This window comes from Akebia trifoliata, chromosome 16, assembly GCF_017979445.1.
Source record: "Akebia trifoliata isolate Shusen 1 chromosome 16, ASM1797944v1, whole genome shotgun sequence".
Taxonomy (NCBI): domain Eukaryota; kingdom Viridiplantae; phylum Streptophyta; class Magnoliopsida; order Ranunculales; family Lardizabalaceae; genus Akebia; species Akebia trifoliata.
In genome coordinates, this window is record NC_141390.1 from 27,803,333 (window position 1) to 27,875,421 (window position 72,089).

General features: G+C 33.6%; 5 protein-coding genes across 10 annotated transcripts; 2 read left to right on the forward strand and 3 right to left on the reverse strand.

Annotated features, from left to right (window-relative positions):
- Nucleotides 1-5,040: 5,040 nt before the first annotated feature.
- Nucleotides 5,041-8,421, reverse strand: CSP41A (chloroplast stem-loop binding protein of 41 kDa). The gene is made up of 6 exons (XM_086429056.1): nt 7,992-8,421; nt 7,695-7,816; nt 6,536-6,638; nt 6,094-6,232; nt 5,460-5,737; nt 5,041-5,358 (listed from the first exon to the last, which is right to left on the reverse strand). Exons 1-6 carry the CDS (start codon nt 8,379-8,381, stop codon nt 5,176-5,178), a joined length of 1,215 nt encoding a protein of 404 aa, XP_086285182.1. The 5' UTR covers nt 8,382-8,421; the 3' UTR covers nt 5,041-5,175.
- A 2,558-nt stretch (nt 8,422-10,979) lies between these two features.
- On the forward strand, nt 10,980-13,914 carry LOC147383216 (GRIP/coiled-coil protein). Its single transcript, XM_086428190.1, has 6 exons — nt 10,980-11,141; nt 11,220-11,390; nt 11,489-11,611; nt 12,122-12,328; nt 12,422-12,586; nt 13,400-13,914. Exons 1-6 carry the CDS (start codon nt 11,097-11,099, stop codon nt 13,694-13,696), a joined length of 1,008 nt encoding a protein of 335 aa, XP_086284316.1. The 5' UTR covers nt 10,980-11,096; the 3' UTR covers nt 13,697-13,914.
- Nucleotides 13,915-14,937: 1,023 nt separating this feature from the next.
- LOC147383217 (methyltransferase C9orf114 protein) lies at nt 14,938-21,209 on the reverse strand. Of its 3 annotated transcripts, none has more exons than XM_086428187.1 (11): nt 20,917-21,200; nt 20,719-20,766; nt 20,237-20,413; nt 20,054-20,120; nt 19,201-19,265; nt 18,047-18,125; nt 17,346-17,461; nt 17,162-17,241; nt 16,088-16,157; nt 15,389-15,466; nt 14,938-15,297 (listed from the first exon to the last, which is right to left on the reverse strand). In XM_086428187.1, exons 1-11 carry the CDS (start codon nt 21,106-21,108, stop codon nt 15,220-15,222), a joined length of 1,050 nt encoding a protein of 349 aa, XP_086284313.1. In that variant the 5' UTR covers nt 21,109-21,200; the 3' UTR covers nt 14,938-15,219. The 3 variants fall into 3 exon arrangements, 2 of the variants coding, with proteins under 2 accessions (XP_086284313.1, XP_086284314.1); XR_015173545.1 differs by lacking the exon at nt 14,938-15,297 and adding an exon at nt 16,284-16,524 and having other exon boundaries at nt 15,407-15,466; nt 20,917-21,209; XM_086428188.1 differs by lacking the exons at nt 14,938-15,297; nt 15,389-15,466 and adding an exon at nt 15,484-15,662 and having other exon boundaries at nt 20,917-21,208.
- Nucleotides 21,210-40,589: 19,380 nt separating this feature from the next.
- Nucleotides 40,590-48,061, reverse strand: KAPP (kinase associated protein phosphatase). 4 transcript variants are annotated; one of them, XM_086428273.1, is made up of 14 exons: nt 47,878-48,061; nt 45,430-45,619; nt 45,108-45,308; nt 44,798-44,973; nt 44,544-44,702; nt 43,996-44,136; nt 43,851-43,912; nt 42,841-42,976; nt 42,380-42,474; nt 41,958-42,073; nt 41,737-41,866; nt 41,457-41,511; nt 41,169-41,335; nt 40,590-40,999 (listed from the first exon to the last, which is right to left on the reverse strand). In XM_086428273.1, exons 1-13 carry the CDS (start codon nt 47,998-48,000, stop codon nt 41,171-41,173), a joined length of 1,749 nt encoding a protein of 582 aa, XP_086284399.1. In that variant the 5' UTR covers nt 48,001-48,061; the 3' UTR covers nt 40,590-40,999; nt 41,169-41,170. The 4 variants fall into 4 exon arrangements, with proteins under 4 accessions (XP_086284399.1, XP_086284398.1, XP_086284400.1 ...); XM_086428272.1 differs by having other exon boundaries at nt 41,158-41,335; XM_086428274.1 differs by having other exon boundaries at nt 40,590-41,335; nt 45,108-45,269.
- A 15,862-nt stretch (nt 48,062-63,923) lies between these two features.
- LOC147383219 (protein FANTASTIC FOUR 3-like) lies at nt 63,924-65,203 on the forward strand. The gene has a single exon (XM_086427134.1). The coding sequence runs from the start codon at nt 64,144-64,146 to the stop codon at nt 64,951-64,953; it is 810 nt and encodes a 269-aa protein (XP_086283260.1). The 5' UTR covers nt 63,924-64,143; the 3' UTR covers nt 64,954-65,203.
- The last annotated feature ends 6,886 nt before the right edge of the window (nt 65,204-72,089 follow it).

Below are 72,089 nucleotides of genomic sequence, written 5' to 3' on the forward strand. Positions count from 1 at the left end.
TATATAGATATAACTAGGGAAAATTACTTAAAAAACCTTGGCGGAGGGATTTATTTCTAAATAGTCCCTAAGTTTTGTGTGGTAGCTTGATAGGACATTTAATAAACTTTTTTTTTCCTTAATGGTCCCTCATTATAGGCGAACTCATTGTTTTTTTATTTTTTGTCGAGTTCATCACTTTTTATTTATTGTCGAATTTGAAGCTTTTTTATTTGGTGTCACAATTTTTATTGTTGAACTCACTACTATTTACTATTGAGTTCCCCACATTTTAAATAAAAAGTGGTGTATTCGACATGGGTAAAACCCACAAATTTTCAATTTTTGAGTTTTTTCGACTAAAATACATGGAAATATCAACTAATAACTTGAGATAAGGATTTCAACTTAGAAGAATCATTCTTGATCAATTTTCATCCAAAAACTAAGAAAAATATGAAAATAACCCTTGAAAATGGCTTCTTCTTCCTTTTTAAATCTTTTTCGATAAAATGTAGTCTTCAAAACTCGACTGAGAAGTCAAAAATCTAATTTTTTATTTATTTATGAAAATGATGAATTTGAATGGTTAGGACATTCAATCGTAATAAATGTGGGAGAAGAGGTCTAGGGACTGTTAAGAAAAGAAAAGTAAACTAAATGGACTATTAAGAGACTGCCCAAAACTTAGAGACTATTTAGAAAAAAATCCCTCCGCTAGGGTCCTTTAAGTAATTTTCCCATAAAACTATAGAACCTTTTTAAACTTGTCTTCAACTTCTCTCAAAATTGTATCTTGTTCTTGAGGTTTGATAGTTGAAAGAGAGAGAATATTTAGGTAGAAGACAGGGTAACGAATTTTAACTTAGAATTTTTTTAAGAGTATTTAGGTAGAAGACAAGATTTTACCTCACATCGTACACGCTGACGTGAAAGTGTATGAGAACCATAGATGCTTTCCTTGAGATACAAGTGAAAAAGCTTCTTCTATGGTTCCTATCCAGTTTCACGTCAAGATGTATGATAGGAGGTCCAATCTTGAGGTCACTCCTACATGACTCTTTTTTTAATGGTGAATTTGTTGGTAATTTATCAATGAGTTCTTCACTTTAAATTAAAAATACCTACCAACGAATTCGCTGAAAAATGATTCATGCATGTTTTCGGAATTAATATGAACAGTTTACCAGAGTCAGAATTTCATCATATTTAGCACATGAAATGATAATTCGCCCTTCAATGGATGGCTTTGGGAGTGAGTATAACCTTTCTATTTCTCATCCAGAAACTCCATTCCTTTTGTCTCCCTACTATGATTCAACTAGAACTAAGGAGAGCAAGAGAGGGGAGAAATGACATTCAAAACAACAGCAGAGGCTATGAGATGGAGGAAAGAGGGGTAGAGAAGATATGTATTTATATCCCTATTTGGTGTATTAAAAATAAATTTCAGAATTTTCCTACTGAGTTTTCTTTGTTGATATTGGACAATATCAACCATTGTTACGGATTCATGTTTGTTCTCTTACATGTAGTGGATGATTTTGTACCATCTTTGCCCCTGTATTTAGTTAGTTGTTATAATGTATTGGATATCAAAAATTATATCCTTGGGTCCTTGGAGTAGTGGCCAACCTGGTTAGAAGTTTTGGAATAGGCTGATTTTTGGTGAGGATGATCTCTATGGTGAGGAGATCATCCTCACCAAAAATCAGCCCATTCCAAAACTTCTGACCCCATCAAAAATGGTTTACAAAAAATGGACGATCCATGATTTTTCAACTTGTAAACATGGGGTTAAAAATTTTGGAATGGGCTGATTTTTGGCGAGGATGATCTTCTAATCATAGAGATCATCCTCACCAAAAATCAGCTCGTTCCAAAACTTCTAACCCATGTAGGACAAAACACGTTTGTTAAAGTGTAGGGTGTTGAACATTTCCCTATATATATAGGGAAATGTTCAACACTTTACACTTTAACCTACGTTTTACTAAACATGTTTTGTCCTACATGGGTTAGAAGTTTTGGAATGTGTTGATTTTTGGTGAGGATGATCTCTACGATTAGAAGATCCTTCTTACAAAAAATCAGCTCATTCCAAAATTTCTAACCCATGTTTATAAGTTGAAAAATCGTGGACCGTCCATTTTTTGTAAACCATTTTTTATGGGGTTAGAAGTTTTAGAGATTATCCTCACCAAAAATCAGCTTATTCCAAAACTTGTAACCCATATAGGACAAAACACGTTTGGTAAAGCGTAGGGTAAAGTGTAGGGTGGCGAACGGGACCCATATATATATATATATATAGAACAGCGTTTCTAAGACTCATATTGGGACTCACATTGCGACACACCGTTTTGTCTTATATGGGCAAAAATACTTGGAATGGGCTGATTTTTTGTGAGGATGATCTCTATGGTGAGGAGATCATCCTTGCCAAAAATCAGCTCATTATGAAACTTCTAGACCGTCCAATTTTTGTTGAAAAATTATAGACCGTCCAATTTTTGTAAATCAATTTTGATGTGGTTAGAAGTTTTGGAATGGGATGATTTTTTGCCAGGATGATCCCCTCATCACAGAGATCATCCTCACAAAAAATCAGCTCATTCCAAACATATTTGCCCATATAAGACAAAATGGTGTGTCGCAATGTGAGTCTCAATATGAGTCTTAGGAACGTGACCCATATATATATATATGGGACGGTTCAACAGCCCTAAAGTTTGTTTAGTTTGGTATCAAACATTTTTCAAAATATGGGTTAGAAGCTTTGGAATGAGCTGATTTTTTGTGAGGATGATCTTTATGATGAGGAGATCATTCTCACCAAAAATCAGCCTATTCCAAAACTTCTAACCCCATCAAAAGTGATTTACAAAAATTGGATGGTCCTCGATTCTTCAACTTGTAAACTAGGTTTAGAAGTTTCAAAATGAGCTGCTTTTTTGTGAGGATGATCTCTTCACCGTAGAGATTATCCTCACAAAAAATCAGCATATTCCAAAACTTATAATCCCATCAAAAGTGATTTACAAAAAATGTTTGGCACCAAACTTGGCAAACTTTAGGGCTGCCGAACCGCTCACATATATATATATATATATTATATATATAATATATATATATATATATATATATATATATATATATATATATAATATATATATATTATATATATATATATATATATATATGGGAAATGTTCAGCACCCTAAGTTTTACCACACACTTTAACAAACGTTTTTTGTCCTACATGGGTTAGAAGTTTTGGAATGAGCTGATTTTTGGTGAGGATGATATCTATGATTAGAAGATCATCCTCCCCAAAAATCAGCCCATTCCGAAATGTTTAGCCCCATGTTTACACGTTGAAAAATCGTGGACCGTTCATTTTTTGTAAATCAATTTTGATGGGGTTAGAAGTTTTGGAATGAGCTGATTTTTGGTGAGGATGATCTCCTCACCATAGAGATCATCCTCACCAAAAATCAGCTCATTCCGAAACTTCTAACCCATGTAAGACAAAACGCGTTTGTTAAAGTGTGTGGTAAAACTAAGGGTGGCGAACGGGACCCTATATATATATATATATATATATATATATATATATATATATATATATAGGGTAGCGTTATTTGGCCAACAGTTTGGCAAACATTTTGGCAAACACATTTTTCAAAAAATGGGTTAGAGGTCTTGGAATGGGCTGATTTTTGGTGAGGATGATTTTTACGGTGAGGAGATCATCATCACCAAAAATCAGCCCATTCCAAAACTTCTAACCCCATCAAAAATGGTTTACAAAAAATGGATGGTTCACAAATTTTCAACTTGTAAACTGGGGCTAGAAGTTTTGGAATGAGCTGATTTTTGGTGAGGATGATCTCCTCACCGTAGAGATCATCCTCACCAAAAATCAGCCCATTCCAAGACCTCTAACCCATGTTTTGAAAAAGTGTTTGCCAAACTGTTGGCCAAATAACGGGACCCATATATATATATGGGTCCCGTTCAGTAACAAACATATTGGCAAAACATGGGTTAGAGGTTTTGGGATGAGCTGATTTTTGGTGAGGATGATATCTACGATGAGGAGATCATCATCACCAAAAATCAGCCCATTCCAAAACTTCTAACCCCATCAAAAATGGTTTACAAAAAATGGATGGTCCATGATTTTTCAACTTGTAAACATGGGCTAGAAGTTTTGGAATGGGCTGATTTTTTGGTGAGGATGATTTCCTCACCATAGAGATCATCCTCACCAAAAATCAGCCCATTCTAAAACCTCTAACCCATGTTTTGAAAAATGTTTGTTGCTGAACGGGACCCATATATATATAGGGTCAGGTTCAAACGACAACCATTTCAACACACATATAGACAACGTGTTTTGTCTTATATGGGCAAAAATGTTTGGAATGGGCTGATCTTTTGTGAGGATGATCTCTGTGGTGAGGAGATCATCCTTGCCAAAAATCAGCTCATTATGAAACTTCTAGACTGTCCAATTTTTGTTGAAAAATTATAGACCGTCCAATTTTTGTAAATCAATTTTGATGGGGTTACAAGTTTTGGAATGGGATGATTTTTTGCCAGGATGATCCCCTCATCACAGAGATCATCCTCACAAAAAATCAGCCAATTCCAAACATTTTTTCCCATATAAGACAAACACGTTGTCGCAATGTGTGTCGCAGGAACCCGACCCATATATATATATATATATATTTTTTTTTTTTTTTCTTCTAATCGATTATCATCAATAATGGTCATTCCCTGATTTGGCAACAATATTGCATCATGAGTGTTTTTTATTACTCCTTATTTACTACATTTTCCTAGTTAGTTGAACGCCGATCCGTGTTATTAAAACAGTAGCTCAATCACTGCCACAACACCATCAAGTATTTGCGTCCCCTAGACGAACATTTAGTGATTAAGCAACACGAAGAACCCAATGACCCGGTCTGGATTTAATTACTTGTTCATGGATGTTTAGTACATGAACAAACAAAATCTCCTTTCGAACTCCACTCATTTTTAAGTACGTGTATAAATAATAAAAATATTTATTTCATTCATTTTTTTTTTCTTTGAAGAACAAAAATCGATTCATTGATCTTGATCGTAATCAAATTACAAAGATAAATACGTGAGCTTTGAATGGCACTTGGTTTCGATTTATTACACGGGAACTGCCACTTTAAGAGACTCTAATATCTTATCATCGAGCTCAAACTTCATTGGCTTCTTGTCTCTACCGATCTTCACATACTCCTCAAACCGTTCCTTCAAGTCTTCTGGAAGGTTGGTGCTGCTGCTCCATCCAAGTACTTCCTTGGCAGCTCTTGGTTCTGCATAGAAATGCTGCAAAATACATTAACCATTCATATTAGTTTCCACTCTAAAGTAAATTGCATTTATCTAATATGTAACATGGTTTTCCTCCACATTGAAACTAATATTACCATATTACGGAAAGGAAACTGTTTCTTTGCATCGATTCCAACCGCTTTTGGATCATAATGGACAACCTTGAGTGGGCGGCCCGCGGCTTGAGCACAAAGCTTGGCCATTCCATCCAAAGTCACTGCACGGTCACTAACACAATTGAAAATCGTGCCACTTGAAGAAGATGGGTTCTCAACTGCCAAAGTAAGCATAGAGGATAAGTCCCTAACATGGGAGATGTTGGTGAGTTGCATTCCTGAGCCGGGGATGAGTACTGGTCTGTCCCGAACAATTCCTGTTGAAGGTTCACTCATTGCTATGTCAAAAGTCCATGTATAGAAGCAAAGAATAACTTTGTTTTGGACATGAAGGATCACATTATTTAGACTACGTGTTTCAAGAGTTTGATTAGGGTCACGTTTAATGCGTAAATGGGTTAAGAATTCTACAAGTTACAGCATGTTATATTAAGAGTACACATCAAGTTCTTCCTTTAGAATCAGTAATATTTATAGCAAAAACAAGGAAAAGATGATAGTCACGATACATTGTATGAGCTCCAAATGATTTGGAACCCATTAGCAACATTTTTGATAATTGAGTGGAAAATCAGATAGAGAATTTATAAAAATGTTTGGAAGAGCTACTTACGATCAAAGAACCACTCCTCACAATCTTTGTTGTTTCCAGATCCGATCATGTATTGTGGACGAAAGATTGCCCAACTACTAAAAATCTCTGCAATGTATTTCTCCACAGCTACATGACTCGCATCAGCTTTAACAACATCCTGCAAAATTTTAAGAATTCAGTTATGGGAAGCAGAGCAAAGTTTAAGGGCTTAACTTTCCACAACATTCTCACATAGGTGCTTTTGGTATAGTGGTTAAGATCATATCAAATGGTATCATAGACAACTTCACATCTCGAGTTTGAATCTCAGGAGAGGCAACCATTGGTGTATTGGTTATGTTCATATCAAAATAGAATTGGATTTTGTCCCACTTACTGACTATGAAACGTTGAGATATTAAAAAAAATCCACTATAATATATTATGTGAGGCACACAAGTATTTAGTTCAGTGAACATACCCCTTCGACATGAGGAGGCTCATCAGTTGGCTTGTAAATTCCAGCGCTGCTGATGTATAGAAATTGCTCAACTCCAGCACTCTTGGCCCAATCTACGACAGGCCTATATGTGTAGATTGATATTAGGTTTATTTCTAGAAGAAGATTGTATGCAAGCTTAAGAGTATGGAAGTTTAAATAGAATTTATACAATGTGCCCATTTGAATGGCCTTACCCAACAAAGCAACCCAGTAGTTTTTTTTTTCTTGAAAATAGTTAAAAACCATATTAACTAAACGATCAGGTTTTTCATCAAAATAAAATAATATTTTCTTTTTTTCTTTTCTTGATAGAACATTGAAGTCCAGACAGATTTACACTTTCTACTATGAATTTGATCCACAGTACTTCATTTAATTAATTTATCGTCTCATTGAGTGTTCATGCATACCACCTAATCTGAGACCTTTTTCCGTCATGAGTGTTAAAAACAACCATTTTGTACCCTTTTTATCCATGAAATGGTAACTCTTTGACTTCCCTCTTCATTTGAACACTCAAATCTGATTTATATGTGCTTCTCTGAAATTGATTCTCAATTTGGGTTTATTTTCCTCTATCAACCAAGTTTTAAAAAAAAATTAATTTAACAAAAAATTGGAAACTAATACTCTCCAATACGATAATTTTTTTTTTTTGCACACAAGAAGTCAATATGGGATTTCACAGAACTAGGTTAACCAATCACACGGTGTCACATATGTTGAGGGCATCCTCAGTTTACAAAAATGCCTATGTTAGGAAAGCCCTCAATACATGTGGCATGCTGCGATTGGTCTATCCGGGATTTTGTGAAATTTCGAATTGGGCGCAAAAATTTCTCCTCACATAGAGTCCCTATTGTCCAAATATGAGGACCAAGTTCATTTATATATGTCATTTTTCTCAGGAGGAGATTGTGGAGTCCCATTTTTCGTCGCCTCCCGTTAATATCTTAACGATAAATAAAACCACCTTTATCATCTTAGAACTTACCAAATTCTTTCCTTTTCCTCATCAAGCAGAGCTATTTACATTAATCTCTTAAAGGCAAATTGATAACCATCAATAACAAGAATAAGAATAACTAACAAGAAACAAACCTATCAATCAAAAAAGGAAAAAAGAAAAGAAACAAACCTCACAGTATCCAAATCCTTGCCATTGTTGTCCAACACGACATCGAATTTCATACCCTTGAGAATCTTCCCCACTTCTGCTGGATCTCCCCACACTGTCTTACCACCACCACTCACAATTTCCTGAAAAATCCAAATTTCACAATAAATATATAAACACACATACACACAAAATTTTCAAAATCAATCAAACAAACCCAATTAAAAGAGAGAGAGAGAGAGAGAGAGAGAGAGAGAGAGAGAGAGAGAGAGAGAGAGAGAGAGAGAGAGAGGGAGAGAGAGAGAGAAATGTATTAACAGAGAATCTGTTGAAAGGGGGCTTCTTCATTTTATCCGAACCCTCGTCGCCGACGGTCATCACTGACACCTCATGACCCGAACCCAATAGCTCTTTTGCGAAGTAGAACCCGATAATTGCATGCCCACCACTGTTTGTGTTGACGATAAGGACTTTCTTCTTCTCTACAGTGGCATTAATAGTTAAAGAAGAGAGAGATGGGTGTTTGGAGCTTATTGGGTAGATGAAGAAAGATGGAGAAATAGAGAGAGAAGATGAGAGGGAAGAGGAGTGAGAGAAGGAGGAGAAGAGAGAGGATGAAAGAGAGAGGCGTGGAGGAGAAGAGAGAGCTGAAGAAGGAAGATTGAAGGTTGGAGATGAGAAGAGAAGAGAGGATGAAGCAGCAGCCATGACCGTAGGAGAGAGCAAGCAATCCTGATCTAAGATAAAGCTATGTTACATATGTATGGTCACCAATTTATTTCCCGGGAAATTTAAATTTTACCTTAATAACAGATAACTTAGTTACTGTTTTAAGAGAGATTCTATTGCTACACCAACTTTTGTTAAGAGCACCCCATCATCTGTGCTATTTCTTAGTTAACAATCTAAATATTTTAATATTAAAAAAAACTATTTCTAAAAAATTAACAAAAACAAATTAAGTTGCTAGGCTGGACAGTCTAGCATTTTAGTAACTAATTGGACTGTCCAACGTTTTAAATAGAAGCTAAATTGTTGGGGTGTTAAAGCAAGTTATTAAAACGCTAGACAATCCAGCATTTCAAGCATTCAGAGGGCATTTTGTGGTAAAATAATGTAGTTTAACACATTAACACGTTGGACAGTCCAACAAGTTACTAATGAAATAATTTGTTTTTGATAATTTTTAAAAAATTAAATTCTTTTTGATAAATATTAAAATATTTAACTCCCATTTTTTATGTAGTAATTTGTCTTTAATAATATCATATGAATTGATGTGTGTCTTAGTAAAAGTTGATGTGGAAATAGAATATCTCTAAAATATGAAAAAACTTTATAAGTGATTTTGTTATAAAATTACAATATATCTCACCCAAATCCTTAGTGTATTCCCCAAAATCAGGATAAATCCATGTGAGTGGCCAACAAGCGGATTTGAACTCAAGACCTCTGCCTTTTTGAAGGGAGGCAAAATCTATTTTTCTTGTATCGGGAATATTAGATTATGAAAATTGATTTCTAGAAACCATCTAATCAACCAAGATTTATGTTTTAAAATTGGAACGTTACCCAATAACACAATTAGTGATAAAATTACAATTTTTTACATGAAAATCAGATAAGGGATTTGACCATATGGCTTGAGGAAATATGATCAGTCCAGCATTGGACCAAATTTTTTTACCCATGAATTTTTTTTAATGAAAAATTACTTGAAAGACCTTGACGAATGGATTTATTTCTAAATAATCCATAAGTTTTGAGCGATAACTAGATATGACATTTAGTAAATTTTTTATTTCTTATATTCCGTTTGGAAAAAAGTTGTATGTAAAATTGTTGATGCTGTTACTGAAGTTAAGGGAATGTTGATGTTGCTATTGATGAAGTAATTTGTTGAATTGAGTATATTGTTTTATGCTGTCGAGATAATAGTTCTTCATTATTGGCAAACTCACACCTTTTTACTTATTGTCGACTTCACCATTTTTTGTTTATTGTCGAACTTGACGCTTCTTTATTTAATGCCAAGTTCACAATTTTTATTGTCGAACTCACCACTATTTTTTGTCGAGTTCACAACTTTTTATTTATATTCGAACTTGACGCTTTTTATTTATTGTTGAGTTCACCACTTTCTTTTTTTTTTTTTCAAAAAAAAAGTGGTGAACTTGGCATTGATAAAACTCACCCATTTTTAATTTTTCAAGTTTTTCTACTAGAATATATGTAAAGGTCGACTAAAAAATTGAGATAACGATTTATTTAAATGATTTCAACTCAAAACAATTATTCTTAATCGATTTTCATCTTAAAAATAAGATAAAAAGTGAAAAAATCTTAATTTTTTTTACATACATCTTCAAAATATTTGAAAAAAAAAATCCTTAAATGACTTTTTCCTTCTTAAATCCATTCTAACATAATGGAGTCCTAGAAACTCAGTTTAGATGTCAAAAATACAAATTTTTTTTTTTTAAACAATTAGTTTGAATGGTTATGAATTCAATAATGAGAAATGTGGGAGATGGTTAAAAATATAAAAAATTACTAAATGAATTATTTAAAGACCGCTCAGGGATTACTTAGAAAGAAATCCCTCCATCCAGTAAGGCCTTTAAAGTAATTTTCCGAAAATTTTAACTTCAATGGTTAAAAATCTTGAATCATACAGTTTATACATAGCTCTTTCAAAACGACTGCCAATGATGTGCCACGTTGCATCTTGGGATGTGGAGTCATTAGTCATGCAACATTCTTTTAAGAGTCCTTATTTTGACTCAATTTTTTTCACTCGATTTGTACTCGACTAATGTGACAAGGGAACAAGATCATAAATCATTTTCTTCGGGATACTCAAGAAAAAAATCTATGGTTCTGTGACCTTATCATGTCAGTTGAGCGAAAAAAATCAAGTCTGAAATCATTTGCCTTCTTTCAAAATAATATAAACAACTTTAAAGCCAAATCATGGATTTCTATATATAATTCCACAAATAAGTTGGTTTAGGCTCTTATAATAGTGGGCCCAACGTTGAACATAAATTGGGTGGGTCCCACCCATGCTGCTATCAGACGATCATGATTATCCAACCACAAAAGAAAAAATATTTTTACTATAGATAACCAGGTGAAAGTGAATAAATGTGTCCCCACATCGTCGAATCAGAATCCTCCAACGTGCCAAATCAAAGTAGTTCCACTTTAACCTTAAAGTACCGAATCAAGGGGTATTTATGTCAACAAAAAGTTAAGAATTTGAGATCTATTTTGTTACAAAGGTGGGTCCGCAAGACCAATTCAAGAGATTGGAACGTTGGAATATTAGCTCATCTATTTAAACCATTTTCTTAGTAGGCTCCTCAATAACTAGCCGTTACTCTCTCTCTCTCTCTGCCTCTGCAACTCTCAAGGTCTCTAATGGCAGTTTCTCTGGATACATCATCTCCTACTAACCTAAACAAGGTCTTATTCAGCTAAAACTACTGAAATTACTTGATCTCAACTTAGGGTTTTGTTTAATTTCCTTCGATTTGTTTACAGGATTGTAGCATCTCCATGAATTCTTCACCTCTGCTTAGCCCTTCCTCAGAGAAGCGTTTTTGGAGTACTCTCCGTGGCCGGGTTGATTCTCTTCTGGAAGATCGAAAACCGGAAGGAAGCCTCATCAGTAGAAATCTTCAAGATCTAGACCTCCCTCTAGAAGCTCTAGCTGTGATAATTTCGTACTTGATTTCGTGAATCACTGTAAATTCAATTTCTTGTTTCATATTAGATTAAATAAAATTATTGGGTGCTTTGGATTTTGGTAGGATGTTGGAGAATCAGAACAGAGTAAACGCTTGAGAGAAGATTGTTTGCTTCTTCTTAGAGGATTTGATTCTGTTTCCTCTTCTCTTTCTCAGCTTACAAGTAATATAGACACAGCGATGCAGGTAAGCTTCTTCACTTTCTTTCTTATTAGATTTATACATTGTAGAACCTTTCTTATTAGATTCTGTTTCCTCTTCTCCATTTGTAGATTTATTTTAAATTATATGGGTTGATTCTATCAATCTCAATTTGAAGATTTTTTTTTTTTTTTTTTTGGGGTAGGGGTGGGGGAATGGGCTTTGGTTGTTTCTTCTAATCTCTATTTGTAGATTTATTTTAAATTATATGGGTTTCTTCTATCAATCTCAACTTGTAGATTTGTTTCTCATAAAGAGACTTATAGTCTATTTGAATGAATCCGAATAAGTTCAGTAACTAGTTTAATGGAAAAAAGTTTTGGGTTTTCTTCCAAACTAAGAATGCCGGAAAAAAGGTTCAATTTTTCATGGATTTGAAGGATGTCATGCCTCTCTCCAGACCAGAATCTCTGAGGAACTTATTGTTTCAGATGATCGATATTAATTTTGAATTTCAATTTGGGTTAATATATCCTCCTCTGTTTTTTACAACAGGGGGCGAGATATCTAGCTAAACCATCACTAACTGATGGATTACATAGTGATCTGGAGAAACCAGAAAGCGACAAAGAAGAAGAAGGAAACAAGAAAGGAGTGAAGAGGAAGTGTGACTCTCATGAATCTTCTGATGGTCACGAGGTTCTTGGACACCAGGAAAATGATCAAAGCCCGAAGAATGGGAAGCTAAACAAAGCTAAAAAAGTTGGATCCCGATTCTTCTCTTTCGTACTTCATTTTAAGAAGTAATGTTAAATTTCTTTTGGTTGCTCATTGGTTTTTTTAATGTTTTTGTAGCTTGCTGTTTCCATGGCAACCAAAGCATCTATGCTTGCAAGAGAACTTAAATCGATGAAATCAAATATGAGTTTTATGCAAGAGCAATGCAGTCTACTTGAGGAGGAGAACAGAAGGCTCCGAGAGGGGTACGAGAAAGGGATGAGACATGAAGAAGATGATCTAGTAAATCCCCTTCACTTAATTTTCTCTCCTCTTGCATTGTTTTCAATGTCAATCATTTGTGTAGATTAAACGTTCAAATATTTTTTTTTATCGCTCCTTCTCAAATGATGTTCACTTCTTTTTATTGCGCTTTCTTGGATGGAGACGGTGAAAGGGAGGATCGTGATTCATTTAGCCGATCCCAAATCTTTGGGATATAAGAAGTTGTTGTATAGGACACCCGCCCCCCTCTCTAATTCTAGGCATAATTAGCCATTGCTTATAAAATTAGTCTTTTTTTTTTGTGTTGTGGAAAATTTTATACAATCGTGTTTAGTCATTAGTTGTGTTGGTAGTGTTGAGTGTATATTTTCCTGCACTCTCGGGTCTATCATAACCCAGTTAAGCCCTGTGCTCTCTTATATTCATAGTTCTCCCCCTCTCCAACTGATTGCCTTTTGGAGTAGTTAGTTGGTTGGTTAACATGGTACAAAGCACTAGGTTCGTATACGTCATGAGTTCGATTCTTTCCACCCGTATGGGTGGGGGAGTGTATATTTTCCTCCACGGTTGGGTGTATCATACCCCACTTAAGCCCCGTGACCCTCTTATATTCATAATTATCCCCCTCCCCAACAGATCAGTCTTTTGGAGTAGTTAACAGAAAGTTTTAGTAATGTTCTAGGTTTAGTACCATTTTTTTTGTTACTTAGTTGTTTCTTTATATTAAGTAACTTAGGTTTCTATGTAATACATTCAATTCAATAAAAATATATTTCTTAACAATATGATCTTTCCGACTCATAGTTTCTCATGTTGTGGGTTGCGTTGCAGGTGAGACTTCAATTGGAGGCACTACTTGCTGAGAAATCCAGATTGGCACACGAGAATGCAAACTTGACAAGGGAGAATCAAAACCTTCACCAGCTTGTGGAGTACCACCAACTTACCTCTCAGGATCTTTCAGCGTCTTATGAGCAAGTCATACGTGGGATGTGTTTGGACTTCTCATCTCCACCGCCACCAATTGCTGAAGGTGATGATGGTTCTGATAATGAAGCTCCTCGGACACCCCAAACTGATATTCTTGGGTTACCTATTCTTGATGAGCACTACTACGAAGAAGAGTAGAAGCAAGTTTAAGGACTCGGCTCCTCAGATGCCCTGAACTGATACTTTTGGGTTCCCCCCTACTTTTGAGATGGGTGCCACTGTGTTACTCATGATCCTATTGTAGTGTTTTTTATTATTAGGTATTGAGTTGAATTCAATCCACAGTAGTGTAAATTTTGAAATTCATTGGTGGTGGTGTGTGGTCTCTAAGATGTATGTTTGAGATCAAAGTCTCTATAGTAATAATTTTTTTTCTTTTTTATTATAAAAAAAATGGCTTCTATGTTTTTCTCAAATTTCCCTAGTCTCTACTAGCGTTAAAAACATGTAGATAGAATGATCATTATTCATAACCATCACTTAAATGTTCTAAATAAGACTAACCCATTGACGAGCCATTCTGTTAATTGCTCCAAAGATTACTACTTCAGAAGTAATCTGTTAATTGTTCTAAACTTCCAAGAACGACCAATCTAATAGGAACAACTTGGACCCATTTTGTTTTTCAGAAAATAATGCTATTCTGTTAGAGAGCCATTCTATGGTTTTTAACGACCACTCTCTTAGAGAAAAAAAAAAAAGACATGTACTGCATACATTGAGATCTGGCTCTTTTCAAGGAAGGGTTTCAGCTTTCAGGCCAACAAAGAAGAGAACAGCTTCACTTTCAGATACCATAATTTTCATTTTTCACATACTTTGTTCTACTTTCAAAATCTAGATGTATTGGAAGGTCTAACTCCCAATAAACATTACACTATATACTTAGAAGGGGGAGCGGGGCTTTCTGTAGTGTCCTGTACGGATAGGATTTTCCTGTGATGCGGAGTGTTGAAGTGTCTTCATCGCATCGTAGAGTGGCTTATAAATAATAATATAAAAATCAGCATTATTGGCTACTTGTAGCCTGAATAAATGTTAGGCTACTTGAACTCCTAACAATCACTAACCAGTTCTGCCTCCTGTAAGGGATGGGTCAACTTCGATTGTTGAAGGCTTGGATTAGGTAGTTTATGCAAATGTGATGTTAGTGGCCCAAATTCTCCTTATTGCTACTGTTCAAAGCCGTATATGCACGTAGGTAAAATAACTAGAACAAATCTATACCAAAGTGTTGCCAAGTTGTTTCTAGCCGATCAGGTTGTTCAATCACCCCGAACAGGTTTCCCCTGGTGGCTACAGAGCTTGGCCAACTAGTCCAAAAAAGAAAAATACAAACAAACAAATGTGAAACTATTACAGAGCAGGAACCCATCTGGTTAAAATGGCAGCAAAAACACAAGGTTGATACATATTGAATTAGTTCCAAAACAGCTTACATTGTACAAAATCCTGGCATTTTGTGATATTTTCAATCTTGACCACAAGGTGAAAAAGCTATCATTTGACGAGAAAAGGGACCCACAGCCACACAAAAAAAATGCAGCCAATTGGGTAACAGGATCGATGCATCTAACAGAAAAAAATTTCGGGTAACACCATTGGCTCCTCTAATTACTAGAATAATCCAGTATAATGCTCTTCCAATGTATTGGGCTCAATTAATTTCGATCTTCAAATCGTTGCACCGCACGATTAATCGGTTCTTGGAAATACTGAAGAGATATAAAGATGGCTTCCTGTATATCATACATTACAAATAAGATATCACGTAGATTGGTGAAATATGGATATAAATAGATTGGTAGCGAGAGGTCAATCAATGGGTACCTCAGTTCGAATTGTTCTACTCCCTTGATGAGGACATGTGTTCAAGTACACATCAAAGACTTGGCGCACATCCTTCCCCTGTAAAAGCAACGGGATTAACATTCACTAGTACTTTATCTAAACAATGATCTCTTTGTTAATCAAAGTTACATAATGTGGGAGCAAATCAACTGCAAGAACGAGGAAGCCACAGCATTTACGGTTGCAAATCCCAACTAATTGGTATCAATAGGAGCAATGAAGCAACGCTTCTCAAAACATGATGTGGGAGTGCCTGAAAAGCACGTGTGAGATAATAATAGGGCAACGAACAAAATTCGTGAACTATCCAGATAATGAACAAGGCCTAAATTTTGCAAAATAACATGAAAGCCATAGCTTCAAATTTACCAGGGCCATCCAACCCAAGTTCATTAGGCCTCAGGAGGCTACCATTAGTTAAGGTTCCTGAGACTACCATTTATTCAACGAGCAAAAGGACAGAAGGATTTGAACCCACGATAGATTACAAGACACGCTATCAATTACCACACATATTGTAAATTTCTGTTGTTTCATCCAATTTCAAGTAACAACATTGCAAGTATGCCTTGAGATTAAAAAAATCCCAGCCCAACTGTATGAATCAGAAGTTTTCACTCAGTCCTACTAAAATGGATTTTGTCTCAAAGAAGGAAAATTTCACAACATGTTATATACCTTTAAGTGACTGTCTTCTTCAATGCTCTCTTCCAATCCAGCGAGTCCACCAAAAGCAATCAATAGGTGCCTGCGGAATCAGATGTCATTAACCAAGAATCATAAATGTGTTTGTATTCATCATGCTTCACAAACTTATGCAAGTTAATTCGAATTTAACAATTATGGTGGAAAGGTTCATATTGATGAAAATTACCTCTCCCATCTCAATCAGAAAAGACAACATAAATATACAGATGCACAGAAAATATCTCGTGAAACTAAGTTTCGTCATTCTCAATATACCCAAGCTCTCCATACACTAGGCACGGTCTCACAAGTCATAAAACCTGATCATTCAATTGGTGAAGCACCTCTTGATGGGAAATTGGCCTAAAAACGGAGTATCTAGAACCCCAACTTGAGACTTCCTTAACAGTAACAAATCTTCTCTTTGGCTGTCAAAATTAGATTTTTAGTTCAGAACATTATAATATGAACCTCTGGTTGGGCTGACTTATAGGCCATAGCCTGTTAAAAAGATGGCCCACCAATGGAGCAGTCTAGAGTGATGAGTTAAACCATGCGCACAGCATGGTCCACCTCACACAATATTGGGTACTGTTATGCAACAAGATTGGGAACGACCAAGCAACATTACAATACAGTCATTAAAAGACTATGCAAATGATTCCTACAGTATACTAGTCCATCTCCAAGTACGTCCCTAGAAAGTTATTCAGCAGTGTGTCATAAATATTTGTGTTAAGTGTTTGATATCATCAGAGAATTTTATAAGTAAAAGAAATGGGATACATAGGTGAAGGGTGACTAGAAGACAAACCAGTAAAAAACAAGAACTAATGGAGGTTCTGAATTTGATAATAAATAGCAAGTTCATTAAGAAATTTTTGAATTTTAGGTACCGTAAGAATGAGAATTTTCTTCTGTCAACAGAAATCAGTTACAAAAGTAGCTATTAAAAGAAGTAACAATGGTGATGGTCCAACTAGCAAATCCTTATCATGGTGATGTTTTTTCTTCTGATATCTAATGTCACATTGACGATTGATCACCAAATCACACAAAAGATACCTGAAAGTCGGAACAGTAAGAACTGATGAGTTAATAACGAGACCATGCTCCGAAGTTCCAATAGAATGATCATATCCACCCTATTTGAATGAAAATAAAAAAATCAGAGAAATAAAGATTCTTTTAGTGGTTAATATGTGAATTAGTACAGATTATAAAGAATAAAAAGAACTGAAACAAATACCTTATAAGGGCAGTCCTTAAATAAAGAACTTATATTGGAAGCATATCGCACTTTATACCCCCAATATCCTAATTCTTCCCTAGGCTTAGAGGATGATACAACCTTGTGCAGATGATCTAGAGAAAGCGAAACAAAGAATATCAACCTTCAGGCAGAGCAAAAGGATGTTTCAAATGGACTTAAGAGACATAAAATTGTTCCCTGTTGCTGGTAGGTCTTATTGACCTCGATTCTCTTTTTCCTCCTTATTCATTTTAACACCAAAAACAACAACAAAGCCTTATCCCAAAGATTTGGGATCGGCTTCCCTGTTCTCTCTAAAAGAAACATAAAAAAAAAATCTATTTTTATTTTATGGGTGTATATAATAAACTAGTACAAGTACAAGAACAAACATTAATTCCTGGAACAAACAAAAGCCTCATTTTAAAAATGTAGTAAGAAAAGAAGGAGCTCTTGTGCATTATATATCATATTTATATAACAGCTCTAATTTATTGCAACATCATCAGGGAATAACAAAAAGAGGAGGAACAACTGATCAAATACGGTAAAACAACATAACTTTCCATGACTAATTGTATGAAGAGGATCGGGTTAGCTAGCCACTATCACACCATAATTAACTCATAGTAAGCACAGTTCCATAACATGGTTAACTATAAGGATACAGTCTTTACAGAAAACATCAATTTGGTTACCTGCTTCCAGATTGCGATCGGTACCCATAGCAACAGTTACCCGTATACCAGGTTCTAGTATTTGGTCAATTATAACATTCTGCAAATTTAGTAATCAAATCAATCAATAAACAACCAAAAAACACTAACCATACTTTCAGGAATTACCAAAAAGAGCAACTTAAGAAAATCAGTAAGTGAGAATATATTATATTCCAACAGACTAAGTAAATCAAAGTAATACTAATAACGCAACGAAAATTTCTTTGAATATGTTAACAAATTGTCCTCTCATTGTTTCGCTTTTTCCCTTCACTATACATTAAATGATCATTAATTTTTGAAATTTTAATGAATCAATTGTTGTCAATTCATTAAAATTTGACAGCAAATACTAAGTGAAGACAAGATCAAAAAACAAAAGCTAGTCTTTAAGCTCTAGCAAAACTTTACTCAAATCAAGTTTTTTTTTTTTTTTTTATAAGAAAATGAATTTGGTAAATTTACTTAATCAAGTTTGGTTTTGAGCAAATAGGAATTAGGCCTTCATCAAGCATGGCTAAGCTTAGGGTTTTGTAACCTTGTATGGATGGAAAAAAAAGATATCTGAGGCTTCTCCTAAAAGCTTATCATATGTCAGCTTGCCATTTTGTCTTTACTAAAGCAACATTGAGTGAAAAAGTAATGCCAAGTTCAGTGAGATTTGCAGACTTGGGTTCCACCTCCATGACAGATTGATAAAGGTTTCTACAAATGATATTAAATTTAATGAATATTCCATACACGCAAAAGCATAATCATGGGTTTCCCATTCAAAGTTGTCTTTGCCAATCCTATTAGTGGCAAGAAGGCAAACTTTTAGAATATTAGCTCCATTTTCTACAATGGATTGGAAGTCCTGTGACAATATTGCATTGTAACATACATTTGTATGCATCAATTGGTTTTGCTGATGTTGGATCACTGTGTAGACACAATTCCACATGCAGTACAAGCAATGTAGCAGAAAATTATAAAAAGCAATCACAGACAAGAGTAAATCAACATGCAATCATTGCAAGATTCAGAAATCCAAATATCAATTGACACTAATAAAAAAAAGAAAATTTCAATTGACATCAAGAAATATCTTCAGGCTAACTGTATTTTGACAAGCATTTGAGAACTGAAGTGACCTTAGTTAAACCAACATCAACTAGAGTCCCCGTAGAGTTTGAAAGTTTTTCTTTCAATGTAATACCTGCAACAATAATGCAAGATATAAGATCAATTGTTCATATAATAAATAAATAAATTAAAGGAATCTGAATCAATGAGTGAAAACTGATTGGAAAAAAAAAAGGTTAAAAACATAGGGGCAAGCTCACTAAACAACTACAAAAACAATATTACTCAGACAAGGAAAAGAAATAATTACAAGGGGCGGGGGGTGGAGTACTTACAGAGATATCAAAGAATTGCAAATACCTTTGCCAAATCCAGTTGAAGGGGAGAAGATACATAAAATACCAGTTGACAACCATTATTTGGAATTTGGATACTCCAAATCTCATCTCTAACTAAGCATTCCACAACATTTACTCCCTACTACTTACCCACTCCTATCTCTTATCTTTCGGTAAAAACCAGCACTAGAGAGAGTTTATGTACACCGGTGCGGGTGAAACAGCCTAACTAGCACATCACCCTAACCAAGCACCTCACATTTCTTGTTCTATGTGAACTTCTATTTAAAAAAAACTACAAATTGAAACGGTTTTTCCCTATACTAGTGGCATTTGCCTATTGTTAACAAGCACATGTAATACATGAACAGTACTCAAGCTTTTTAACAATGAAAAGCACAATGCATCAGACAATCGGAAAATTGAAACATGAAGAAGGGACTCCAGAGACAAGACCCCGAGAATTTACAAATATTCTCAGCACAACCCAGCCTTAGCGTTCATCGGAACACATGCATGGGGCAACATTTTGATGGCTACTATAATGCAAATCAACTAAAGATATCTATTAAAAAAAACTTACCTTCACGATAAGGAGCCCATTCATGCTTGCGCAGATGGTGAGGAGCATCAAGAGGGGGCAACAAACCCTATCGAATGCATGTAGAAAGGTGAGATCCTCTTAGAATTTAAACGAAATATACAAAAAAAAAATGTTTTTTTTTTTTGCTGAATAAATCACAATATATCAATACTAGATCCATACCACAAATCTTAAGCTGTTATGCATCGGGAAAAGACTCCGTCTTAGATACTGTGGCGTCTCTAGATATTTCAAAACCCTTATAAGAAATGGAGCACCACTTTCATCATCATCCACATCCTCTATTGTCGTACTAATCGAATTATCCATTTCCACGCTCTTATTGTCAAATACAACCACCTATTTATGCCAGAAAAGATAAATAAATAAATCTATTACTATTATTATTATTATTTTTAAATCTTCTTGTAAGTATGCAGTGATCTCACAGAATCCAAATTTGCTATCAATTCCTCAATTGTGATCAAGTGAAATTTCATTTATGTTCCTCTTTAAGAAAAATCCCTGATTTAGTATGAAATTTCAGGCGAACTTATTCACGATCTAAATAATTCTATTAAATCTTGGCATTGCAGATAAACAGAAATGACAAAAATAAAAAATTGTTAAAAAAAAATGGAAAAACGTCAATTAAACAAACTGACCTCATCGATTCTAAAAATGGTTGCAGCCCTAGCAATCTGACCAGCCAACTGAAAGTAAAGATATATAAATTTAAGTTTTTTATTTTTTCAACTAAAAAAACGATGAAACGAGAAGATTTAAGTAAAATACAAGCAAATCAAATCCCTAATAGGTTTTTAAAAAAATTAAAATTGAAATCGAATCCCTAATAGGTTTACTCGCGTGGCAAGCTCAAGGGACTGTGCGTTGTCGATGATAGAGCCAGCCACAGCGATGCTCACTGTCGGTATTTTCTTCTTCTTCTCTTTGATTCTCTTGTTTTTCTTTGTTTCTCCATTAACGAGCTCCTCCTCCACTTCTTCTCTCTTCCCTGCAATGTCTTTTGCTTCATCTCTCCTCTTTTTCGCCATTTCTCAGTTAATATGTTCTAGATTTCCTCCCAACATTGCTAACTAGCCATGACAAGGGCTTAACCGAAGGACTATGCTATTTGCACCCACCATTTGTACTCACTGCACCTACCCTGAAGCACATTTTAGGATGAGATGACACAAAGAAGAAAGTAGGTGTACTGAGCATAAATGTGGGTGTAAAAAAATCAGGCTTCTTTTCTGGGTGCGAAGTACAAGGCGCTACGGGAGGTGATATTGGCACCCACTTTTTGAGGTAAGTACACCCCCTTAGTAAATAAATCCAAGAATTTTAAAATATTTTAGAAACTAAACTCACTTTGTAATTGCACCTATCAAAAACAAAATTCTCCTATTCTTTCACGACTTTTACGTCTTTTCTTTTTCTTCTTCATTTTCTAATTCTTCACCTTTTTCTTTATCATCTTTCTCATTCTCTTTTTTCTCTACGCTCATTCTTCTTCTTGTTTTTCTTTTTCTTTACATTCATGAAGGTTTCTACAATGGTTTCGTGATAAAAAAAAAATCAATAGAATTAACATATGAGCAATCAAATCCATTTTAAACATGATTTACACGATATTTGATTTTTCCATGTCATTAGTCCAGTGTCAACATGGATAAAAGTCATGTTGATCTAGACTATCGACATGATAAGAACTATGTCAACGTTGGCCTATCGACACAGACAAAATTGAAAAATAATTATTTTTATCTATGTCAATAGATACTTGTTGACAGAGAGAAAAACATCCCATTTTTTTTTTACAACAAAAATCAAACTGTAAAAAGTCCACTTCTATTAATGTAATCTTTTAAAATATTAATCTTAGAAGTTGCATAGAGGAGGAAACAATAACAGAAAAACATGAAATGTGAGTTGCTCTTCTACACATGAGAAATGAAAGAGAAGATTAGGTGGTGTGGGGGATTAAATGTGGTTGGTGCACTTAATAAAAATTGTGGGATTCAAATGTCATTTTCTTATCAAGGTGTGAACTTACCTCAAAAGTGGGTATAGATAGAGCACACCTCGACGTGGCCAAAGCCAATAAAGTTGGGGTTTGTAAAAAATTCGGCAAGGGAAAGTATTTTGGAAAAAGGATGAAAAGAGTCACGAAGTCAAGAAAACATTAAATAAATTAAAAAATAAAAATAATTTTGTCTACGTAAAAAATATGTATTTTATAAAGAGAACCACTAAGACCTAAGTGCCCTCATTTTCGACATACATGTGTGATGAAGTGAACTCATAATTATACCTCACATCGCACATCGGGACATAAAAGTGTATAAGAATCATAGATACTTTTCATTAATAAACAAGTGAAAAAGCATCTATAAATCCTAGACACTTTCACTTCATGCCTTACGAGTTACAATCTTGAGGTCACTCGAGCATGACTCTTAAAATAAATTTATTGGGTATCTCAATAAGAGAGAAGACTGAAGCTGGGGATAGAATCATAGCTCACTTGACATGACACATTGTAAAGAAACTTAGAGATTGTGGGCTTAAATCCTACTACAAAAATAAATAAATAAAAAATCACATTAATAATAATGAAAATTATGATATATTCTCAACAATCTAATACAAACTGAATTATAGCCTCAAACATATGATTTAGATATGAAGAATTTTCCTAGGGATGTCCTAAGGAGAAATCATCCCTAGAAAATTTGTGCAAATTGGGCCCAGATATGCAGAGTTCAAATATTTTGAGAGCCGTCAACAACAAAAAATGTAATTCCCTTATGATTCCATGGCGAAATGATCCCTAAGAAACCTGCAATTATCATAGGAGAGCTGTATTTCTTCTTCTCATCTCAGCCACTTTTTGGAGGGTCGGGTTGGGTCGTAGAAAAAATACTTTTTTATTTTATTTTTTGGATCAGCTTTTACTGTATAATTTGTATCAACCCATTAATTTTTGCTATTATAAGGAGGGAAGGTCAAGTTGTTCTTCACCAAAATTTTAAATCCCACAAATGCATTTAAACTTGGCAATTATTAGGATTTTTAGGTTAAAAAAAAAAAATTTGAAAATGCAATATTTCCATAATAGTTAATTTCTTGAAATTATAAAAATACCCTTTGAATCTTTAATATTACAATGAGATAAGGGTTTGATGCAAATTCGAAACTATCCCAATAAATATTATAAAAATACAGTTGCAATTTATTAAATTATAACTATTACAAAAAAGCATTAAAAATCTATTATATATAAGAAAACCATGAAATTTCTTAATCTAACCTAAATCCTAACTTGGGCAGGTTGAGGGCAGATCAAAGCTTAACTCAAGTGGCAAAGTCCTCAACTCGAGCTAAACACAGACCGAGCATTGAATCTGAGCTCATTAACCCAAGCTAAACCTGAGCTTGAGCTACTCCACGTGGGTTGAGCTCGGGTTAACCTAAGTTACATAGTTTTGGGCCTGTTGGGCAAGTTGGGTTTGTTGAATATGCCTAATTTTGTTTGAATTAGCAAATAAATTTTATATCTTAAATAATAAGAAATAACTAAAAGACACTTTAACTCGAGGGGTTGGCTAAATGGCAATTTCGAAACTATAAGCAGGTAATGCATGTAGGTTGTGATTTCAATGCCCAGTATGAGTATTAATTCCTCAAAGGCCACACACGAGCACGCCCTCACTTACCTGGTACATGTGATGTGCGCGAACATTGCACGTGCCCCATGATTAATCCTTGGACAAAATCATAGTTTATGGACTGAGCAAAAGCCCATATACAAGTCTAATTATCATTTAAAAAAAAAAAAAAAACCTAAATACACTTTGAATATAAATAAACAAGCCACATATACTAATATAAACAGCAAATCACAATTATGAATTATTTATGAATCTATGGACCTAGCTCACACATAATCAACTTGTGGTGAACATTCACCTGGGGTTGCAAGGAGAGAACTAAATAATTAAAAAGTTGTAAAAAAAAAAGGATGGTAATCCGGACTCTTGTATTGATCTGTGGGCTGTACATATACCACCCATTTGTAGGCTTACAAACCATTTTTAGGCTATCTCTAGCCATCGGATTCGAGCAATTATCATTGACAAGAGTACATTATTCCAATTAATGGAAAATCTCAGATAGAACTTAAATAATTCTTGTTTTTAAACCACAAATCCAAACAATTTCAATTTCAATTTCAAATTACATAAAGATGATTAAAAAATTTGTACAATAAAACATCAATACAAAAAAATCGAACTTTATATTAAAAAAAAAAAAAATTACATTATAGCCTATGGTACAGTCGGCCCTCTCTATCATCTCTAATGATACAATCAAGCTGGTGAGGAATGACACATGGCCACAACTCAATTTCTTCTTCTGAATCCGCATAGGATGCTAAAAAATCAGCCGCCCTATTGACCTCTCTATAAGCAAAAGAAAATGTTACTTTATCAAATTCTTTACATAATCTATATATTTCTTCGACAATATGTGCCACCGTTGATATGGGGAAAGCTCCTGAAATACATTTAAGACCTACTTGAGAGTCTGAAGATACCTTCAGCCTTCGACATCCATATTTTATAGCTAAACTTAATCCCTTCTGTATGGCTAGTAGTTCGTGATGTACTACCGACTTCGGCTGAGAGCACCCTGCGTAGGCAACGATCATGTCTCCATAGTGATCTCTAATCAACGCTCCCTCACCACCCCCCGCTTAGCTCGCAAGGATCCGTCCGTGTTAAGCATGTATTCTCCTTCGAGCGGTGGATCCCATTTAAAATATTTAGGGATTTTTGGAAAGAAATCAGCGTTGTTATTGTAAGACGAAAAATGGTTCAAACTCTGAATGGCATTCATCCTGATTAGGAAAATTGGAAAATGGAATATGGAAAAAAGACGCAGTTGTGAGTGACTAAAATGATTTTAGTTGAGTTGGAGACGTAGAAATGAAAATGATTTCTGTTGAGTTGGAGACGTAGAAATGAATTTTGTACTTTATAGTTTAAAACATTTATACGTGAAGACGAATACGACTTCGAATGGGACACAAAGAACTGGGATTTTTGCTGTTTTACACTTTTGATACACGTTTAAACATTTTAATATATTTACCAATAAACCTCTAAAAATAATAAAATTATTTATAAACCCTTTATCAAATAAAGACTTAAATAAAACCCAATTTTTATATCATCTCAGCGAGAATAATGTCTGGATTTTTGGGAATATGAAGATGAATACATATTTACACCTAAAAACTGAAGTTTGTTATAATTTCAAAAATCAAAATTCGTTTTGTGCTTTTAAACCTTAATAGAGTCTAAATAATCTTTTTTTCACTCTTTCCCCTCATAAATTTAAGAATCAGAAGATGAAGACATTTATCCAATACATATCCACATAGAGACATGAGAAACACTTTTCTTACTTACTTAGTAATTAAGATTTCATATCTGAAATCTTACTGAGGGTCCTTAAGCTCAATTGGATTACCAATTGGAAATCCAACACCACGGTCCTCTAGATTTCTAGAATAAACTCGTGATAAAAAAAATTCAATAAAATATTTTTTTGGGCTTGATCCAAGTTTTGAAAATGGACGGCTATTGAATTCCCCCTGAACTCCCAAATTTTAATAGTGAAAAATAATACTTTTAAAGTTTTACTTTTTCTTTAAGTTTGTAGAATTTTATCATCTACATCATGTAGTATCGGTTCATTGGATCACATTTTTGGATGCCACTAGGTGAGCTTAACAATGCTTAGTAAGATTTGAAATCTTACAAAGTTAGTAAGGCTAGAGTTGCTCTAGAAACATTAGAGTTTTGGAGAGAAGCGTGGTTGAGACTTGTAAATTTTCTTTATTTGACAAGGGACTTATGAAAAAATTAATAATTTTTTTAAGATTTATTGGTAAGTATTATAATATCCATTTACCTGGCAGATGAAGACTGGGAGATTCTCAACAAGAAAGCCCTAGGTATCACTCGATTATCTCTGGCTCCGTCTGTGACTTTCAATATCTCTAACAAGAAGAGTAATGCAGATTTGATGGTCGCTTTGTTAAAGATGCACAAGAGAGTTTTTCTTATGATAAGGTTATTCAACATGAAGATGGTCTATGGTGATAGTGTGGTTGAGCATCTGAACGAATTCAATATAGTTATAATCCATCGAAATTATCTTTGAATATGAAATTAGGGCTTTACTGATTTTATCTGATTCCCAAAGAGTTGTGATAGTATGGTAATTGCTGTGATCAATTTTTCTGATTTCGAAAAATTGAATTTTTATGATGTTGTTCGCATCATCTTAAACGAGCAATCTTCGCCCCAGTGTATCCTTTATTTGCAGCATATCAATCTCTTGTCTGTGTACACATATATGAAATTTGTCAATAAATTTCCAATAACTCACGACAAAAAGAAGAACACGTGATTTACATACCTGAAGTATAAGCTACATTGCCTTCCTAACACTAAGGATATCCCATAAGCCATCGATACATTTTTTCAAGAACAAGTCAAATTCACGTGTCATGGAAAAAATAGAACAGATGTGCCACATTTCACTTGTTATATAGTTTAGGGCACAGAAGGGAGGATCATTGTAGACCCCCCATTTTTTAACCTGCCTGATTTGACAATTTGTCACCCAATTATTTTTTATTTTAATTGATAAGCGCAGAATATACAACGGATTTGAAAGCTTGTGAATCCTTTTCCCAATTTTTTTCGTTTCTAGTCTTTTCATCTTTAGGATCACCACACTATACACTTAATTTAACAAGTATGCATACTTAGGTTCATCACATAATTTAATAACTTAGAGACCTCGCAACGCTAGGAACATATGACCTTGAGCCTTAGAAATAATCAATTTGGGGTTGAAAGAAACCTCACACCAAAATTCAAAAAATTGACAAAATGAAAAGAATACCCCTTCTAGGTCCTACATTCCGAAGTGTCTCGAAAGTACATTCATTACTCTCAGAATATGATTTCAGGTCTAACGATTCCTAAATCAATAAAAACAGATAATTTTACAAAAAATAATAAAAATGATTAAAATACCCCTTGATATCCGACTTTTACCTAAAGCTCTTGATTCCTAAGAAAACGTGACTACAAATAAATTTTCAACAATTGTCACGCACATAAAAAAATCTAGAAACCTCATGCTTATGAAAATTGAAAATTTTCATATAAAATGACAAATTTTAAATCGAAATTTGAGACCTCAATCGCAAAATTTAAACATCAAAATTTTAAACATAACATTAATTAAAATTTTAACCTTAATCAACCAATCAAAATTGAATATTAAACTTAATTAACCAATCAAATTAAAATTTAAACTTAATCGATTAATCAAAATTGAAAATTAAAACTAAATTTAACCAATCCATTTGAAATTTTAACTCAATCGATTAATCAAACCGAAAATTAAAATTTAACTCATCATTGAACCAATCACTCAGTTAGAAATTTAATTAATCCAAACAAACAATGAATAAATTTTTTTTAGCCAATCAAAGACTACCAAGTTGTGAATAATGTAGGATCACTACCCACATTCTCTTATATAAAAGGTAAGAGAGAGAAGAAATAAAAAAAGAAAGAAATAAAAGAAAATCGTTTATAATGGAGAGGAATCTAATGTCCCAATCAAAAATCGATAGAATGAAGAAATAAAAAATAGATATAGAAATAGAAAGTAGAAGAAAAAATAAAGGCAATTAGAAACTATAAAAAGATGTCCTCAATCCATCCTTGAACACACAAGACGTGATCGAGACTGAGTTTCATCTCTCCAATTGATCTTGCAAAAAATAAAAATAAAATAAAATAAGATGAATAAAAAAAAAACATAATTACAAGAAGGAGAATAAGAAGAAGAATCAAACAACAATAGCAATCACATTTATTCTCTCTTATTCTCTTTAACCTTCTCCAACAGTAGGCACACATGTCCTCTCATTTTCTCTTTAAACTTCTCCAACAACAACCGTCTCTATCCTCATTTCTTCTCTTTAAACTTTTTTAACAACAGTCACGTTTGTCCTCTCTTCTTCTCTTTAAACTTCTCCAACAACAGTCACGTTTGTCCTATCTTCTTCTCTTCAAACTTCTCCAACTGTAACCATAGTCCCCCTGTCCATACTTTATCTCCAATGTCTCCAAAACAATCGTTCTTTATTCTTTCTCCACTTTTTTCTGACGTCTTCCATAGTAGCAACGTAATTTTATTTATTCTCTTCAACGCTTCCTTCACACTCATCTCTATTACTATGATGCTCCAAGCCATCTCGAGTTGTGCCTGAAGGATTGCATTCAGCCACCAATCTGTCTTAGAAGTAAGTTTGATTTTACTTTTATTTTTAATTCTTCTCATATTTTATGTCTCTTTTTTCTATTTTTTTTATGATCATTCTGCCCTCCATTGATGCTTTATAATGTTCTTGAATTGTAATCATCAGGTAATTTATAATAAGGGAAGTTTATTATTATTTTTATTGTTTTCTTTTTATTTCTTATACTAGTAAGATTAGAATATATATATTTTGCTAAGTTTATGATCATCATTTTAAATTGATTTTTACATGATGAATTTGTGGTTGCTTGAATTTTTTTATGACTAGAGTAATTCGAACTATTTTAGCAATTCTTCATGTTTAGGAATAAAGAATGTTTAATTCGATCGATCATAACATGTGATACATTGTGTGATGATTTGATAATTATTCCATGTAATAATGTATTCGTTAAATTGGTAAATATTCATGTTTTTAGAATGATAACTGTTTTGGAAGTTTAAAAATTGTGCATATATCCCTATTTTGTTAACTCAAAATTTGAATGCACGTGGAATTCTTCCAATTTAGAAATTTTATATATATTCATATTTTGTAGATTTGGAAAATTTACATATATTCATATTTTACCAATTTGACAATTATGCATGATATGGATTTTATTGATTTGAAAAGTTTCCATATATTCATATTTTACCAATTTGGTGATTATGCATGGATTTTACTGAATTAGAATGTTTTCATTAGATTATATTTCATCAATTTGGTAATTATGTGTGAATTATGTGAAAAGTACTTGTGCAGATGACATTTTTAATTAAATCTCAATCTTTAAGAAAAATTGCCACGTGAGCCTTAGGGTATTAAAAGGATTTAGGCTTTTTCATATTTTTACCTATTTTATATGCAAAATTCGAGGAATCATACGAATATTTGAGAAATTTTAGTCGCAGAATCTATTTATCAAATTTGACATAAAATGGTGATAATTGGACCTTAGTTTGACTTTAGTCTTCACTCATTGACTGTATGATTTTCTTCGATCGTAGTAGAGATCGATCGTCTCGATCGGGCGAGTTTAGTGCATAACACCTTCCGAAACCCATAATCTAACCTCTTGCCCATTTCTCTTAATCGTGGATCGATTCGAATTTGCTTTAGAGTTATTTCTGGTTCCTAGACCTAAATTAGGTGACGAATCCCAATTCTCAGAAAATCCCCCAATTAATCACGTGATATTTTTCATTATTATTATAAAAGTGTTGAGGCGCTTTCAATCATCCCATATCCAACTGAATCAATTTTTTAGTTTGTTCATCTTTAAGGTGGTGCGAGAGTGAGCGTGAAGATGAAATAGAAATAAAGTAACAAAACTTAAGGATAAGACATTGGAAGCAGAATCACCTCGCCAATAGTGCAAAGGCATTGCTTTCTGTATCTATATGCACAACTTGGCTTATGTAAGGCTCCGAACTGAAGTGAGCTTCTTATTCTTTCATAAATTTGTCTTCAAGCATTATCGCATAGTCGTGTATCACCATCTTTTAATGGTTCTCATGTTTTTCTCAATTAGTTTCTTTCAAACTGACTAGTTATTCTATGATCTTCCGTCATCGTGATCTCCTTCCCACCAATATTGGCCACCAAGAATATATTCATTTGCAGTGTGAAAGTGAAACAACGATGTGTGGTAGGAATTACAGAAACAATGACCATCTTATTCATGCTGCACTTTGTGATATTCATATAAAATGAAAAATAAATAAATAATTTTTGCAATTGAGATAAAGCATCCCATTGCACTTTCAAATACGTTCATACATACCACATGAATTTTTTTTAATAAATATATTGAAGAGCTACCAACAAAATTGAGGGTGGGTTAAGAACCAATCAAAGAGGGTTAAACGCTACATGTAAGTTATTTTTTTTGCAATGAATTCAAGGAGGCTAAAAAACTATGGGCCCTTACTTCATAACACAAGTTGAATCCTCACCATTTGCACACTGTCCACAGAATTCTTCTTTGAACACATCCTTGGTAAATTAACAACATATGATTCTTTTATGCATATGTATATATATCAAATACTCAAGCCTTATTACAAATCAATAATACTTGGATACTTTTACATGTATTCCATTTTAATATTTATTATAATGTAAAACACATATTGTCTAAACCTAATTGAGTTACGAAGACTCGTGTTCAAAAAATCAGAGAGGAGAGAGAAATGTGAAAAGGATGAAAAAACTAATTGTTGATTGAAAATTCTTGAGATTTGAAAACAAATAATAATTAGTAATTATCTATTGATAAAACATTTAAGAATACTATCATGCAATATTAAGATAAAATTTTTTATTATTATAAAAATATGGGTTAATTTGTTTTTTAACCCTCTTAGTAGAAAGCATTTTTGATTTGTTTAATTTAGAAAAAGAATAAATGGTGAATGATTTGAAAAGGTTCAAAAAGTTGTGAATTTGTTGTAGGAGTTGAATTGGACGGAATTTTAATCGTTTACTGCATCAAAAAAATTTGGTATAATTCACGAATTATTTGAAGAATTACTAATTATGGGTCTGAGTAGCATAGCAGAACCAGCTATAATGTTATGGTAGAATTCAAACCGGGAAAGAACTCCACCAAATGTCAATCACAGTCACACCGTTTTGACAAGTGGTGTAACAATAATAGGAGAATTTCTCTGTCTCCTATCCATAGTGAATTTCCTGATAAGATTATCTTGTGGCATTCAAAAACATGATCCAATACAACAATGTTATAGCGGATGAAATTCTATGAATTTCAATTAAAAAATATGTTATTTTTCACCGTTGTATTTTAATTTTAAATTTAGGTGCGTGGTAGCCGTCAATTTTCAACACCATTGATCAAGTTCGAAAAACATTACTTTTTTTTTTTTTTTTTTTTTTCAATTTTTTGTTTACCATGAGCTTTTTAATGAAATCAAGAAGCCTACGGTGGTCGATTGCCAATAAGATAATCTAAGCGGATCACACAATACTTTTTTAGATTTGAAATCCAAAAATTAAGATTTCTTAGCAGTATATGTGCAGGCAGGAGAGAAAATTTTCTCTCTTATCACTAACGTCATCAGTGCCACACACGTCAAATAGGAGTTGGGATGTGAGCAAACAATTGCTCTCGGTGCCCCTGCGTGTACATGGAGGAAGAGAGCCAGTCATCAAAGAGATTTGAGTTGTTCAATGTAAATCAACTGAAAAACATCTACAAACACATAACTCAGTTGGTTTGACATTTTGCAAAATAACTTTTGAGGTCTTGGGTTCAAGTCTCACTTATCCATCAATTTTTTTTTTTTTTGGGGGGTGGGGGGGTGGTCCTAAATCACGACAAAATCCTATTGAGTGAAGTCAACTCGACCAAATTTCAATTATGAGTTTTAAAATTATGTTAAAATCCAACTCTCAAAAATGTAAACCATTAAACCAAGGATTAACTCAAAAATAATACTGAAGAAAATCTCACCTACGTAGAAAATTAATTAAAAAAATATAAACCACTAAACCAAGGATTTATAACCGGAACCGGACAAAAAAAATAAAATCACAAATGTAAGTTAGAAACAATTTTACATTACCTCAAGTTTAACTTGAAAACAATGTTACGTTGAGTTTGGCTCCCTCAATGTGTAATGTCCCCTGGCCCAATTATTCCCATCAATTACAGGATTTTACACATCTGTTATCCCACACACTCATTCTTTTCTTTTCCTTTTCAAAACCAATAATCCTCACCACTTTTTTTTTTTTTTTTTTTCATATTCAACCTTAAAGATATGATGTTTGGGGCGGTAAAGAACAATGGAATTTTAGATATAAAAAAAAGAAATTTTTATTTTTTCGTAAAAAGGTTAAGGTTGAAAACATGGTTTGAGATAAGCTTGAATAGATTAAAATAAAAATAATGTTGAAGTGGTCTCAAGATTGTTCTCCACATCGCACATCCTAACATGAAAGTGTAAAGGAATCATAGATGCTTTTCATCGAGACACAAGTGAAAAAGCATATGTGGTTCCTATGCACTTTCATGTCAGGACGTGCAATATGAGGTACAAACTTGAGGTCACTGCAACATGACTCTTAAAATAAATTTATAAGGTATCTCAATAAGAGAGAATACCAATGCTAGGCTTAGACCCATAGCTCAGTTGGTATGACACATTGTAAAGAAACTTTGAGGTCGTGGTTTTAAATCTTGCTCACAAACCAAGAAAAGAAAATCAGATTAATAAAAAAAGAAAATTATAATATAGACTCAAACACTCTAATATAAACTGACTTATAACCTCAAATATATGATTTAGATCATATGAAGAATTTTCCTAAGAATGTCCCAAGGAGAAATCATCTGTGGAAAATTTATACTTTGAACATTTGCAAATTGGACCATTTTGCTAAGTTGGTTAAAATTATCATGACTGTTGATATGTCCTATCTTCAAAAGGGTCCTTTTCCCCACCCTACACTTTAACAAATATGGTTTGTCCTACATGGGTTAGAAGTTTTGGAATGGGCTGATTTTTGGTGAGGATAATCTCTATGGTGAGGAGATCATCCTCACCAAAAATCAGCTCATTCCAAAACTTCTAACCCTATCAAAAATGGTTTACAAAAAATGGACGGTCCACGATTTTTCAACTTGTAAACATGGGGCTAAAAATTTCGGAATGGGCTGATTTTTGGCGAGGATGATCATCTAATCATAGAGATCATCCTCACCAAAAATCAGTCCATTCCAAAACTTCTAACTCATGTAGGACAAAACACGTTTGTTAAAGTGTAGGGTAAAGCTTAGGGTGTTGAACATTTCCCATCTTCAAAATCCATCTTCACCAACTAATTAGTATTAACCCATTAACCTTCTCACTTATTGGGAAAAAATAGAATATAACACCAAAATTTCAAATCCCACAAATGCATCCATAATGCATTTCAACTTTGTAATTATTAGGATCTTTTTGTAAAAAAAAAAATGAAAATGCAATCTTTCCATAATAGTAAATTTGTTGAAATCATAAAAGTACTCTTTTAATCTTCAATATTACAATGAGATAAGGGTTTGATGCAAATCCAAAACTATCCTAATCAATGGTATGAAAATACAGTAGCAATTTATTTAATTTTAACTATTACATAAAATCATTAAAATATATTATACATAATATAAAAAAATCATGAAATTTTTTAATCTTACCTTAATCCTAGGTTTTTTTTGGTAATGCGTTAGGATTGCAACTTGGGTGGATTGACTAGAGGGCAGACCCAAGCTTAACTCAAGCGGCAGAGTCCTCAACTCGAGCTAATAACGCAGCCTGAACATTGAATCTGAGCTTGAGCTTCTCAACCTAGGTTGAGCTCGGGTTAACCTGAGTGTTGAGCTTGGTTTCCCAAACCCTCAACCCTAATTAATGTCAGATTGAGTTATCTTAACCCATGCACATCTCCTGTATTTTCACAATCCACATACTAATATAAACAGCAAATCACATTTACAGAATATATATGAATCTATGGACTTAGGTCACACATAATCAACTTGTGGGCAACATTCACCTGGGTTTGCAAGGAGAAATCTAAATAAATAAAAAGTTGGAAAAAAAAAATGGATTGTAATCAAACAATAAAACATCAATACAAAAAATCAAACTTTATATTAAAAAAATAAAAAAAAATTACATCCTATAATACAATCGGCCCTCTCTATCATCTCTAATGATACAATCAAGCTGGCGAGGAATGACACATGGCCACAACTCAATTTCTTCTTCTGAATCCGCATAGGATGCTAAAAAATCAGCGGCCCTATTAACCTCTCTATAAACAAAAGAAAATGTTATTTTATCAAATTCTTTGCATAATCTATATATTTCTTCGACAATATGCGCCACCGTTGATATGGGGAAAGCTCCTGAAATACATTTAAGACCTACTTGAGAATCTGAAGATACCTTCAACCTTCGACAACCATATTTAATTGCTAAACTTAATCCCTTCTGTATGGCGAGTAGTTCGTGATGTACTACCGACTTCGGCTGAGAGCACCCAGCATAGGCAATGATCACTTCTCCGTTGTGGTCTCTTATCAATGCTCCCTCACCACCCCGCTTAGTGCGCAAGGATCCGTCCGTGTTAAGCATAAATTCTCCTTCAGCTGGTGGATCCCATTTCAAACATTTAGGGATTTTTGGAAAGAAATCAGCGTTGTTATTGTAAGACGAAAAATGGTTCAAACTCTGAATGGCATTCATCCTGATTAGGAAAATTGGAAAATGGAATATGGAAAAAAGACGCAGTTGTGAGTGACTAAAATGATTTTGGGTGAATTGGATACGTAGAAATGAAAATGATTTCTGTTGAGTTGGAGACGTAGAAATGATTTTGTACTTCATAGATTAAGACATTTATACATGAAGACGAATACGACTTCGAATGAGACACAAAGAACTGGGATTTTTGCTGTTTTACACTTTTGATACACGTTTAAACATTTTAATATTTACCAATAAACCTCTAAAAATAATAAAATTATTTATAAACCCTTTATCAAATAAAGAATTAAATAAAACACAATTTTTATATTATCTCAGCGAGAATAATGTCTGGATTTTTGGGAATATGAAGATGAATACATATGTACACCTAAAAACTGAAGTTTGTTAGAATTTCAAAAAATCAAAATTCGATTTGTGCTTTTAAACCTTTATAGAGTCTAAATAATCTTTTTTTCATTGTTTCCCCTCATAAATTTAAGAATCAGAAGATGAAGACATTTATCCAATACATATCCACATAGAGACATGAAAAACACTCTCCTTACTTACTTAGTAAGATTTCAAATCTGAAATCTTACCAAGGGTCCTTAAGCCCAATTGGATTACCAATTGGAAATCCAACACCACAGTCCTCTAGCTTGGTAGAATAAACTCATAATAATAATAAAGATTCAATAAAAATATTTGTTTGGGCTTGATCCAAGTTTTGAAAATGGAGGGCTACTGAATTCCCCTTGAACTCCCAAATTTTAATGGTGAAAAATAATACTTTTAAAGTTTTACTTTTTATTTAAGTTCGTAGACTTTTTTCATCTACATCTTGCAGTATCGGTTCATCAAATCACATTTTTGGATGCCACTAGATGAGCCATGCAGATTTGATGGTCGCTTTGTTAAGGATGTACAAGAAACCCTCTTCCTCAAACAAAGTTTTTCTTATGATAAGGTTATTCAACATGAAGATGGTTGATGGTGGTAGTGTGATTGAGCATCTAAACGAATTCAATATAGTTGAAATCCATCGAGATTATCTTTGAAGATGAAATCAGGGTCTTACTGATTTTATTTAGATTCCCAAAGAGTTGGGATAGTATGGTAATGGCCATGAGCAATTTTTCTGGTTTCGAAAAATTAAATTTTTATGATGTTGTTCGCATCATCTTAAACGAGCAATCTTCGCCCCCCGTGTATCCTTTATCTTCAGCATATTGATCTCTTGTCTATGTACACATATATGAAATTTGTCAATATATTTCCAATAACTCACGACAAAAAGAGAACACGTGATTTACATACCTGAAGTACAAGCTACATTGCCTTCTTGGCACTAAGGACATCCCATAAGCCATCGATGCACTTTTTCAAGAACAAGTCAAATTCACGTGTCATGGAAAAATAGAACAGATTTGCCACATTTTACTTGTTATATAGTTTTGGGCACAGAAGGGAGGATCATTGTAGACACCCCACCATTTTTGAACTTGCCTGATTCGACAATTTGTCACTTGATTATTGTGGGTTTCAACTGATAAGCGTAGAATATACGAAATATTTGAAAGTTTGTGAATCATTTTCTCAATTTGTTTCACTTCTAGTCTTTTCATCTTTCTTATTCGTTACACTCGACATAGAATATTATGCATGCTTAGGATCGCTACACTATACATTTAATTTAACAAGTACACATGGTTAGGTTCGTCACACAATTTTATAACTTAGAGATCTCGCAACGTTAGGAAAATGTGACCTGGAAACTTATAAATAATCAATTTGGGATTGAAAGAAACCTCACGCTAAAATTCACAAATATTGACAAAATGAAAAGAATACCTCTTGTGGGTCCCACATCTCCGAAGTGTCTCGAAAATACTTTCATTGCTCTTAGAATACGATTTAAAGTCTAATGAGACCTAAATCAATAAAAATAGAGAATTTTACAAAAAATAACCAAAATACCCTTTGATATCCGACTTTTACCTAGAGCCTTTGATTCTTAGGAAAACGTTACTACAAATAAATTTTCAACAACGTTCACACATCAAAAAATCTAAAAACCTCATGTTTTTCCCAATTTTAATTTGTGTACTTTTCCCACTTTTGTCTGTTTCTATTCCTTTTATATTCCTTACTCGTTATACTCGAAATAGAATATTATGCATGTTTGGAATCTCTACACTATACACTTAATTTAACAAGTTCGTATGCTTAGGTTCTTCACACAATTTTATAACTTAAAGACCTCACAACGCTAGAAAAATATGACCTCAAGACTTAGAAATAATCAATTTGGGATTGAAAGAAGCCTCATGCCAAAATTCACAACTATTGACAAAATGAAAAAAAAATACCACTTGTGAGTCTCACATCTTCGAAATGTCTCGAAAGTACTTTCGTTACTCTCAGAATATGATTTCAAATCTAATGAGACCAAAATCAATACAAACAGAGAATTTAACAAAAATTACAAAGTGATCTAAATACCCTTTAATATCCGACTTTTACCTGGAGCCATTGATTCCTAGGAAAACGTGACTACAAATAAATTTCCAACAATGTTCACACACACATTAAAAAATCTAGACACCTCATATTTAGAAAAATTAAAAATTTTCACATAAAATGACAAAATTTAAATAGAAATTTGAGACCTTAATCGCGAAATTTAAACATCAAAATTTTAAACATAACATTAATTATAATTTTAACCTTAATCAACTAATCAAAATCGAATATTAAACTTAATTACCCAATCAAAATAAAATTTAAACTTCATCGACTAATAAAAATAAAAAAATTTAAAACTAAATTTAACCAATCCATTTGAAATCTTAACTCGATCAATCAATTAAATCGAAAATTAAAATTTTACTCATCATCGAACCAATCACTCAGTTAAAAATTTAATTCATCCAACCAATCATTGAATAAAATATTTTTAGCCAATCAAAGATTACTAAGTTGCAAATAATGTAGGATCACTACCCACATTCTCTTATAATACATGTAACAGAGGGGAAGTAAAAAGGAAAGAAAAAAAAAAAACGTGTATATTGGAGATGGATCTAATGTCCCAATAAAAAATCGTTGGAAATAAGAAATTTTAAAAAATAGAAAATAGAAGAAAAAAAAAAGATAACAAGAAACTATAAAAGGATGTCCTCAATCCATCCTTGAACACACAAGACGTGACCTAAATTGAGTTTCATCTCTTCTATTGTTCTTGCAAAATAAATAAATAAATAAGAAGAATAAAAAATAAAAATAAAACATAAGAAGAAGTAAGAGAATAAGAAGAAGAATCGAACAACAATAACAACCACGTTTATCCTCTCTTCTTCTCTTTAAACTTCTCCAACAGCAGTCACGTTTGTCCTCTCTTCTTCTCTTTAAACTTCTCCAACAACAACCGTGTCTATCCTCCCTTCTTCTCTTAAACTTTTCCAACAATAGCAGCGTTGTCCTCTCTCTCTTCTTCTCTTTAAACTTTTTCAATAGTAACCACGCATATCCTCTCTTTTTCTCTTTAAATTTCTCCAACAACAACCATGCCTATCCTCCTTTCTTCTCTTTAAACTTCTCCAACAGCAACCGTCGTCCCTCTATCCTCACTTCATTTCCAACGTCTCCACAACAGTTGCTCTTTCTTCTTTCTCTACTGCTCTTTGACGTCTTCCATAGTAGCAACGTAATTTTATTTCTTTTCTTCAATGCTTCCTTCACACTCATCTCTATTACTACGACACTCCAAGCCATCTCGAGTTGTGCCTGAAGGATTGCATTCAGCCACCAATCTGGTTTAGAAGTAAGTTTGATTTTACTTTTATTTTTTCTTCTTCTCATGTTTTATGTCCAATTTTCTATTTTTTTTTATGATCATTTTATCCTCCACTAATGCTTTATAATGTTCTTGAATTATAATCATCATGTAGTTTATAATAGAGGAAGTTTATTATTATTTTTATTCTTTTCTTTTTATTTCATATATTATATATATTTTTACTAAGTGCATGATCATCATGCTTAAATTGATTTTTATATGATGAACTGTTCGTTACTTGAATTTTTTATGGCGAGAGTAATTCGAACTACCTTAGCAATTCTTCATGTTTAGGAATAAAAAATGTTCAATTCAATCGATCCTAACATGTGATATATTGTGTGATGATTTGATAATTATTCCACGTGATAATATTTTCGTTAAATTGGTAAATATTCATGTTTTTTATTAATGACTATTTTGGAAGTTTAAAAATTGTGCATATATCCCTATTTTGTTAACTTGAAATTTGATGCATGTGGAATTCTTCCAATTTAAAAATTATATATATATAATATATATTGCTAAGCAAGCAAGGAAAGTATATTAGAATTGTAAAAAATGTACAATAGGGAGGTCTCTAGCGATTTACAGAACGAAATTGAGGAAGATCAAGTTTATCGTCAAAATAAGTATTTTTAACAATTAATGGCATTTCTGAAACTTGTTTGAAGATCACAGATGATGCGTTATGAGTTGCAACAACAGCAAGGGCATCTGTAGTTGCATTCGCTTCTCTCCATATATATAGAAATTTTATAAATATTCATATTCTGTAGATTTGGAAAGTTTACATATATTCATATTTTACCAATTTGGTGATTATACATGAATTTTACTGATTTGAAAAGTTTACATATTTTCATGTTCAACCAATTTAGTAAATATGTATGATGTGGATTTTATTGATTTAGAATGTTTGCATTAGATCATATTTCATTATTGTGGAAATTATGTGTGAATTAGAAGTCATTTGTGAGTGATGGATACTAAATTATGTGAAAAGTAGTTGTGCACATGGCATTTTTAATTGAATATCAATTTTAAGAAAAATTGCCACGTGAGACTAAGAGCATTAAAAAGGATTTTGGCTTTTTCATATTTTTTACCTCTTTTATATGCAAAATTCGATGAATCATTTGAATATTTGGGAAATTTTAGTCATTGATTTGTTTAGCAAATTTGACATAAAGTGATGATGATTGGATTCTAATGTGACTTTAGTCTTTACCCATTGACCATATGATGTGACACTGATGACATAAGCAATAATAGGAGAATTTTTCTCTCCTGTCCATAGAAAATTTCCTGATAAGATCACCTTGTGGCATTAAAATACATGATCCAATACAACAATGTCTTAGAGGATGAAATTCTATAAATTTCAACAACAAAAAAAAAATTATTTTTCACAGTTGTATTTTAATTTTAAATTTGAGTGCTCGGTAGCCATCCATTTTCAACACCACTGATCAGGCTAGAAAAATGTTTTTTTTAATTTTTTTTACCATAAGCTTTATTGTGAAATCTAGAAGGCTCTGGTATTCGATAGCCAATATGATAATCCATGTGAATCACACCATACTTTTAAGATTTGAAATAAAAAATTTAAGGTGTCTGGGGAGTGGATGTACGGGCAGGAGAGAGAAATTTCTCTCTTGTCACTTACATCATCAACGCCACATATCAAATAGGTGTTGGGCTGTGAGCTAACAATCACTCTGAATACCCCTGCGTTTGCGTGGAGGAAGAGAGCCCATCATCAAGGAGGTTTGAGTTGTTCAAGGCAAATCAACTAAAAAGCATCTACAAACACATAACTCAGTCCAATTATCAGTTCGATATTTTAAAACATTGGTTTGAAGTTTGAAGTCAAGTCAAGTGGATTGGTTGCTAGTCTTTTTTTGTCTTTGTGATAAACGTTTTAAGTAGTCACCAAAGTGCTTCCATGGGGCCAATTCTCAAAGAAACAATTACATAGAAGTAACTTTTACATTCTAAATCAAGAGTGAAAACGAGAGTTCCTCATTAACCTTTCAAAAAAAAAGGGAGACATTTTCATTATAAATTCCCATAATTTTTCGTACTAATTCCATACACATTTGTACTAATTCCATACACATTTTGATGCTAAAATTACTTTTGGTAAGTGGGAAGCTAAAAACTACACCCCCAAACATTTTTGTAAACAGTAATTCCTGCATGTTAGGGCTGCAAGTTAGTTGATGAGAAGTGGTTGATGCATGCCATATTCCAAGTTCCAGATTCAAGACTCCGTGCAATGCAGTAGGTCATGGGTTGAGGACCGATACATTATCCGCTTAACCAACAAGTCCATCATCCACTACTCTTGCTTTCTGGAAAGAATCCGGTATTAGTCGAGCGCATTCTGCACCAGCCGAGAACAGTATGATGATTCCAACTTGTTCTTCACTCCAGCAAACCTGGAAAATCTACTCATTAATGATTTCTGAAATCAAGACAGATGAAGCAAGGCATACTCAAGTGATCCAAAGTTTTCAACAAATGGTTAGGATGACCTTGGGATGATGATGCATAAGGGAAGTTTTTAATCAAAATTTTAACGAATGATAATATGAACCTCACTGTTACATTTAAGTATCAATTTTACAAGAAACAGAAGTTCGAGAGGTGGTATCGAAATCCAAGAAAAGTATGGATGTGTTATCCTTTGTTCGCAGAGTTCTTGCTTCACTCAGGATGAAATTAGCGATCTTCTCTGCCGTGTCTCCTTTATCTGCAGCATATCGATCTCTTGTCTGTGCACACATATATGAAATTCATCAATATATTTCTCTCTTGTCTGTGCACACGTATATGAAATTTGTCAATATATTTCCAACAACTCACGACACAGGGAAGAGCACGGGATTTACATACCTGAAGAACAAGCTGCATTGCCTTCCTGACACTAAGGACATCCCATAAGCCATCACTGCAGTTTTGCAGGAACAAGTCAAATTCATGTATCAGGGAAAAATAGAACACATTTCGCTTGTTTCATAGTTTAGGGCACAGAAGGGAGGATCATCCCAAATCCAACCAAATCAAGTTTTTAGTCTGTTTATCTCTAAGGTGGCACGAGGGTGAGGGTGAGCATGAAGATGAAATAGAAATAAAGCAACAAAACTTAAGGATAAAACATTGGAAGTAGAATCACCTTGCCAATAGTGCAAAGGCATTGCTTTCTTTATCTATATGCACAACTTGGCTTATGTAAGGCTCCGAACTGAAGCGAGCTTCCTGTTCTTTAAGAAATTTGTCTCCAAGCATCCGGGCAAGGTTCAAACCTGATCAGAATAATTAAAAAAATAGAGAAAAAGGTTAGTAGGTTACAAATGGTGTGCTTAATACATTAGACAAAAGAATGTGATGAATTACCGCATAGTCGTGTTTCACCATCTTTCAATGGTTCTCCTGTTTCTCTCAACCGGATTCTTTCAGACTGACTGGTTATTCTATGATCTTCCGTCATCGTGATCTGCTTCCCACCAATACTGGCCACCAAGAATATATTAATTTGCAGTGTGAAAGTGAAACAACGGTGTGTAGTAGGAATTACAAAAACAATGACCATCTTATTCATGCTGCAATTAGTTATATTCAAATAAAATGAAAAATAAATAAATAATATTTGCAACTGAGATAAAGCATCCCATTGCACTCGTAAATACATTCATACATACCACAACAATTTTTTTTAAATATTTTGAAAAGCTACCAACAAAACTGAGGGTTAAACGCTACATGTAAGTGGTTGTTTGCAGTGAAATCAAGGAGGCTAAACATCAACAGGCACATACTTCATAACACAAGCTGAATCCCCAACATTTGCACACTGTGCACAGAATTCTTCTTGACCATCAGCCCAAACCAAAAGCACTGTTGCGGTACAGCCCTGAAAAAGAACTCATGATTAGTTACACGTAAGTAGATAATAAGAAGTTGGAAGAATCTGGGCAATGAAGTACTCCAGTAAATTAAAAAAGAGGATTTAACAAAGTAAATGTTCCGTTATAACACCTCTAACAAGACGAAGCATGCATCAGTATGCTTTAAGGAGACATGAAATTCCAAGCCCTAGTTTCCTTAAATTAAGGTAATAAGAAAGAAAAAACCTGCCGGTCCTATAGTCCAACATCAAAGGATTTTGAAGGATTAACAGATGCACTCTACATTCATAAAGGTCACATTTTTAAACTTATATTCCGTAAAGAATAAGTGAGTACAAGGAAGGAAAAAAAAAATAATGATGGAAGAAAACCTCGTACTGATGATGCATAGCTGCTTCTGTCTGAAAAAATGCATCCCTAAGGACGTCTGAAGCGTCACTTCGAGAAAGAACTCCCTCCCTTTTTTCTGACACGGACAAAATACGGGCAATTGTCTCAGGAAGCATCCTGGAAAACAAAAAACAATAACATAATTAAATAACTAAAATTCTTGATCCCAACAATAGCTAAGACTGCTAATGTAGTAACAAATTGGGATAACAAATAGAGAATTTATATAGGTACAACCCCACATTCCTGACGCTTCTAATAGGAAATGAAGACCCAAAAATGGAAGGAAACATCTCTGATGGCATTGTGGATCAGGTCAAAGTGATAGGATAGGGCATGGTTTTCCTTTCCCCTTTGCTATTCATAATCTGCATATAGAAAATCATAATGTGCACCAAGGACAAAAAAATGCAGTTGACATTAACCATGTCCAATGCATCCTATGCTAACCAGGTATGAGTGTCAATGGGTCCATGCATCAACAATGACACCTGATTTATTAAAGATCAACTTCGATTAAAGACTCGGATTAATCCAAAGAGCATTTGATCTTAAATAGTCAATATATGGTTTATTGCTGAATACTATATATTCTGTTATTACGTTTAGAATCTCAGAAGAATCAACTATAGGTCCTATACAAGCTACAGTTTTTAAATATACTATATGGTCCCATTTTCCAGACATGTTAACGCTTCCAAGTTTCAAGGGACTGTAATTAAGCTAACCCATCTTTCTTTTAGACCTGATCCAGGTAACAGAACAGGAAACATTAAAGATATCTAATTTAAAAGAAGCAAACATCAATATACTTATCCATAGCATAACAATTTCATCATGTCTAAGAAGACGTAATAAAATAGGAAACGTAAACTCTTAAATCTGTTTTCCAGGATGTAGAAAGTAGATAACAGAAGTTTTAAAGAGAGAGAGGTTGTTAAATTATCAATATCAGGTAGAAAAACTTGGAAGGAAAAAAGAAAAGGCCAACCTGCTAGCAGCTTTGGCAGCTCCTGCACCACCATGCCCATCACAGATTCCAAACAGTCCAAACTGCATTGTAGGCATTCAGTTAGGATAACTCCCTCGAGGACGGTGCATTTAGTCCCCAAAATAAAATTTCATCACATGAAAACCTGTTCAACTCCTGGAAGGGGCCATTGGTAATAGCAAACATCTTCCATTGCAAGCTTCTTTCCTCCTCGACGCAAAGACATGGGATCAGAAGCCATACCTATTCTAAATGGGGTTTGTTGTTCAGCATGAGTAATTTGAACCTGCAAAAGTGAAAGGATGAGCACATAAAAACTAAAAGTGAAAAAGAAAAAAAAAAGTAGAGACAAATATGGTATTCAAAAAGCTGCACACATCAACAACTCTAAAGCAAAAGCATAGAGATTAGTTAAGTTGCCACTATTAATATTTTATCGACACCATTTGTCATATAATTTTAACAAAATCAGGACCATTTATTGAATGGTCTCCAAATCACAAAAAACTGTGTTCTTTTTGTCCAGATTGTGCAAGGTGGTTTTGGGGAGAGGGAATCTCATACCCCTATGATCATCACATTCCAAAGGAGAGAGAAAATCAAGTATAGAAATGGTGCAGTGTCAATTTACATAACATTCTTCCACCAATCATCATGCAACAACGTTAACTATTCAATGGCACTAAAACTCACAGAAATTTTAGAAGTTGTGCCAAGAGTTATTATGTCTCCACTGGTAAGCTCAATGGCTTCACTCCAATTTCTAATTCCAGAATTAGGGTTGTGGACCGCCTGAGAGTTCAATAGTGTTCCATTCAGGCTTCCCATATCCACCAGCTCCCATTTCAATTTCTGCGATCAAAAAATTAAAATCCAATAACAAATTCCTTGTAGATTAAACTCATCATCAAATGCAAAATAGAGAAAATTGCAATGAAATGCTTTACATTTAAATTCCAACTTATCATGGCATGCTTCCCTGAAACCTCTGAATCCTTAAGTAATAGGTCACTCGGAGAAACTCTTCCAAGCGTCAGTGGAAGTCTAGAAGTATTTGTTGATTGTATAGAACAGCGAAGCCCACAAGAAGGACCGGATATAACTTCCAGGGTCAGGCTGCTTCCTGCACTTCTAACAGAAAGGTAGGATGACATGTTTTTTTACATATTCAGTAAAAATAAAATAAAGATCCATTATGTAATGACCACTTCGGATGTCAAAATTAATCAAACCGAGAATGAAGGAATGAGAGAATACTTTGAGATTCAATATCCTTGGGTAGGAACTTTTGATAGTTATGATCATTAGTGTGAACTGTCAAATCATGATTTAGTTCTTCCTTTCTAGCATTCCTTTGCTCTTCAAACGAGTGATTTCCAATCAATGGACGTGTAAGTGTTTGACCAACCAGGAAATCTTCTGAAGGACCAGAAATCAGATTTAGAACCAGGCTAGTACCTGGGATCATTAAACAAATGTAATTTATGATTGCTGAATAACTACAGCTAGACTAATAATTTCATGTTCGATAAAAAAGATGAATGTATATATAACCAAGCAATAGAGAAGAATGTAATACCTTGGGCTACATGGGCATCTGCTGATGGAAGCCTATGTTTATGGACAAGTCCTTGTGTTATTGTTGATTTTAAGTGCACTTCAGTTTGAAGATGAGACCCATCTGAAGCAAAATTTCTAGTCGATTCACCACTTTGGCGTGGAACCTGATCCAAACCTTCAGAAATAAGAGGCCTTTCCAAGTCTGCGACCTACATGAAAAGGAACAACAAGCAGCAAAAAGTTATAAAAAGAAAATCATGTCAAATAGTCACCTTTAGAAGATCTAAGGTCCTAAAACTTCCCAAAGTAAGAAATTTATAGCAAAGATTAGAGTTAATACCGAATGCATTTCTGATAAAAGGATATGATTGAACTTCCTTCTATAAGAACAAAAACAGAAAATTGGATGTGCCATACTAACATGAAAACAGTTGCACAAATGTAAAACAATTTATTTGTTGCACATGGAAATATTTTTACCTAACTACCATGAAAACACTTATACAAATAAACAGTGTATTTGATGCAAACTAAAATATCTTAGAACAATTCCTGAGAAGATTTTCCATCAGATGAGCATTTAATTGTTTCCAAGTACTTAGTGGGAATGAAATATGTGCTACACAGCTACCAATAAAAAAAAGGAGGAGGGGGGAGAGAGAGAGAGAGAGGAACAAGCTCACACAGTTCAACCTCTTGAAATTAATATTCTTGGGACTGACTTTAGGTGATTATTCAATAAATTTTGAAGGTTCAATTTTTATTTTTATTTTCAAATAGTGAAGGTAACTTCTGTATAGATTTCAAAGGAGTTCAAGATAACATATTTAAATAATTCTGATTTTTGGAATGAGAGCATGAATTACTAAGTTCTCATGAGTTATTAAGGTCATCCCATACAAATCAGGCTGCCAAGAATCAGCGGGTCGACCGGGTCAGGTAGACTTGACAAGCAGGACAGTTAACCAAGCAAGTCAGCTACTTGAATTTTTAATCTTCGACTATTTCTACAATAAATTGTTCAGGATTTTATAATGCAAGACCATCCCATACACAGAAATCTTTCTAAACTATTAAGAGGATTTTCCAAAGAACATGTAAGCATATAAATGCATGTTTCTACAGTAATGAAAAAGCTGTAGCAATAGACAAACCCTCTGCATTCCAAAAGGTAAGAGAAAGAACCATGTTGGACTCAACATAAAGATACCCCAGAAAGCATTTCAAATCCAATACTATAAAGCAAAAGGTCAGTTCCCCTCTATAAAGTTCAAAACTGTCATTCTGTTTTTGTTTTTTTTTTGACAAACAACTCATACCGATGTTCTTAAACCAACTAAAAGAGAAGGTTACATGTTTCCCTAAGAATAAGAACTTACACTGGAATTTTTTTAAAGGCAAGCAAGTGAAAGTGAGATTTTTGTTGTGTAAATGTCTTGTATTCTATTGGCAGAGTACACAGAGTTGCAAGGATGCAAGGGGCAGCACCCCCTTCCTAGGGGCTCGGGGACAGAGCTCCCAGACCAAATTTTTTAGGGTTTTTTTCTTTTTTTGGGGGGAGATAGACACGTTTTGCAACTCCCGGTTTTATAAATAGACTACTTAGTTTTTTTTTCAAAGTTTTAATACCAGGTCAGCTTATTACCACTTACAGATTTTACCAACTTTCCATTGAAATTAAGATAACTTTATACTTTTCACAAGTGAAATTAAGCATTTCTTGGGAATAAATGAAAATTGCTTCCTTCACATGCCGTGACATAAGCAAGTAAACCACTTAAAGAGCATTGAAGCTTATATTGAGATAACATAATCGTCCATACTTAGATTTGGCAACAATAAAGCCCCAACAATGCAACTGATATGACATTCCCAACTTTTATTCAAGAATCGAAACGATAATGACCCATTTAAGTATTTGAGTAACATAGATCATGATAAGCTAACTGCTTGAGATAAAATAATGCAAAATTATGGAATTCAACATTACTACCAGTATCTCACCTTTGGGAATTTTCAGAATTTCCCAATATTATCAAATAAAATAATGCAAAGTTTATTACTCTTTTATCAACAATAGCAAGTTCCCCAAATCTAGCATCCAACCAAAAGGATAAATTCATGGAATGATCAAAACCTCAAACCGATCAATTTCTTCTACAAATCTTGAAAATTTGCATCAAATCCCAACATCAACAATTAAATAACAGAACACAATCATTAAAAAAGAAACCCTAGAAAGAAAAATCATCCCCAAAACTGCTAAAAACAATCAAAATCACCTGATTATTTAAATCCCAAAGCCCAAAACGTACTCGGTGTTCGAAATTAATCAAGAGTTCGATATGCATTTTGGAAAGAAATTAACAGATACCCATAACAAAATTTGCAAGATTGAGACGATCAAACATGGAAGAATCGAGTAAGAACTTGGAAAGATGAAAGAATTGAAACAGGTTTTAGTTACCTTGATCGATCGAGGACGAGAGCAGAAGAAGTAACGCCATGGCTTACAGAACCATAGGAAGAGAAGGAAGATCAGTAGAACCATAAGAACGACGAAACCAACAATTCTCTCCAACATCGCCATCGCCCTCTCGCTCCGCGAAAAGAGAGAGAGACACAGAGAGAGAGAGAGAGAAAGCTGAGGATGAGCGAGAAGAGCGCTTTGAAATGGTCGCATTTATTGTTGTCTAGTAGAAAATGTTTCAGTGTGGATCAATACTTCAAGAAGAATAGATTTTGTTTATTATAAAATCTCCACGTGTCCTAACATAGAGATAGGTTCTGGTTATAAAGACACGAGGCGTTTTAAGTGAAGGAGTCGAGTTTAAAATTCGACTTCGTGTAGTAGGGGATCTTGATTAAATGAAGGGATGGAAAGAGAGCATAGCATATAGCCATATACCTCTCTCCACGTTTTGGTGAATTTTTGAGATGACTATAGTGTCAAACTGATGACGTGCCTCTTGACGTCAGTATATTCTAGAAGACTAGTGAAAAAATCACCAATATGCCCTCGTTTCATGATTTTTCACCCCAACACTTTCATTTGTAATAGGAAATCTTCGATTTTTTAACCTAGAATTTCATCTTCGAGGTATGAAGGTTGAAGAATAGGGTAGAAAATTTTATTTTAGAAGTAAAGTGATTAAGATCATTTTGTCACAGCTTTTTCCAACGACTTTTTGTGCTTTGAACCAAAAAAAAAACCCGGAAAAAACATATTTGTTGATAACGATTTTTTGCTTTAACAATTTTAACGAGAAGTCCAAAATTGTGTTTTTGAGAAGCCTTGTTGGGGCTGCTTTAGCACGAGAATCACTATGAGAAGCCCAACACTGAAAAACATATGGGATGAAATGACGATTTCACCACTCATTCTTCTTAACTCATTGATTAAATAACATAATCAATTCAACTGTTTTATACTACTTCTTCTATTATTATTTTTGTCAATTTCTATAATAAGCAAGATTCTCCTACATGTAATTTTCCAGACTTTGAGCTTTTGTTTCTCATAAATCTAAAACCTTGAAGTAGAAGCTAGAATTTGTAACAAACAGACCCTTAGGGCTTGTTTGAATACCAAAAGTAGAAGTACTCTACCAAGAAGCAAGAGTTGTAGTAGTCTGTGAAGGAGCTGAAGAAGTACTTCTGTACTGAAAATGCGTTTAGAAATCAACTTAGTGAAGTACTGACAAAAGTACTTTTATGCTGGAAGTGTGTTTGAGAACCATACTGACTTCTCCCAACTTCTAAAAAATATCATAATACCCTTGTGTTTTACATGTTACTATTTTGTTTTCTTTTAGGGTCATAACATGTCTTCAAATTATACTATTTTTGATATTTTAACAATAAATATTAATATAATGTATATTTAAATCCAAGTATACTCAAAATTTCAAAAAATAAAAATAAAAACTAGACATTACCTCCCCCTAAAAATTAGATCTTTAAACCTATCACCTATTGAATTACTATATATATTAAAAATATGTCTCATACGTACAAAGTCTTGATATATATCCATACATGCAATCTACATATATTTATCTAAGAAATAACATCATAACTAATACTATTATTAAAATTAAAATTGTTATGAACTGCAATATATTATATTTTATTGATGTATAAAAAAAAACAAATCATTGGTATTCTTTTCTTATCTATTTTTTTTCATATGCTTATCAGTTACATCAATTTTGTCAATAAATTCAACTTCATCAACCCATAAAAATCTCTCAATATGATTATAGAATTAAAAAAGAAATAAATTTCATCAAGCTATGATAAAAATAGATATATTGTAAGGGAAATAAAATAAATTTATGTTTTGTCTTATTGTCAATTATTATCTTCCAACATGGACACCTATAAAATTTAATGTCTTTATTTTATTTGATTCTAACAGTGATAATAATCAGCTCCCGATCACACAAACAACAAAGTGTTATCAAAACTATAATCAAATATTTTTAATGCATGAAAAATCAAAATAAATAAATTAAAATATCTTAGATGAATGATAGTCAAATGTTTACAATATTTAAATCAAAGTACTGAATTTAAGATAAATCATCCTTATACATTAATATCATGATAATTATAGGTCTCTTTTACAATTTCTGTTATGATTTATCTCTTTTGTTTAATAGTCCTATTTGCTCGGCAATGTAAATGCACAAGTAGATTTATATGATCTAAAGATGTGAATCATTCTTCTACAAAATCATCTTGATCATATTTGACAAATTCACATCTGTTAAGCTTTCTTTTTCAATAAAATTATGTAATCTCATGCATGCAATCATAATATATCATTGTGTATCAAATGAATATGAATGTATGTCACGCAAAATTGCCCATCGCGCCTTCCAAACACCAAAACACCGTTCAATTACATTACGTAAGGAATAATATAAATGATTGAACAGTTTGTTCTTCCCTTTTTCCCATGCACCTCTCTGAAAATCTTGTAGATGATAATAAATACATCTATATAATTCCAAATAGTTGTCTATCAATGGATATCCAAAGTCAACTAAACAATACTTACCTAACAATCAAAATGAATAACTGCAATCATTACAAAATATTCAACTACATAAAATATTATCTCGATTAATATTTGAAATACCGACCTTCTAATGGGTGTAAAAATCCTGAATTAGGGTCAATGACGGTTTTCAACAATATATTTGAGTCATTTGCTTGTCCCTCTTCACTAGTCATGACATATGTCAAAAATATGTTAAAAAAACATAGAGCCAACACATTCTGTGTTATGCCCTTTTGACCTAAGAAACGAAGTTAGTCTGTTGTAGGAACGCGTGCTCCTATATGTGTACCGTCTATCACTTTCACACATTCCTTTATATTGAAATAATAATATATAAGATAATGCATGAATTTGAAAATATATAATGGTTTTAATAACAAAAAAAAAATGTGATAAGATACCTTAATGAAATGTCAGTATCTTTAACTAGTTCGAATTTCGGGAGGGATCTCATTCGACTATCAAGGCACGATAAGAATTCTACATAAATGTAAAATCGCTTCCAAAACTCTATGAAAATGTTTGCTTACAGTTTCTTCTAAATGTGATATTAATCTTCTTGACCTCATTTTCCTTAATAGTTTCAATAAGTTGACCAAATTGGTCTTGAGATATATTATTTTTGGTTGCCTTTTTCTATCGTGACAAAAACTCCCCTTCAGATGACACATTTCTTAAAAGTACACGAATTGTGTTTTCACTCTCAAGATTATCTGTATTTTGAAACATATTTTGTAGAGGTTAGGTATTGGATTGCACCTCTGGTTGAGTCTTAGAAATCAAATTAAGACTATATCATTATCATCATCCAGATTATCTTCAACAATCTCATAATTCATTGTAGGAGATCAAGCATGAGAACCAGTGGATGTGGTTCCACCGAATATAAAGTCTAGCTCGTGAATAAATTCAAGTCCCTTGGAACGAAATTTACTCTTAGTTGAATTGATCAATAAAAAAGAATAAATATTGATATAAATATTTGATAGAACAAATGCAATTGGATAAAGCTATGTTAAAGTATTACCTTCAACCTATCAGCCCACCAAGCACCCGTTTGTTATAAATATTTGATAAAAAAAAAGTAGAATTATTCAACTTTAAATGCTTCAATTTTCAAGTTGTGTTTCTCTCCAAATCTTAACCAATATCTTATATAATTGTTTCAATTATAGTGTTAGTGCTGCTCTAATGTGAAGGCAACAACTCCATCATCCAGTAAATCACATTCTTGAACTATTTATTATGGTGTTTCTTCATTTTTTTTATTTACTACAAACAAATATAGGAAAACGATTTGGTTTTGATGAAAATAAATAAATTTATTGACTAACAAATAAAATATAGGAGAATAATTCATTTTTTGTTGTTGTTTGGGAATTTGATTTACCATTTCAAGTTCCCTTTTTTCTATATTTTTATGGACATGAAATTAATATTTTATTTCGTGTTATTGAAGTTTCGAAAATCTTCCAAAATGGACAAACCCCTGTAGAGGAAATCCAAAAATGCACTAAAACCTCAAAAAATCTTCAAACCCAACCACAAACTCAATGTTGTTGAATGTTTAGAAGAAAATCTTCGAACTTAACTCTTGTTCTAAGATAAAAATTCAAATATCTAAAACTAACAAATTCAAAATCAAATCTTTAATGCCATAAAACAAATAGAAACACATGGAAATACAATGAAAATCAAAGGAAAGATTTATAAGAAAATCAAAGGAAATATTTAGAAATAAAAATAAAAATCAAAGCTTTGTTTGTGAAAATCCACAAATAAAAATCTAAAAATCCATTTACCTTGAGATTAGGGTTTGAATAAGGCTTTAATAGAAGCTCGCGATGAGATCTATGAAGATCGATGACTATCCTTCAATCTAGGAGAAGAAGAAGATTGATGGATTTTGATTTCATAGGTGTGAGTTCACTAGTTTGCTGAACAAAGAAGAAGAAGAAGGTAGTGGGCATTTTTGCATTGAAGGGTTCTGTTTAGGGAATTTGTGATATGAGGGATATCCTCATAGAAAAAGAAATACAGATCAAAAGCATTTTTGGAAATTAAAGTTAATTTTACCAATAAATTTGGCTCCCTGCAAGATCATTTTGAAAAATACTTTTTTCGGACTTTTTCACAAAGAGCAAATATTTGCTCTTGCGTGGAATAACTTTGGGGCAAAGTTGCTTATCTAAACATGACTTCTCAACTTCTAGCTCCCCGCAGGAGCTAGAAGTCGTATACAAACGCACTCTTAGTTTTGGGAGAAAATCTATGTACTTTTTTGGCTAGAAGTTGTAGATGAGGGTACTTATGTCATTTTCGTTAGTCTCTTGTAGAAGACTGGGTGTCAAAGGGTATATCATAAGTTTGAAAACATGGGGATAATTCCAAACATTCCCCAAAACTTGGAGGGTGCAAGTCAAAAAATAATTTCCAAGCATATCAGAGATCACAACCCCCATTATTTTGTCAATATCGGAGATTACCCAATTTTTAAAAAAAATAATAAATCCCTCCACCTTTTCCTATCTCAATTTTAGTGACACTCTTGTGTTTTCAAACTGATGACATGCCCCCTTGACCTAAGTCTTCTTTCGTTAGACTAATTTAAATGACCTAAATACCCTATATGGAATTATCTATCTTATTGGAGACACACCTGTCACCAAGAAAATTTGGGGCAAGATCCTGATTTCATAATGCTCTTTAGAACTAAGTAACAATCTCATTTAATAATCTCTAAAAGGAAACCCTAGAGTTTCCCTTCATTGTCACCACTTGAATCTCATTTTGATGCGCCACTCCAATCCAAGGCCACATATCCTGTTGGACTAGAGAGGGAGTCAATGCAAAACTAGAATTCTTGAGAGTTGATTTGGGTCAAGGGTTTGTAATAAAGTGTAATCAAGAGTGAGTATGTGAGGTGAAACTTTAGAAATTACACACATAAGGGGAATGTTGCATAAAAATTGATTGCTAGGAAATACATCTAAACACCCATTCTCGTTACCTCAGCTATACTACTATAGAATGGAAAGATCGAGGAAAATGTGTTCCCATAGAATTAAAGTTGCTTGGTTAGAATGGATGTGTGCTTCTAGAGTGCTATGTGAATGAAACATCCTAATCAAATTTAAAGGAAAAGCTTATAAAATAACATTAAGACCAGCTATGCCTTATCTTTAAATATTTGGGATAAGGCTTTTATTTTTGTTTTGTTTTTTTTTTTTTTTTTTGTGAATCGTGCTGGAGTGACCTCAACGGGGGGACACCTTGACGTGGTGGCGCACGCATGTCCGTAGATGCATTTTACTTGTATCTCGGAGAAAATGTATCTACAGGCATACACATTCCCCCACATCAAGATGTCCTCCCATGTGTCCCCCACTAAGGTTACTCCAACATTAATCTTTTTTTTTTTTTAATAACTGGGTATCTCTGAAGATAACCGATCCCATATTTGCACTTTGCCCAAGCCATAGACCATGGCCTTGTCAAAGGACTAGTCCAACAACACGTGCAACACCAGTACATCACACGCACCAGGTAAGTAAGGGTGCACCCCCCCCCCCCCCCCCCTCCCCCTCCCCCTCCCCCTCCCCCTCCGCCTCCGTGCAACGGGGGGACACCTTGACGTGGTGGCGCACGCATGTCCGTAGATGCATTTTACTTGTATCTCGGAGAAAATGTATCTACAGGCATACACATTCCCCCACATCAAGATGTCCTCCCATGTGTCCCCTACTAAGGTTACTCCAACATTAATCTTTTTTTTTTTAATAACTGGGTATCTTTGAAGATAACCGAGCCCATATTTGCACTTTGCCCAAGCCATAGACCACGGCCTTGTCAAAGGACTAGTCCAACAACACGTGCAACACCAGTACATCACACGCACCAAGTAAGTAAGGGTGCGCCCCCCCCCCTCCCCCTCCCCCTCCCCCTCCCCCTCCCCCTCCGCCTCCGCCTCCGTGCACCCTGGAGGAATTAATGCTCATACTGGGTATCAAACACACGACCTACAAGTATTAACTGCTTATCGGTCCAAAATTTCTATTGAGCCAACCCCTCAGGGTTCTTTATTTTTGTTGTTGACGATGATGCTTTATGGAGTTGATATTGGGTGTCCTAGAACGAGACGTTAATAGACTGGGTGTAGCAAAGATGATGATTCTTAGATGGATGAGTTGGAAGAAAAAAAAAAAGGTTTTTTTTTAAATGATCACGGTCATGAAAACATTGGAGGAAAAGAACAAAAGAAGACTCAAACGAAAGTGGATTGAGGTGGTGAAAGCAAATATGGACACACCTATACATGCAATAACATAAGACATAGATGTAGACATAATTGAAGCAAGGATTAAGATTTGTTCAATAGACACCATTTTTCTTCTTCAAAATAAGGCTTTGATATTGATGATGGTGATAAAAATCTTTTGGTAGGCCTTCCCCTGTGCACAGTCACCAAAGTTGCCGACCCTTTCAAAAAGTCGTGATTAAATCGCGATTTTAAAGATTGGTGATCAAATCATAACCTTTTTAAAAAGTCGTGATTTAAACAAAAAAAACATGATTTCATCCTCACTTTTTAAAATGTTTTTTTGCAGACTGTTTATTCTTATAGTATAAAGTAGGATTTGATGATATAAATGATAACACCACTTAGTAGGGAAAAAAATAAAGTACACTATCCTAACATTATTTCCATTTTTCCTGATTTTTTCGTTTTTTCCGACTTTTACCCTTGTGAACTTATTCCCGAACTCTGACTTGGTGACTATGGCCCTGTGGGGAGGTTTGTATATATGGTCCAAGAATTAGGAGGACCCTATTATTTTGTAGGCTATTGAGTTGATCATTCTTCTAATGTTTCAAAGATGACTGTCCCTGGACCAGCCTTCAGGCTATGTCATGTTACATATCAGCTGTGAGGACTGAGTACATCTTATCGACCATCCCCATAAATGTTCGAAACATGAGGTTGGAATCACTTTTGTGAGAAATTCTTATCATTTCAAAGGAAGAGCTGATTTTTTGATTTGGAGTTCAAGTTAACAATGAAATGGATGGCCCATAGATTTTTATAATTTGAAATCCCCTATTGATAGGGCTCAAAATGTTGGCATGCATGTGGCCCATATGGAGCCCAGTCAAAGGTTGATTTTGGTTAAGATAATCTTCTCATGATGGAGATCATCCTCGGCGAAAGCCAGCTCTTTCTAGAACTTATAACCACATCAAACGCGGAGTTCAAGTTAACGATGAAATGGACAGCCCATAGTTTTTTTTTTTTTTAATAATTTGAAATCCCCTATTGACAGGAGAACTAGAAATGTTGGGTGTGGGATCATTGTAGCTTTTTTTGTAGTTTGCATCATTTTTATTAGTGTTAAAAGCGTCTAACCTCTATGTTGCCTTGTTCCACGTCTTCTTTGATGCTACAAAATACTAGACACTTGGAACCCAAAAAACATAATTTTAGTGAGACAACTTTAATTTCCTTAATTACTTTTCAATTTTGTGTGTCAAATCTTTATTTTAGTGATGTTGGTTTATCTAACTGATCAACCTAATAGGTGTTGGTCACTTTTCTTTGGGTTTTCAGGTTTTGAGAACTTCTGAGGTAGGAGCAGTTGGCCTAACATATGTGCAACCAACCACATTTGAAGATCCTCCTGACATGTAACCATTGCTTTCTTGTTTGGAAGTTTAATGTCAATATTTTTTTTTGTCCTCTATTTACGGAAGGTTCGCAATTTCTTCATGAACAAAATGTCAATTAGTTTAATTTACAGAATTTAACCTATGGCCCTGCTTGGTATGCTGCAAATCATTTGCATGAATCACCTAAATTCTTAAGAAATTGCAGCAAATGATTGCGGCACAAAGCAGGGCCATATATGTTGCAACTATGATTCCTTCAATCATACTAAAATCAAGGTACATGGAAGTCCATTTTAGCTGTCTTGTCCTCATTCTGAACTATGGGTAGGTTTTCACAGGACTAAACAAGTTGGAAGCCCCATGTGTGAGAGATCGATGTGCGAGATGACATGCGCACAGCTTGTAGCCCAAAAATTAGATATCTCTTGAGTTTATATTTTCTTCCAGTCACGGGTGTGTCATATCCCAATTAACACCTAAATGGCATTAGATGCCTAGATGGCATGTGCAAGTGCACAATGCCTGGCTGCCGTGTTTACTGCCTAAGTGGTCCCTTCGTGGCTTGTGAGGTGCCACAAGGCATGTACGTTTTATGTCAGAGAGTCATGTATGGGCCGTCTATATATACTTATCTTGATTTCGTGGTACTAGGATACTTCATTTTAATCACACATAGTTTCCACTCGTTTTAAACCATTGTAAATGTGTTTCTCTCAAGGCCTTTACCAGTATAAACATTCTCTAGTAAGGAAACTTGGATGTCATCTATCAGAATGTCTTAAGGTATATATGTGACTAATGAAGTCATCGATACACATCTTTGTATTTTGATCATAGATACAAAGTCAATTTCATATCTATCTCATAAGTTTAAATACCCTAGAGGGTTCCCAAAAAATTAACCAATTTCATTTCCCCACATCTACCTTTCTCACAATCATATTTGGAGGCAAATGTCAAGTGGTAGGATGTTGCGCACAATATGAAAAGAAGCCCATATTCGACGGCCCAAGGACATCAAATTTTCTTTTTTTTTCGAGAGTTGAAAATGTCAAATTACTGGAGGATGGGAGAAATTCGACGGCTCTAAGCCATCAAATCTGAGGAACGTAAAAATTTTCAATGATCTTGGGCCGTCAAAATTCGGTTTTTAAAATGTGTTGGCCTTGACCCGTCAAAATTTTCAGTTTTCACATAGTGTTGTACTAACATTATATCAAATCTGTGACATAAATCAAATCAAATTCTGTTTTCATCTCAAAAGATTTTGCAAATTGTTTGTGTGCCGCTGTTGCTTTATGTCATTTTATGAAAGATCCATTGTTTTTGTCTCAATTCTTGAACTTAGGCAAATAACGCTCAACTGACTTATTTGAGGTGAATGATTTGTATCCTAGTGTTACCCATTTTCAAATCGATGGTCTCATTGGGGTGAGAGTGTATTAGATATAGAGCATTGTAATAAAGTGCATCAAATAGGATTTAAATTGAGGAAAATATTAAAAGATAAGAACAAATCAATTCTAATCTGGAAAGTAATCTCACTTATCCAAATCTTAGTTTTCAGGAGATAATATGGTGTAACACTATACACCTTATTACAATACTTCGTATCGAATACTCTAACGCTAATTACAATGCTCCATATCTAATACTCTAACAAAGAGGAAGGGCCAAGGGCGGGTATTTAGATGGAATCTTTGATTGGGATATGATCTATGTAGTTTTTTCGCTTGTTTTCTTTTCAAACAAAATTATTTTCCCAATAAGAAAATAGTTATATACATGACATCATTAATATTATTCTCTTCTTCATAGATCCTTTGGCGATGTGCCTTACTAATTTTCTTGCGACAAATATACTATTATTTTTTCTCGTAATTAATATGAAGGTATCGAGTGCATTGAGGTTGATTATAATTTTATTTATGAAACTATATTGAGGTTGATTATCATTTTATTTATAGAACGCACTAGGCAAGGGGCGGAGTTAGTAAGGGCAATTGCCCCCCATAGAACTTTGAGACAGCCCTGTATTTTCAACTAAATACATACCTCATTTGCCCCCACTGCCTCGTCTCCAACCTTATTTGCCACCACCCCCTCACCTCCGTCCAATTTTTGCCCCCAGCCCCGTTACAATTTTTGGAAATGACATTACCTCTTGACTAGGCTTTCTCTCATGGACTAATTGGAAAAGACATAAATAGCCATTTCTTCAACTTCCAGCCAAAAATCTTTGAATTTCTCTCCAAAACCATTCATCTTCATGTTTTTCAACTGTACCATTAACTATAGTTTGCCCCCACTACAATAAAATCATTGCTCCACCTGTGGCACTAGGATTTAGTAATTAACATGCTTTCCATATTCATTGTCATCCTGCCCTTAAGTTTTGAGGTGACATTTGTGAAAGATTATTCTCCGACAACGTTATTTTTATTGTGAAAGCTTTCTCACTGTTTTATTCCTTCAAAACAGATTGTTTAGTATTTTAACTCCAAATATTAATTAATATCTCCGATAAGGCCTAATAGAGATGCTCTCAATGTCTAATAGTCATCGCACTCTATCACCCGATCATCGATCAATTCTGTTACACTTAATCCCTCTTTCATGGCGACATGTCTTTCCGGCTAAAGAATGGGAAATCTTTTATAAAAAAAAAAATTTAACTCCATTAATTTGTAAGTTTTCTTTGTGCAATGGACTGTGAAAGAAGAAAAAGAATGGTTGTTTGGATCCAACGACCCATTTTATCTTATTGATTGGTGTGTAATAAATAGAAATTAGTGTGGTAATATAAATTCTCTAAAACAATAATCTAAGATAAAGAGTGCATGCAACATTAGATTCTATCCCTTTAAAATGCCGGCCATAAAGTCGAATTTCAACTGCATATTTACATTTTTCTGTAAAAGTTTTTTCATGGGCTCGATGCATAATTCCTTTTTCGTATTATAATTAGCGAATAAACCGACCATTAGTAGTTTGATTTGATATGTTTGCATGGTTCACGTAGGCTCTCCTTTTTGTTGATTAATAAGTAAACAAGCATGATCAATGGAAGGGAAAAAAAAGTGGCACTAACATGGTCAAAAGGGTATGCTTATGTAAGCCATGAATATGATTCCCACATCTTCTTTAATGAAACTCTAAATAAAGTGGAAAATTAAGACAAGTTTAGGGTTTCGCCCATGGTTTTAAAACTCGTCAAGACGACTTGAAACTTGACTTAGTCAACTCAATTGGGTTTTTAGGTGACTTGGCCAAAAACTTGATGGAACTAATTTATCAAATCAATTGTCATCCAAGTTAGATGGAAAATGAACCTAATCGGGCAAAAAAATGACCGAGTTATTTGGTTATATGTAATATTTTTGTGGATGGAAGATAAATATTTTTATTTACTTTAAAATATTAAAATTATCTTTTAAATATTTGCAAGATATATTTTTATTTGAATCATCTGAGTTGATTTGATAGAGATTTGAGTCTGAGTATTTCAAGTTTTAAAACTATGGTTTCCACCTCATGAGGTCAAGGGAACAAAAGAAAGTAACAATTACTTTCTATAAGTCCTTGCTTTGTATAAAATATATGTGAGGTCATGTAGCTAGGTTGTTACATGCAGGCAGTATAGATGTATAGTTTGTCTTCCATGTCCAACAATTAAACCCTTGTATTTTAGGAAAACTAGCAATGATATTGTGCTGTGGTGCTCCTTAAACTTGGTAATTAAGCTGAAGGTTTCATGTTTTGTTAATGAAAGTCTTACTTCAACTAGCATAAAGAGAGAGAGAGAGAGAGAGGGTGGCAGTAGTAGTCCGAGGGTGAATGAGTCGGTTTTGGTTAGGATATTAGTGAATTAAGAACTTAATCTTATTACAATAGTTTTCGAGTTCTATTCTTTTGGGTTTTTCATCAAAACCATGATAGTTTTATCTCAAAGATTTAGGTGTTGTGGAAAAGTTCTATTCAACTGATCAAGATTGATAAACTACGAAAATTAAAACAAAGAAAACAGATAACACAAAGAGATTTACGTGATTCGGCAAAATTGCCTACAAAGAGAATATATGTATGGCATTCTAGGGAAAAATACACATTTTAATTATGAAATTACCCTCAGAAATTGTCCGGACACCCAAATAGAACCTCCCCCGACTACAGGATACCCTAAAAAAACTCAAGTTAGGATCATAAACTAACGTTAGGGTTGATTAAATGAATCTTGTTCTTCCATTCAATTCTATCCAAAGCCACATCCCTATTCATTTAACTTCTCATATCGAAATAAGCAATCAGGGACATTGAATTAATGTGCAATTTCCCATTAGGTATCAACTACTTTTCTAATTTTGTTTTTGTTTTTTTTTTTTTAATCAAAGAAAACGAGTGGGCAAGCATTCGAGTTCAAAGATTATGGAATTCATTAGTGCATGAGCACTCATAAATGTCTACTTACCAAGTTGACATCTTCACTAAGCGTTGACATCTTCACTTGGCATCACAGATAGATCAAATTTTACATAAAAAATGAAAAAGGAAAGAAAAGGCGAAAGCACTAACACATATTGCACCACCATATACATTGACTTCTATTCTGGTCCAAATATCATTACTAAACCAAAAGTCAAACCTTATTATACTTCAAAGTCCTATCTGGTATTGGCTGATCAAGAACCTAATGGCATTCCTAGTAGTCCAATTCGTCCATTAACATACCCAAAATTAGAATCAATTATAAGCAATTGTATCAGTCTTAATTGTCTTGATTATGGCATTGAAAATGTTAATTTGACCATGAATTAGAATAATCAATTCTTAATGTTTCAACCATGAATTGAGTGCCCTATTATTATATTTAAAATATTTATATATAATAATAATAATAATAAAAAAAACAGTTTTTCTTAGAAAAATCTGACATCTTTAGCACTGTTTACGCCTCAAGTGAATGTCTTATTAATTTATTTTCGGTCGATTTGGATACCAAATAACTCAAAATCAAAAGTTATTGTATTCAAATAGTAATGGTTCCTCCTTTGATACTAAAACAATTATACTCGAAGCAGAAATAATTGATTCTTATTTCAGTTGTGCACCGTCATTCGGGTACCTTTTGATACTCCTAGCTAGTAGTAGTCTTCATAGGTCACTAAACTAAAGTTATAATTAATGTTTATTTAATTTTGTACAAGGTAAGGCCCATTGTCGTTATTTTAAAAATTATGTCATGAGTTCGATACCCAGTATGAATATTAATTTCTCAGGGGCCACCCCCGAGGGTACACCTCACTTACCTGGTGTGTGTAATGTGCAGGCGTTGCACGTGCCCCAAGACTAATCCTTGGACAAGACCATGGTCTTGGACTAGGCAAAGCCCAAATACTGGCCCGGCCGTTGTCTATAGGGATACTCGGTTATCAAAAAAAAAAAAAAATTTAATTAATTGAATGAGTTTAGTAGTCATTAAGAACAATAAAATATTAGAATGAATATTCAAGTTAAAGGTTGCAAAAAGCGAGACAAAGGTCCAAAAAAGCACGAATTAAGACATTGAAGTCAATATACACTTTCAGAAACATGGTTTTGAACATAATGGAATGGAGGAACAAGATTTGTTTAACTGACCTAAATTTCTAGATAAAGTTTTCGATATGATGGTGAACAAAAATATCTACTAGTATCGTTATTTTCTTAAATAAACAAAACAAATTTGGGATTTACTATTATGACGGTCGATTTGTCGAGTATGTTTGATTGTTAAAAGTTAAAACCATCCGACAAACAAAAAGGTTGTTTTAGTGGAAGATTGTTTTATTTCCTTTATAATGACTTAAACACTCCCAAGAACAAAACATATTTGTTTTTACATTAAAGGGTGTGTGTGGGGATAGCGTACAGTTTTGATAAGGTTGGGTGAATGTGAGGCCAAGCCAAGCGCAAGAGATGTTAGGCTTATTACTTTAAAAGGGAAATTACTAAAACAGCTATATATTTTTCCAAATTACTCAAACAACCATTTTTATGTATTTTCATTAAAAGGGTTATATACCCGATTTTATAATTATATTTTTAAGAAAATATACCATTTGATGAATTTATCTTTATGCCCTTTAATTAAGTAAATAGCAAATGTGATTATATAGATGTATAATGTATAACCATCTTCATAAATATTAATAAAGCATGACTGTTTCAGTAATTTTTCTAAAATTCCCTTATAAAAATTAGGTTAAATTATACTTTGATCCCTAACATTTTGATAATTGCACTTACCTCCCTTTTTACTGATGGGGTTAACATTTAGCTATTATTTTACTATTTTACCCTCTTATTCTATGTTATTGTTATTAGAAAAAAATAAATTTTAAAAAAATAATTAAAATGACTACACCTAAGCATTCATTGAACTCATTTTTTCACGGGCATATTTTTGTTTAAAAGAAAGAATAACATTTTAAAAAGGGTAAATTGTCTTTATAAAAGAAATTTGTCGGTAAAGTTGACGGTAATTTGAAGGAAGGGTAAGTGAATCCCTTAGATAACCATAAGGGAGGTAAGTGGAATTATGAAAATATTAGGGGGTCAAATGGAATTATGACAAATTACAGGGGGTCAAGTGTAATTTACCCTAAAAACTAAAGCAGAATTCTGATGTAAACCCCACGTTCTAAGTACAGGAGAGAGGAGAGAGAGACAGGCTTCAAGCCTTAAGTAATTATATAAAAAAAGGAAAAAAAAAAAAGAAAAAGTCAAAGCAGGTTGGCGGTTTATTTGTTAGTATTTAGTAAATTAATTAGTAATGGGTCCTTCATCTTTTTGGTCGGCAGCCCAATAACTCCATGAAATTCACTTAAAACCATATTTTATCCAATTAAAATCTTTAATGCTCCCTCCATAGTCCATATTACAAAAATAAAGTAGAATTTTGGAGACTCCACATTAAATAATTGACTAAATTACTTTCTCTTTAAAGTTTAGTACGATGTTGTCCATTAAATATTTTAGATCGCCAAATCCTGTACTCCAGGAGCTGAGCAGCAATAGTAAGCACAAATTTGGGCCTACAGATCCATTAAAGTTTAGCTCATTTTTTGGTGGACCCATTTACTGAAAAAAAGGATGTACGTTGATTTCTAGCCGTTTGATTTTCTTTTCTTTTGTCGAGGACTTGATTAAGGCCCGTGGGTATTTTCATTAATTTATGGGAAAGATGGGCCCAAAAAAATGTTCTATTTAGTGGACAAAGGACACATGGAGTTAGGTAGCTACACTACTGATGTAGTACAAGATCTAGATTCTGTTTTAGAGAGAGAGAGAGAGGGAGATTTCAGTGGGCCTTGGTGTTTTAGAAAGAAATTTCAGTGGGCCTTGGTGTTTTATTCCTTTTGAACATAATCAACATAGTTTTTGACCCTTAATATTGTTTAAAGAATAAAGTAAAGGAGAAGAAGCAATCACTTTCAAGAAATATTCCACAGAATCCTTTGTTTTCTGTTAGTTTTGTTGGTTTTCTTTTGGAAGGAAAGGAAAAAAGGAATAGAAAAAGCTGATGTGTTTGGATCAAATTTGAATTATAAAAAAGTTTTTTTTTTTTTTTTTTTTTGTTGGGAATTTTGAAAATTTTAAGTTGCAACAAATTCTCTTCAATACCTCATCATGTAAGGAGAAAATTGATTTTGTATAATTCAAGTGGGGTCAAATGGGTCCCAACCTCTCTACACACAGACCCCTATGGGCACTTTTGTGGTACTATAAATTCACACCCTCCCTTCTCACTTCACTTCCATGTCCCCTCCTCTTCTCTTCTCTTGTCTTCTCCACCAACACATTGGTTTTGCACAAAACCATCTCTCCTTCTCTTAAATACACCACAACCAATACCCACACTTGCATTCTAACCCAAAACTCATCTCCCTTGTCCTCCCTACTTCTTTGTTTCCCACTTTTATTGTCATTTTTTCAAACAATTTTTCGCCAACTTTATCACTCATGTCGTCGATGGTGTGTCAAGGGTTGCAATCATGTCTTGAGCCCCGACTCGTGGAGTCACAAATCTTGGGGCTCAAACTGATTGCACCCAAACAACACTTTCTCCGACCAACTAAGTGGTCCGAGGGGTCTCAAATGTCAGATTTAGATTCTGACATCAAAGAGTGCACTAACAAAAACAACACGAAGATCAATGACAACAAGAGCATCAACTCCAATGATAACTTGGGTGGATGGAGCTTAGTTGAAGCTCTCACCAATAACTCCCAAACTCTATCAAAGGATGTAGAGGAGAAAGAGAAAGAGAAAGAAAAAGAGAAACCTTATGTCCACCCTCTTGTTAAGCGTTCTTTGTCGACGCTTAGCAAGAAAAGCTTGGAATTATGCACTGAGACCTTGGGTAGCGAAACGGGAGCTGACGTTATTGAGAACATTGACATCTATTCTTCTTCATCATCGGAATCCAAAGGCAACAAGTCCTCGATAAGGGAGGAATCGAAAATTCAACGAGATTCAGAGTCTAAGAAAGTGAATTATGGATCTCTTCCACCTCCCTTGACATCAATTAGTGGTTCTAATTGTTTCCACATTAGGCCCCATCGCGAAGGTGGACGATTAGTGATGAAAGCGGTCATGGGTCCATCTTCAAACACTTATTTTCAAGCTGAAAGATGCGACGGCCGCCTTAAACTTCATTTTCTAAAAAATCACAATTCCCCATGTTTCGACTCTGAAGCCGCCCAAAACGAAGAACAAGAAGAAGAAGAACAACAACAACTTATGAACAAGAGGAGGTGGATGAGGAAATAGATGGAATTAATGAGAATGGTGGGGGTGAAATGGGAATGGAAAAGTTTCTAAGGCCAAGCAGATGCAAGGAAGGTGGACGGGGGAACAAACAGATGTTGCTTTGGGAGCCTTTCTGGGTGGCTACTTAAAGCCTTCTTTTGTCTCTATAACAGTTTTTTTTTTTTTTTTCTCTTTTCAGATTAATATTTTGAAGTTTCTTCACCTTGTTTCCGTAAATTATTCTAATGGTAGTTATTATCGTTATTGGAAATGGTCTCTCTCCCTTTCTTTATCTTCTCTACATTCCCAAAATACCCTCATAACAAATGTATCACAGATTACGCCCCCTCATTTAGGGGGGTATCACAGATTGAATCCATGATCTCATTTGACTAATACTATTTTTGAAAGTTGATCTTACACAGAAAATTCACTTAATTACACATCTTTAGGTTGAAAATGAGAATAAAAATATTTATCTTAGAGTTTGAAGATGATATAATTTTAGGAGAAAAAATTGAAAGATTTTGAAAAGATGTTGAAGATGACGGCATTTAGGCCATTTTGATAAGTGTTTAAGAACATTCCAAGATCAACAAATTAATCTAAATTATCCAAAGAATTATGATAATTTTACAATTTTTATAAAAAAATTATTATTGTTGTTGTTGTAAAAATATTTCAAGAAAGTTTTTGTTATTAATTCGCGAATGATTTACATGATTCAAGTAGGACCTTGAGTGCAAAATCATCATGAATGAATAATCTGTAAAAATCACGGAAATACGGTTTGATAACTATTTCTATTTCTCTATCTACTTTTGTTTATGAATAATGATTTTCTGAGGCCCCCCCCTCTAACATACGCCTTCATCACATAACCATAGATCATTTGCCTCGGGATACATAGAATCATAAATCTTTTTCTTATATATCCTGAGACAAATGAGCTATGATTCTATGTTAGGGGCATTGTATTATCAAGACTCTCTTTTATTTTTGATTATAAAAAAAAATTAAATGAATAATCAAAAGCAAATAACACATTGGATTCTAGAATTCGATTATAAGCGAAAATCAAATTCTAGAATCCAAACCAAATATCCTTATAATCTTCTAATTTTCTCATAAATGACCAAAATGCTCTTTTTCATTTGTACCTCAAGGGAGACAGAGAAGGAAGAGCTAAAAAGTGCTACATTACTTTCATGCAATTTTTTTTTTCTACTTTTGGGTTAGTGGCATTCTTTGTAAAAAAGTGTCTTGGAGAGCAAAAGAATTGCAAGTTGTGGTGTACCACCATGGAGTACGGATATAGGATAGTTGCCATCATGATTGGTCCCACACACCCAACATGTACTGATCTCTTCGCTGGTGATGGACCATGTGCTACATGTGATAGATTTGTTTCTAAAACAATATCAACTAATTTTTTTTATTTTTATTTTAAATTTTTTGTAACCTCCCTTTTTTTTATTTTAAATTACTAAAATGACCTCCCAATGTACAACCACATCAAGGTAGATAGTGTGTTTTGAGAGGGTATAATAGACATATTGTAGGTGGTTTTGGGTAAAAATTCAATTGGTCAGTGTGGTGTTTGGGTGTGGGTCATGAAGTAAGTGGCTAACGTTCCTTTTAAGAGTGGAGGGTAAGGTTTGATCGTGGAGTTAGGGCAGCCATTCGTTAGGGTTCCATAGGGAGGGGGGAGGAAATGGTCAGATAGGGTTAGGGTTTGTTGGCATCATGTACTTATGTACCAGACCATAAAAAGATCAAAGGGAGAGAATGATGTGTTGAAAGGTCTTTACGATTGGGTGAAAAGCATTTTCCCATAAAATCATTTTTTGAAAAGAAAATGATTATAAGAAAGGGTATTTCCTTAAAAAAAAAACATGTTTGTGGATGTTTAATTATATAAGGAAAATGTTAAAAGAACAATAGGATCAATTGTAATAACCTATAGGAATGATTCTGGTTCGATCATGTCCTATCCTATATATATAAAGTTTACTTAGAATGTGTTTATCAAATCAGTTTTGATCTAATCCGACCTGACCTAATTGTTATTGGATCAAGTTCATATCCTAATATTGTGACCTGATAAAAAATTTTATTTAATAAGAGTTCAATTAATTGATCCCTCAGTGCTTTGGCTCTATAAGGGTAAAATATGGGTTTATTCCCTTTGATAGTGTGTTCGAAATTAAGTGGTTTCATAACTTACTTTGTTACACATTGAAAATTTTGTGGGGTTGAGACGAGCAACTGTAGGGACTAGTCTTATCCCAAAAGATGTAAGGATACACTATGGCATCAAAAGAGAGAGAGAGAGAGAGAGAGAGAGAGAGAGAGAAAGAGAAAGAGTGTGTGTGTGTGTGTGTGTGTGTGAGAGAGTCAACTTGATGCTTATTAGATTGATTCAGATCTGATCCTTATCTAATTGATCCCAAATAGACCTTGATCCGATCCTGACCCAATGCATCAATAGCCTTATGTGTTGTTTCTCTAATCTTAACTTTATAATAAGAGTATAGTTAATCTTGTTGACATAAATTGACATTGTAGATACCCCAACTTGAATTAACCCCCACTTGAAAAGATCCGAAAATTCAATTTTTCTAGCAAAATTCATCAATGGACTTAAAAAAAATTCAAATATTCAAAAATTCGGTATTTTGATCAAATCAAAAGGTTCTAAAACCCTTAAAGGCCTCATGGACTGACAATAAGGCCTTCTAACTTTAACCTAAAACTCGAGCACATTCTAAGCTCATCTAAGGCCCACTAATCTTCAACCCACTAAATCATATTTTAGTTTCACCCTAAAACAAGCATAACCCTAGTCAATGTCTTAACCTAGCCTAACCCTAAACCAATACAACCTAACTTAAACTCAAACCCTAAACCAAGTCAATTCTAAAACCTAAACCCTCACCAAGTCAAAAACCCAACTCAATCAAGCCTAAACTTAAAATTCATGTTCATGATTATAGTCAATCAAGATTCATGCAACCCTTGATCATCAAGGATAACATTTGCGATCACCACAACCCACCTCCAAAAATTATTCCATCGAACCTTATTATCACCCCAAAAAGCTGTACAACCTAACCCCATCGCATTCTCCTCAAAACACTTTATAAGTCATATCCATACCCTCCTACAAATCCCAATTTCCTTAATTAATTCACCTAACCCACTCACCTCATACCATGGCATACATGTCACCATCTCCTCTACCCTCTCAAAATATCTTCAACTACCCCCCTTACACAACCATTCTTTCAACTAATACCTATACCTCTTAACCCCACCTAACACTTAACCCATATGAGTTGAAAGATCAAATCCATTTGAATCAAAGCAACCTACTTAAACCCCCTTCCACATATACCATTCCTTCAATCTTAAATTTCACATACCTCACCCATAAATCTCATACCATTCTCCATTTTTTTATGCTTACACCCTATTCTACTCTTCAAAGTAACATTCAACCCCTATAAAACCCTTCTCATCCTTTGAAAAATTTATGCTTGAATCCTCTTTCTTAAGCCTCTCAACTTTCAATCTTTCTCATTTTTTCAATCCCTCTAAAAAATCTCTTAACTCACAACTTCACATTATCAATCCCTATACAAAAATAATTTATATTTTCATCCGTAAGGTCTCAATACTTCAAGATCAAAAGTTTTGAGGATTAAAAAGAAAATCAAAAAAAAATCAAAAAAAAAAAAAAAAGAAGGAAAGGAAGAGAAAGCAAAAGCTCCAAGGTAGGTTTAGAATATGATTTTCATTTTAATTCCTCCTCTCTCCCCTCTTCATATCCCTCTTTTATCTTTTTCCTTCATTTTCTAAATTTTGATTTTAATAATTTGAGAGGGAAAGATAAAAGAGTAATGAGTACCTCCTACTTTCGGAAGATCGGACTTCGATTCGATCGAAAGTATAGAAGTTATAACCACTTTTAAAAAAAATTATTTTAAACTCTCAAACACTTGGTGCACACATTACAAAACTTGTTTTAAGGCTAAAGGTGCCCTTTTTCATTCAATGAGAGTGAACCTACAATCAAAATGTCGACATTTTTCAAAGCTTGTTCCTTCAAGGTAAAAATATGGAAGGGTATCTTTTCTTAATACGATGGCCCTCACGATTTAAGCAGATATCAAAAGTTCATCGCATTTAAGTTTACAAAATCGTCGTTTAATCAATTTTTTTTTTTAATTTTCTTTTATTGATTTAAAATGACCATGTTGTTAAGGTTACCATCATTTAATGAGTGCTTAACACTTTCCCCATCTCTATAATCGAACCCTTACCTAGATTCTAGGTGGATCGGTGTCCTAATCCATACAAGAGTCATTACCATGCCAAAACGACACTTTTAAAAAAAAATTACCTTCTATAACCATTCACACCCTTTTATAAAAAGAAATGTGACGATTCCAAATCCTCGTAGAGGTGATCTTCGGATTCAAAAATCATGTATTTATAGACATTAATAATAATGAGTGTTAGGCATAGTGACTAGGGCCTCCATCCAAAATGGAAAAGGTGTTAAGTTTAAACACCCTTGTTGGTCATCCATAGGAATTTTTCTCGACTTACCTAGTCTGTGTAATTTGTGTGGTATTGCATATACTTAAGAGATTTGGGCAAAATATGATGCTTTAAGAGGCTAGTTGCCTTGCCCCTACTAGTCAAGCCTAGGAGTCGGGACACCTCGTCATAAAAAAATTGACATTAACTATTTGAATACAATGTATTATAAAATCAGATTGTCTATTTGAAATTTTAAAAATTAATTAATTACAAAGACAATTCTAACTTTACATCATGTTAATTGTTGTAATTCATGTAGAAATGCATGAAAGATGAGAATAAAATAATATTTTTAAATTATGAAATATATTTCGACATGCATTTGAAATAAATCATGTTAAGCATCTCTAACATACTCTTTAAAATTTGTTAGCACTTTATTTTAAAGAGTGAAAGTTGAAAAATCAATCTCCAAATGATTCTTAAAAAATAATGTTAAAATAAAGAAGATTCCACTTTCTACATGTAGAGAGCCTCTAAGACTAGTTATTTTAATGTTAAAAAATGAAAAACATTTTCCTTACTAACTTAGAAAGATTTCAAATCTTATTAAGGGTCATTGGCCCAAATGGATTATCACATTGGCAAATCCAATATAATGTTCTTTTAGATTTCATGGAAAAACTCGTATCAAATTTTTTTTTTTTTTTTGAGTTTATCCAAAATGTTGCAAATAGAGGACTATCAAACTCCCAAAACTTAAAATTAAAATTTAATGATGAAAAATAATACTTAAAAAAATCAAAATCAAAATCAAAATTCTTAGAATTTCATTCTCTACAAGCCTGTAACATCAAATCATATTTTCGAATGCCAAGATGTGAGTTCATGATCCTTAATAGGATTTAAGTAGGTTTTAATAAATATTTGTTAAGTCATGACGAATACACACAGTTTTTGTTACCTTATTTGTATGCAGCTGACATGGCAAGGACATAAAATCATAGTTCTTTTTCTTTGAGATATACAGGAAAAAGATCTGTGCCCTTACCAGATCACTCATGTACCAAAAATCGCGTGCATTCATCATTATTCGTATTTGTTTGAAAAAAAAAATAATAATATTAAATATAAGAATAGGGAAGGAGTTGTTGAATTTGTTACTTTTTTTTTTTATATACACAAAAGATGCTCTTTTATGTTAATTGTTAAAGGACACTGTGGAGATGCCCTTATAATAATATAAAATAAAAATATATTTTATAACTTTTAAATTTTCTATCTATAATAAAATGTACAACCGCAAAGCCAACGGTTTCGGGGTAAGGTACCTTACCTTACCACTGCTGTTTATGACAGGTGTCACTTCCCTAGTTTTAGTTTACATAAAAGTTTATTTTATTAAAAAAGGGACAATGAAATCCCAACCGTTCAAATACTAAATTAATATGCGCGGCCTGCTTGTGGTCCCCACATTTTGTAGGACACGTGGATGGTTAATTCTCGATAATCACACTGAAAAATTGTATTTTGAGAATAAAAGAAGATTCTATTGTCACACCAACTTTGTTAACGCCACTCCAATTCATATATAAATCACCAACGAATTGACACACATCTTGGTAGGATCATGGATACACCAAATGTCAGGTTAGGGCCCACCATAGACGCCTTACGCGGCTTGGATTGATAAAATCAGATGTACCTCTATTTGGACTGGTCAATGGCTGGTCTTCAGCTTGATTGGTCAAAAGTCCAAAGGTCAAAAGATCACAAAAGAAAAAAAAAACCCCCTAAATTCTGATTATAATGGAACACCAACAGACAAGATTGCTTTTCACCTAATATTTCTCCATTGCACCTTTGGGGATCATGATTTCCACAACATCCCCACCTTGGAAAATTGTAATTGTGGGTCCATTGTTTGGTTGATCCTTCTGTTAGTTGGTGGTTTTTGAATTTCAAGACATTTTGATGATCAAGTTACTAACGAATTCGATAAAATATAACGATAAAATATTCAAGATTACGTATTTTAATTTTATTCTCATTTTTTTATTATAGATTTTCAAATCCCAACCCTTGAATGTATGATATCCTGGTCGTAGGTAGGGATGTGTATCAATGAGTCGATTGTGGATTGGTAAGGCCAAAGGTACTTAGAACCAGAGCCATTAAATTTACTTTATATATCGATTTTGATTCTTTTAAGTTCTGATTCTGATTTTGGTTCTTAAATTAATGGACCTAGCTAGAACCACCAAGAACCGTGGGTATTGGGTATTCGTCGGTTTTGGTCCTCAAGCATTGAATGATATAAATAAATAAATAAATAATACTTAAAATCATTCTAAAACTATTTTCTTTTATTTAAAAAAAACATATTATCTAAAAAATCATCATCTTAATTTTAATTTATTTTATTAAAAATATGAATATATTCTTTTTCGAAAATTAAAATTCATTTTCTTTACAAGTAATAAATTTCTAGGAGAGATCATGGTTTCACTTGTCCGAGTCATCTCAGTATCAGGCATGGACGAGACGAGCAAGTCAATGTATCAAACGAGATTTAAAATCCCACATTCATTATTCTCATTGTTAAACGA

What these genes read in the sequence shown, in the direction of transcription:
- CSP41A (XM_086429056.1), bottom strand. Translation starts at nt 8,381, where the DNA reads ATGGCTGCTGCTTCATCCTCTCTTCTCTTCTCATCTCCAACCTTCAAT. An exon ending in AAGGATTTGGATACTGTGAG is followed by an intron (nt 6,639 to 7,694) that starts GTTTGTTTCTTT and finishes CTACACATATAG; the next exon opens with GCCTGTCGTAGATTGGGCCA. An exon ending in AGTTTCCTTTCCGTAATATG is followed by an intron (nt 5,359 to 5,459) that starts GTAATATTAGTT and finishes TGTATTTTGCAG; the next exon opens with CATTTCTATGCAGAACCAAG.
- LOC147383216 (XM_086428190.1), top strand. Translation starts at nt 11,097, where the DNA reads ATGGCAGTTTCTCTGGATACATCATCTCCTACTAACCTAAACAAG. An exon ending in CTCCTACTAACCTAAACAAG is followed by an intron (nt 11,142 to 11,219) that starts GTCTTATTCAGC and finishes ATTTGTTTACAG; the next exon opens with GATTGTAGCATCTCCATGAA. An exon ending in GACATGAAGAAGATGATCTA is followed by an intron (nt 12,587 to 13,399) that starts GTAAATCCCCTT and finishes GTTGCGTTGCAG; the next exon opens with GTGAGACTTCAATTGGAGGC.
- LOC147383217 (XM_086428187.1), bottom strand. Translation starts at nt 21,108, where the DNA reads ATGGCGAAAAAGAGGAGAGATGAAGCAAAAGACATTGCAGGGAAGAGA. An exon ending in TTAAGGACTGCCCTTATAAG is followed by an intron (nt 17,242 to 17,345) that starts GTATTTGTTTCA and finishes TCATTCAAATAG; the next exon opens with GGTGGATATGATCATTCTAT. An exon ending in AAGAAGACAGTCACTTAAAG is followed by an intron (nt 15,467 to 16,087) that starts GTATATAACATG and finishes TTGCTTTTACAG; the next exon opens with GGGAAGGATGTGCGCCAAGT.
- KAPP (XM_086428273.1), bottom strand. Translation starts at nt 48,000, where the DNA reads ATGGCGATGTTGGAGAGAATTGTTGGTTTCGTCGTTCTTATGGTTCTA. An exon ending in CTATGCATCATCAGTACGAG is followed by an intron (nt 42,475 to 42,840) that starts GTTTTCTTCCAT and finishes GTTCTTTTTCAG; the next exon opens with GGCTGTACCGCAACAGTGCT. An exon ending in GATTCAGCTTGTGTTATGAA is followed by an intron (nt 42,074 to 42,379) that starts GTATGTGCCTGT and finishes CTTGGTGGCCAG; the next exon opens with TATTGGTGGGAAGCAGATCA.
- LOC147383219 (XM_086427134.1), top strand. Translation starts at nt 64,144, where the DNA reads ATGTCGTCGATGGTGTGTCAAGGGTTGCAATCATGTCTTGAGCCCCGA.